Source organism: Nycticebus coucang, chromosome 3 (assembly GCF_027406575.1).
Source record: "Nycticebus coucang isolate mNycCou1 chromosome 3, mNycCou1.pri, whole genome shotgun sequence".
NCBI classification, from domain to species: domain Eukaryota; kingdom Metazoa; phylum Chordata; class Mammalia; order Primates; family Lorisidae; genus Nycticebus; species Nycticebus coucang.
In genome coordinates, this window is record NC_069782.1 from 89,374,068 (window position 1) to 89,446,156 (window position 72,089).

Below are 72,089 nucleotides of genomic sequence, written 5' to 3' on the forward strand. Positions count from 1 at the left end.
AGGTGATTGGAAGGCCAGACCAGTAGCACAGGCTGCATTTGGGGCCATCTCCTCCCACCTCTCTCTGCTCCGGCTGCTGCTTAACATGCACACAGGAACCTCTGCGCTGAGCGTATAGATTTCTCTTTGTCTTTGGTGGTAATTATTAGCTGTCTCAGCGGGTGAATGCAGGCAGAAACAAAGGCAGCAAGGGTTGTAAAACCTTTTATCTCGATCAGGCCGCATTATTTGATAAGGTGCTAAGCTAATAGCAACGCATGTCAAATTGTGTTTAGACAGATCGAGGGGCTGGGAATGGGGGGTATATTTGTCTCTGGAAACCTGCACCTGGAAGGATAAAAAGAAAGACGCACCAATATTCACAGCCCTGCAGAATGCAGACAGCTCAGCCTCTGAGACTCCCCAGAAAGGGGTAAAGGGAGAGGCTGAGAAGGGAGAGAGTAGCCCACAGCATGCCCTGTCCATTCTAGCCCACGCTCAGGGCCTCTGCCCTGAGGTCCATAGGTCCCTGCAGAGGTCAGCAGCAAAGGTGGGATTAGAATCTGGATTCCCTGGCTCCCTTAGCTCAAGCATTTATTAAACCCTACATGTGAAAATCTGTCCTGTGTGTAAGCATCGACACTTGGCAGACAGGGTCACTACCACAGGACGTGGCATGTCCTATATGTGCAGCCTTAAGGTGAGGTCCATGAGGGACAGAAAAGCCAAGGAAGTCTTCCTGGAGGAGGTAGGATTTCAGCTGGGCATTGCAGCTGAGAAGGGTTGAGAATAAGAACAGAGGAAGAAGCTCTCCCTTTCCACCAAGCTCGAAATCCCTGACTGTGAACTCCAGGAGGATCCTTGGCTCTCTCCCTGTACCTTACTGGGTACTTCCTGCAGTCTGCCTTTCCCAGCCCCTCTGAGAGGACTTCACCCACCTCCAAATCCCCAGAGCACATCCATGGTTGGTCCATCTGTGCCCTTTGTGGTGGCAAAGTGGTGTTAGAACAAGATGAGAAGGGAAGAACGCAGATGCCACAAATGCATGTTTTTGGAGCCAGTGGCTTTATATCTAGAAATAGTCCCTAAAGCAATAATTAGAAATGCATACGGCTATTAGGGTAGAAGGATGTCCACCCCAGGATTGTTTATAACGGCATGAAAGTGGACACTACCTTCAATGCCCTGCCACGCAGCATCATTTTAGAGAAATACTTAGGATAGTCACATGAAGCCATTAAGAAGTAACCACTGCTCAGGCCCAGCTGGGGCTCTTCCTGGAGCAGATCCAGGACCCAAATGCAGGTAGATTCAAATGCAGGGAGGGGGAGGAGAGGCGCTGGGAAGTGAGACAAGGAAGGAAGGCAGCCAGTACCGGGTGTGTTTTCAAGCCACCTCCCGCAGTGGGATTAGAGCCCACTCCCTCTGGGGAAACTTGAGGATCAGTGTAAAACACTGCCTCAAAGTTACCCCAGGTGAAGCACGAGAACTGGGGTATCTATACACCAACTCTCGGTCATTGGCTGAGGGCTCCCGAGGCGGGGACACAGACAGCATGGGTTCCCCAGCTCCTCCATCCGGCCACAGGCAGACTCACAGGCCCAACAACAAGAGAAAACAAACACAGGCAACCAAACGCAGGTGCCAGCAGGTGGAACTAGGACCCGAGGTACACTGAAAGGCAGAGCCAAGGGCAAGTGGGCAGGGCACTGCTGCTGTCTGCTACAATCTCTGTTTCCTGCACTGTAGCCCTCCAGCTGGGAAAAGCCAGCCTAAATGAAGACAAACCTGTTTCTTTACTATGGACACCTCTTGACATACTAATGGGCACTTGTGAATTTCCAAGAGCGTTTCAGTGCATCTACTCAACTGTACACTGAATGCATTCGACTATACCTTGCCCTGATTTTTTTTAATCTCCCTAGGTACATCTATCAGGGCCTCACAGCACACAGGGCTGTCCTGAGCACAGTCTCAGCTGCCTTCTTATTAGCACAGAAAAGCAGAGAAGGCAGGTTCTTACGGCAGTTGATCCGGGGTGCCCCCATTTTCTTAATGCACACAAAAAGAGAGTGACCAGCTATTTGTCCTCTCAGTTCTGACCCTAGAGAAGCTTTCACACCCAAGGAGGCACACACAAAAGCATGGACAGCAACCCGCTATGATCACGTACACACAAAAAGTAAAAGCAATCCAAAAACCCATCACAAGGGGAGTGGCTAGATAAACTCTGACGTCCATGCAAAAGGCTTCCACCCAGCAGTCAGAACAAATGAGTGAGAGCTCTGACTGCTGACGCTGAGAGAACCCCAAGACAAAATCAACGCATAGAACAACACAAGTACCATTTCTATTTTTAAAAAATCCGAACACACTCAAAATAAAACCACGTATCTCTCTATGTACAGATACAAATGTGTGTGGACTGAAAAAAAAACAGGAATAATATGTGTCAAAATTATAACCGTGATTACCTCTGGGGAAAAGGGAAGCCCCGGGTAAGGGGCAGGAGAGATTTTAGTTTAATCTGTATTGTTTGAACTTCTCTAACAAGAACGTCTTCCTATATCACATGAGTAATTAAAAATAAATGAAAATGTTTTCAAGAAGAAAAAGGAAAACCCTGGTGGTATATCTACCAACATACCAAAATATTTACATGGTTTATCTCTGAGTGCAGGGATTATGGGTGTTTTTAATTTTCTTGTTTGCCTATCTGCATTTTTAAATTTTCTACAAAGAGCATGCATTGTTTTTATAATAAGAAAGAAAAAAAAACATAAAGGAATTTCTAAGTAAATAGTCACTGCACAGCCTCCCCCTCTCCTAAGCCATTTTGGACCTGACTCCTGGCTTTGTAGATGTTGCATTCTGAATTGAACGCCCCAAGAGCAGAGGGAGTGACTTCCTGAGAGGCAGCCCCATTATTCTCTCTGGGTGACCTCAGGCCGCTTGATACCCTCTCTGGGCCTACGTTTCCTCCCCTACCTAATGATAGTCATAAAACCTGCCCTGTCTTTTTCATGCTATGGCTTCAGGAGATGATAGTGGGGCTTTATGAGTAGTGCCAGGGCTTATATAAAGATCACAGATGGCAATTCTGGTGCTTGCTGAAGGAAGAAGGGCCTAACCCAGAGCCATTGCTGCCTGGCCAAGTCCAAGGACCCCAGACCCCGTGAGGGGGCTGTGGGTCAGCTCCAGGGAGTCAGCAGGAATTCAAAGTCGGGCTGCTCAGAGAAACGTGCAAGATGCAAATGAGACACGTGAGCGGCGCCCGGCTGGGGGAACTGTGTCTCCCTCCAAGCAGGTCTCTGCGTGTCAGATTTTCCACTCTGTTTCTCTGTAGCATATTCTGCACATCCCAGTGCTAAAAATAACCATGCATGTGAGTGGGGGTGCAGCCCCAGAGTGGCTCCAAGAGCCACTGGGACAGTTTGGCATGCCAGCCTCCCTTCATCTGGGCAGCACAGGCCCCAGCCACAGAGGCTAGGGTCTGGCCCTGCCACACAAACCCCTCTCCACTTTCCTCTCACCCCCATTCCTCACCTGTCACCTCAGCTGGCACCCTGGAGGCTGGCAGCTCTGGAAATCACAGGGATGGAGAAGCCCAAAAGAGGTCAGCACATCCACCCCCTGGAGGGCACAGTCACCCCTAAGTCCCTAAGAACAACAGAGAAAGTCCTCTAGGTCCAACATCTGTCACTGGAATTTCATCTGTCCAATGACTCACTGTCTTCACTATTTGGAAAGTCATTCCTTGAGTCTAGCTGTGATCTCTGCTGCTGTAGCCCAGGTCCAATTCCTATTGCTCTGACCCTAGGGAGAAGAGGAGAACTGCTAATCCCAAGTTCAAATCTATCTGAACATAGGGGCAGATCCGTGGACCAGTGCCACCTACTGACCAGAGAGCCCAGGACTCCTGCACCAAAGCAAAGGGTCATGCACCCCTCTCCGACTCAAGAGTGAAACTCCAGCCAAGCCAGCCTGTTGCCAAGCAGCAAAATGCCTTTCCCTCTTCAGCACTCCTCAGAGCCTTGCTGTCGCCAATCCAGCAAGAAGGATGCATTGCACGGGGCCTGGGGAGGCAGTCAGGAGACACAGAGGCCCAAGATGATATTCTACCCTCAGAGGGTTTAGGGCTGAGTTTGTGGCTCCAGGCTGATGCATAAAAAGGAAACCCACACTGTGTCCACCCAATCACAGAGAGGGGCGTGGCCAGGGGTGCAGGGGCTGGGCACGTCCCTACAGGAACCAAGATCTGAGCTAGTTGGGGGAGCTGAGAGGTCTGAGCGGAAAAAAGGGAGGGGCGAGGCCACAGGCTCTGTGGACACTAGGACTGCTGAGGACAATGACACTCTGGGGAATTGAGGGAAATAATAAAATTGAAAGCAGAGTTGAGATCTGATTAGGAAGCCCTTTATTTAAACACCAAGAGCAGATTAGAGATCTGGACTCCACTCCTTAAGCTACATTTCTTAAAGAATATTCCAATGGGAGATGTTAAAAACAGATTTTATGAAACAAAAGAAGGTGCATGGGGTGGGAAGGACACAGGTAAAGTTGGCAAACTGAGAAGGAAGGGAGAAAGGAAGCCATGTCTCCCGGACTGTTTGACCCTGACGTTCTTTTGTCGCAGAGCTCCTTGTGGGTCTGGTGGTCTAGTGAACACACCGTGGGGAGGGGTTGTGAAAAGGCCAGGAATGGAAGGGGACCACTGCATTGCAGGACAGGTGCAAGGGTGAGGGGAGGTGTGGGCGGGAGGAGGACAGCAGCAGAGAGGGGCTGGGACAAGTGGAGGTGCTGCAGGCGAGGGATCAGAAGAGACTCAGCACAGCCACATGGGACCATGTGCCTTCTCTAGGCCTCTGCTTCCTCTCCTGTAGAATCGGAGGTCTCTTACAGAGTAGCTGGCAGGACCTATGAGTCTGTGTGCATAGAACAGTTTGGAAAGCTGAGCTCTCTATCGGACTGGAGATGGAGAGGTCAGGTTGAGGGTAGAAAGACCAGCAATGCATTCTGCAGAGAGCAACGTGAGTCTGAAAGTCGGAAGACACAACCACGGCTTGAGACAGGACAGTGATTTCCCCTCCAGCTCCCCAGCTTTGAGTTTCTTCTCCCTCTGCAGCCTCTCTGACCCTTCTTCTGACAGCTCCTCAGGGAGAACAGTGTGCGGTTGGCAGGGATGGTGCTGGTCATTTGATCTGTGCAGCCCTGAGCCAGTCCCTTGGCCTCTCTGAGCCTCTGTTTCTTCATCTGCGAGAGAAAGAGAAGGAGGATGCGAGTGAGAACACATTTGAGGTCTCCCTGTGTGCCGGGCCGACTTCTGCATGCTTCGTGACAGCTCAGCGAGCTGGCCACTATCACTATCATCCCTGTTTTGCACATGTGGAAACCGAGGTGCCCAGAAGGCGAGGAAGTTGCCCAGGGTGACACAGTGGTGACAAAGCCAGGATAGACCTGTCACAGGTGGTTGTTGAGAGGACTGGATGAAATGACAGAGAGGAAATATGCTCAAGACTGGCACTTCTTCCCATCTCACAGCGACATTAGGAAGCTGGGGCAGACTGCATTTTCCAAAGACTCTCACAACACTGTCACTCACCCCATGGGCTCTTTGGCAATATGACCATGTCCTCCCCCATGAAGAGGTAGGTTCTATTTCTGCGCCCTTTTGAATCTGGGTGAATCATGATGGCTTTGTCCAACGGAGTACAGAGGAGGTGACGCCGTGTGAGTCCAAGGCAGAGCCCTTAACTAGCCTGACAGCCTCCACTTTCTGTGTCCTGGGAGCCAGTGACCATATAGAAAGCGTTACTACACCTAAGCCACTCTGCTGGGAGAGGTCCGAACCACATGCGAAACCCTCAGAGGTGAAACATTGCAGAGAGAGGAAGTAAGGACCTGAGAGGCCAGTCCACAGGTGACTCCCAGCCCAGCCAGCCTCACAAGACAGCCTGGCCAGCCAAGTCAGCCCAGGGAACTGGGCAGAATAATAGGAAAGTGCTCTAAGCCCCTAGTTTTGAAGGTGGTTGTCACACATCAACAGAGAACCAGGCAGACGTGTCCCTCCTTGCATTTTCACCTTTAAGAGAGAAAGTGGCTGCAAAGAGATGAGAAGAAGAAAGATGGATGAGGAAGGGGGTCCAGACGGCAAGGAGCTAAGGCACAGGCCTCTCCCTGCCCTCTGCCTCTAGGCACCAGCCTGGAAACCAGACTCACTAGGCGCCCTCAGACAGGGTAGGCCAGGCCCAGACTTGCTTTGAGTCCTAGGGAGGGCCACAGGCCCCTCTGGGCTGCCTTCTTCTCTCCTGGAGAGTGAGCAGCTGGAGTCAATGACCCCTGAGGTCCGTTGCAGTTGTGGCATTTTCGGTCTCGGCCCTGGTTCTGCCCACAAGGGCCAGCACACATTAGGGCTGGGCAGACCCCAAAGCCCTCAAGACATCCCTACCCCTGGGCCTCTGGGCCCCTGTGCCCCTGGGTCCCTGGAGAGTACAGCACTGCAAGCCTGGGGGTCTGGGAAGCCCAGCCCGGCCAGCCATGGAGCCAGACACACCCTGCCACTGTCACACAGCCATGAGCCCTGCACCACACCAGACCCTTTCCACAGATGGTTCTGTTTAATCCTCACAGTCACCTGCACGGGCAGATATTGCTATCATCTCATTTTTTAGATTAAGAATCTGAGGCTCAGAGACTTAAGCAATTAGGTCCAAATCACACAGCTGTAAGTGTGAAGGCAGAATTCAAACCCCGAGGCCTGATCCCGCAGCTCTCCCTCTTACGCGCTAGATGGAACTGCTGCAGACACAGCATGTCACCCTGCGCCCCCACACAACCTGCCCTGCACCGCATGCTCACACACTCACAGCTTCACAGACGTAGGTGCAGACATGAGCCTGACACTGGCAGTACACGTGCAGAGACACGCCCTACACCGGCACATACCGAAAACCTGCATTCACGCGCTTGCACACAGACACTGCCATCTGCGCACAGCTCGACATACACACCCGTGGCCTCGGCATGTGCTCACGCACCCTTACCCTCCAGCCCAGAGCTCCATCTGCACTCATACATCCTAATAACACACATATACACACACAAACACTGCACCTTGTTTAATGATGCCCAGGAAATGAGAGTCATTATTTTCATTTTAAAAAAATTTATAAAAAAAAAAAAGAAGAAGAAGAAGCTCTCAAATGCCAATAGATTCCAGTGTGGGTTTTTTTGTTTTTTTTTTTTTCCGTGCTAAAAGGTTTCAGGAGCAAAAGTCGCCCAACAGTGCCACCTGCTGAAGGCTGGCTATTCCCATTCCCCTCCCCGCCTGCCGCTGCCATCCTCAGGAACACTTCCTTGGTCCCCCCCAAAGTGCTCAGGGCATGGGCACTGGTGGGGATGGGCAGAGGAGAGGGGCTAAGTCAGGAGATGCACAGAGGAGGGCAGGACCGCCGACCTCCTGACCAGGCGAGGACAGGAGGATGAGAGAGAGGAACCCCAGTGCCCTGGGGAGGCCGGGGAGGACGGGCAGGGAGCAGAGGGAGGATCACAGAACCCAGAGACCCTGGGGGACAGTTAGCCATGCTGGAAAACAGATAGGGAGAGGCAGGAGAGAATAAAGGAGGTCCATGGAAGGACTGGGGCAGCCAGAAGGGCCAGAGACCTCCCTCGTCAGCCCTGGACCCCAAGTGGAGCAGGCCTGGCCAACAGGCCAGCCCTGTCTGTCCTCTCGCAGGGTGACTCTAATTGGGGGGCTGAGGCTACAGTGCTGTCCTGGAGGCTGGGACAAACCTCCAAAATTATGGTCAAGCAGCCCCTCATCCTCACGTGTGCCCACCCCGATACACCCTGCCTCTGGCCAGGATGGGCCGACTCTCTACTGGGAAGGGCTCTTACCTAAACTGTCTGGTGTGGCTTCTAAGAAGCAAAGAGAAAGAAAGAGGACTTGTGAGGCCCAGGCACTGCCCTCTGCCCCCATGCCAACTAGGTCCTCATCCTCTTGTTTCTTGACAGAATCCCAGAGGAAAGAGAGAGCTTTGAATAGAAACTCCATTGATTCTCATCCCAGTTTCAGGTCCGCGGTCCCAGCCCACGGGGACCAATGGCTGCTTTATCACTATTTGAGCTCTGCATGAATGAATGAACGATTCTCTCCAAAGGTCCATCTGCTCATTCTGTGATTCTCACAGGCCAGCCTCCCATGCCAATTTCTTGTCACTCTTGGGCACCAACCCCTCAAAACCCTGAGGCCTGGGCTCCCACGGGGGTGGCAACCTTGGGGACTTCATCTTGCCCTTTTGATGCCTAAACTCTGGCCCTTCTCACTGTGGAGGGGACACTCCCTCTAAAAGAAAGGCCTCTGGCAGGGAAAGTCTTCGGGCAATTTTCTTTTTTATACAACCGGGCAATGTGTCCCATAGCTCAGCAGAGTCACAAGAAGACAGGCTCTCACCTTTGTGGAAACACACAGGGCCCTCCCGGCTGCAGAAAGCCGGCTGACTGCACAATGCTGAGCAGGTGCTGGCTCGCATCTCATTTGCATATGTTTGCATATGCTTTCTGACTTCTCAAAATACTGGGAAACTGTCCTCCATCCCCCATCCTTGGTATTTACAGTCTCTCCTGACTTACATGGAACATTTCAATGCTGGGGGCTTCCATTTGCCTGGCTTCAATAGTCAACCAGACAGAATCTAAATTCCTGGCTCCAGCCCCTCTCCCCTCCTGCCAAGCCAGACTACGTCCCACCTGAGTAAAAATATCCTCTGCCTGGAAGACCCTTTCTTCTCCCTCTCTACCTGAAAAACTCCTACTCACCCTTCAAGTTCCAGTTCAAGTAGAACTTCTGCAAAACAACCAAATGTTAGTTTCCCCGCCCCAGCACCTCTGAGTGGAATAATCGCCTCTCACTGGGGCCTGCATTTCACCTTATAAATGGCTGACCATTAGAAGGGAGGTTTGTCATATTACAAAATTACATTATCCAGCACATGTCTATCCTATTAGATTGTGAACCTGTTGAGGGCAGGGAGCAGGGGGGTGCAGCCATCGTTGCATAACCTGCACAGCTCTTAGCTCTGGGACAATGGCTGCTTTATCACTATTTGAGCTCTGCATGAATGAATGAACGATTCTCTCCAAGGGTCCATCTGCTCATTCTGTGATTCTCCCTCCTTAATGGCTAGCTCAGATTGGGTTAAACAGTGATAATATTCCACTTTACATTTCACAACCTGAAATAGCACAGGGGGTCCTAGAGCACCTGTCTCCATATGGACCCCCATCTGCTTTTGAGCACCCAACTCCTCACTAACAAAATTCCCAGTCAGGGTCTGTAATCCCAGGTGGAACCTTGGACCCACAGGTAAGTGAGGCAATGGGGCCAAGGCTGCTATTTAAGAAGCAAATAGCCGAGTGGGGAAATTTACAGTCAGATAATTGGCAGCTCTGGTGCACCGTCAAATGCAGTAAATTAAGTGTTTTCCTGTAAATCAAGTTTATGATTTGCACTGGAAATGTAATTGTTAAAACTGTTCATTTTACCCGCAAATAGCAGTTGAAAGAAACCAATTTAGGAGTGACAGATTGGTTTTGATTCTAAATGTAGTGCTAAAACAGTTAATTTTAATGACATCCATTGGACAGGAGTCTCCTTGTTACTTAATATCATAGTCAACAATTTGAAAACTGCATGTTCAGCCACTGCTGCTTCCGCTAAAAATTAATCCCATTTTTCCCCCGAATGGAGGCATTTCTCAGCGGGAAGCAGCATATCTGTGCAGAAGGCTTTCCTCATTCTCCGAGCTACAGCCTTCACACACTGGGGAAAGGAGGCCACCAGAAGGTCAGCTAAAACAAAAGGGATGCGTTCTAGAATGTCCAGGGTAAGGAGATGCTTCCCAGTGTAGAAACGCCCTCGGTGGCAAAGGATATTGCAGCGGGAAGCTTCTGCCTCTGCACCACTGGCAGAGGGCTCACGGTCCCTGCTCATCCTTTCCCCAGGGCATCCACGTCACCCTGCACCCTGAAACCACGTAGATGTCAACTCCATGGTCCAGCCCTCCAGTAACTGGAAGACAGTCTCCAGGACTCTGTCTCCTAAGTGCCATCATTCCTTCCCCAGGTCAAACGTGCCCATGCCCATCACCTCCACTCAAGGGACAGAGTGGCTGTGTGGTATGGAGGAGGGGCCTAGGGCACTAACAAGTACCCGCTGGATAATTCTCTAAGTAAACAGGACAGGTCCAGTCCTGCAGCCCTGCCACCATCTTCCTCACCATCCCAAGACACCTGCCCCAGTGTGTCAACATTCACCCTTAGTTCATGGTGTCCAAGACTGGATCCACTAATTTTGTCATACAGCAGTTTGAGTCCTAGGCATACAGTGGGCCTACAGCTCCCAGGACTGGGCAGCCGCTGGGGAGGGGAGTGCGCTAACCCTTGACAGCTCTGCTCCCAAAAAGTCAGAGCTTCCACAATGTTAGCAAACATCAGGATCACCTGGACAGCTTCTAAAACAGCTTGCCCAGACCCACCTCCTGAGCCACCCCAAAACATCCATGGGGAGACTCCAGACTCCCAGCAAGGCAGAGGCACAAATGAGCTCATTTACCCAATTTTTGTGAAGATAATTTTAAGAGGTATTAAAAAGGAAAACTTTCATCGAAGGAGGAGGAAAAGCACGTTCATTTTCACTGGCACCACTTGGAGGAACGGTTCTTCTGGAGCCCAGGCAATTGTTTGTAGAGTCTATTATAAAGAGAAGCCTAAATCACATTTATGGCTCATACTGTAAGGCAAATGTAGGTATTAAAATGGTTCCTTTTAAATGATAAACACCCGCTGAAATGGTGCAAAAGAGCTGCATCAGAGACTGTTTTCACCCAAAACAAACGGACTCAGGAAAGGCAGGAAACAGGGAATTTGAGGGGCACTGCCCATAACTGCTGCTTGCCATAAGGAGTGCGGAGGGAGGGGGAGGTGAAGAGAAATTTGCACGTGCCACTGTGTTTGCTTTTAGCCACTTCCACCAACCTTTTTTGGCTCCCTCTTCTCCAAGACCTAAGCGGAACAATTTCTCCCCAAAAGAGACATGGCTCCTTGTGAGGTCCGCATTTTTGTTTTCTCGCCTGGTTTCAAACAGTGAGGCTGCCATTTCACTGTGCAGATCACAATCGCTGTGGTTTTGCTTCTGAAAGAGACGTAATGGAAAAAATAGTTAATCACCCATTCATAATCTCTTAAACATTATTTTTAAGCTGATAGTAGCAAAACAAAATGCAATCTTTCTAACATTTTCAAGCAATTACTTGTCATTTTCCTGGTTTTCATAATAAAAGGAAATTAGGTTGGGGGTGGAAGGAAGGGGAACAAACTCCTGACTTTGAGTTTTAGGAAGATGCAGGACAGACTTAAAGTAAATCCTGCCCAGGTTTTCCCAACAAAAATGAAGGCAGGAGCCCAGAAAGGGTGAGGAACAGAATGGGGGGTGGGGCTTCTCCTGAGCCACCCACCCTAACCCCAAGTATAATAAAACATGGGGTCTCATTACCTGAGCTTTGCTGAGCCAACCTGCTTCTGCCCACTGCTTGAAGGAATTCTCTCTCCCCTATCCCAACAATGCTCAATAAGTGAAAAGGAGCCAACTTTGGCTCCTCTGAGCACCCATAGTGATGGGCTAATTCATGATGCATAAATGGATGGATGGATAGATGGATGAATGGATGGATGGATGGATGGATGATGGAAGGAAGGATGTATGAAATTAACCAACTGTTTCTTGAGATTTCTTCCCTACTGAGGCAAAACTTCTCAAATTCTCAGTGTTTCTCCCTTTTCACTGTGAAAGGGCCAGTTTTGGGGTTTTTGTTGTTGTTGTTGTTGTTCATTTTCAACCAATTTATTTTCTAATTTGTTATAGACACTTTTGTAAAATAAGCTCACATGTCACAGTGCCATCAAGTTGCTGAACAAGTTCTAATTCTTACTTTCAATTTCTGCACGGTCTGGGGCCACACACACTTGGAACAGAAGCTCCAGCCACCACTCCCACAGCCACTCTCTGAGACGGCTGCTTTTCCACCCACTTTCTGGAAGGAAAACCAGAGGCGCAGGGAGGGTTAGGGAGCTGCCCAAGTTCCAGAGCTGATAGCTGTACTTCAAACCCAGATCTCCTGGCCTTCAAACCTTTGTTTTTCTGATGCTGGGTTCTAGTTGGCAGTCCTAAAAGGCACAAAGAGGAGGGACACCATCCAGTTAGAACCTAGAAAAGGCTCCTCTGAGGCCGTGGAGGGGAGCTAGGAGAGGAAGGAGATGCTCAGTGGAGGCCTGACACCTACAAAGCCAGAGACAGGAGTGTGCTGTCTGAGGTTTGAGACTACTCTGGGGAGCCGGAACAGGGCAGGGAGAGGGAACCAAAGGAGGCTGGCCTGGTGGCTACTGTCCTTGAGAAGCTGGGCAGGCAGGGACCCTTGGCCAAGAGCAGCATGATGAGAAAAGTCAGCCGCCCACCAGTGTCTCCCTGTGTCTTGATCTCCACCCTAGAGCTTGGGTTTCCCATTTTGTGGCGCCATGGTTGCCATTAAAAAAATGTAAATCTGCCAGAAGACAGTCCCATCAAGGTATTTCTTCCTTTAAAAGAGTTTAAGAGATGAGATAGGTCAGAGCACTCTGGTTTCCTGCTGAGCCGCTTCTGTGAAGCTCTGAGCTCCAAGGATGGAGGGCGCAGGGCTGGATGTTCAGAGAGGCCTGAAATGAAAGGGAGGAGCAGAGAGGCCAGTGCCACCTGCCCCGGCCTGGCCTAGCTGAGCTCCCTTCGCCACCTGCGGGGGGCAAGACTCACTGGGAGGTACAGAGGCCTCCCGCCAGGCTCACACAAAATGGCAGGAGTGGGAAATGAGAGTTAAAACTGTCTATGTTCCCTAGGGACTACAACCAGCTCTGTCCTTCGAAGATTCTTCAGAGAGGGGCCTCCTAGATCCTGAAAGCAGGGCCTTCCACTCCTGCTGTCCACCATCCCCCGTCTTCTCCCACCCCAAAGAAATGGCCCTAAAGAAAACCCTCCAGTTAGAGCAGTTCAATAAATACAGAGTGAGGCCTCTCTGCCCAGGCTCTTTGCTAGGGTGGGCAAGATACAGGCACCTTGAGAGAGGAAAGCCAGGGTTGTGGCTTCCCGGAGGAAGCGCCTAACCCAGGCAAGGAGGGAGTCAGGGAAGACTTCCTGGAGGAAAGAAAGGCTTTCTGGAGAAATCTTCGGGCAAAGGAGGGAGGGTGGCATTCTAGGCAAATACACACACTCACTCAGACACACCATCATCACCACCACAAAAACACTGAAAGAAATTCTTTTTCTTTTCCTGGTGAAGAGGGAGAGAAAAATTTTCATGGTTTCCTGGAGCTAGAGTACAAGCCCTTTACTTCCCAGGTAAGGAAACTGGGGTTCAGAGAGGTGAGGCCACGGTCCCACAGCAAGCCAAGGTGGGGGTCAGACGTCCCCCTGGCTTCCACTGCGGGAGCCCAGCTGTGCCTCCCCAGGCAGGTCTTACAGGAGGGGACAGAGACACTCCCTTTGGAGAGAGGAAATTCAGGAGCCAACCAGTCTTGTGTGATCCTGTAATCCCCAAGGAGCTTATCTGCCAAGGGAGACAGCAGAGAGGAGGCCCAGAAGCAGCAGTCACAATATTAAGGTCCCTCTTAGTAAAGAGAAGGCTGTGGTTCCAACGTCACCTGTCATTGAGGGTGAAGAAGGACATTACCTCCTTCCACTGGGCTCTCCTTCCCCTCCAGAAATCCCAGCACACATGGCTCCCTCCTCCAAACCTAGTGCTCAGTGGCCCTCAGGTGGGAGGGAGAAAGGTGAAGGCACACTGGCTGACTCCAGGCAGCAGGTCCTCCACATCTGGCCAGGATACCCGACTTCCTTAGCTGCTCTGTGCCTTGGGAGAGTTGATAACACAGTATCGTAATAATAATAACAGCCACTAACACGCAGTGCAGAGGGGGAGCCAGACACCCAACCTGACCACCTTCAGACATTAACTCACATGACCTCCAATGCACCCCTGCCAGGCAGGTGCCCTTAGCATCCCTACTGCGCAGCAAAGGATGCTGAGGCTCCGAGAGGTGAGGTCTCTCCCCTGGGGCCACAGGGCCGGGGAACAGCAGAGCTGGGACGAGAACTCAGGCATTTCCCCTCCCTCAGCCTCAGGGTGGGACTGGGGAGGGAAAGGTTGGCCCAAGCACTCCATGCCCCCAGGGGAACTGAGGCAGGAACGGTAATTATCACAGCTGTGCCAGGGACAAAGGGAGCAGTGGACACCCTTGGAGTGCTCCCAGCAGTGCAGGGCCCTCGAGTGTACCCAGAGGAAAGAGACCAAATCCCCAGGGATGCTGAGAAACAGGAAAGGCCGGGAGGAAAGCACGTGGGGCTTTGATGCAGAGTGATGGCAAAAGGGACAGCAAGGCTGGGAGCTGGAATATTCAACCTGCACGAGTTGCTTTCCCTTTGGAGGTCTTGGTAGCAACATGGAGTCAATGATGCCGGAAAGGTGAGGAAAGTACTGGCCACACTTTCGGGACATGGACATGGCAGGTGCTGTGCCAGGTATCAGGTGTCTGACGTGCATGACATCACCCAGTCGTCACAGAAGACGGGGGACATAATTGTCATCCAGCTCACAGGGGAGGAGCTCAGGCTCAGGAAGGTGAGGGACTCACCCCCAGGCTGGCCGCACAGCTGGTCTGGGTGAGGCAGGATCTGTCACCGTCGCATTCTTTCACTCCCACACCAAAGGCAGTGTTGAGGGACAGAGTTTGGAGAGACAGAAACAGAGGCACAGAGGAAAGGAAGGTACAGGCACATGGGCACATGTCAACTGGTGCAGAGTCAGGACTTAATTCCTGGCCAGACCTCCCACGTTGGAGAAAAGGGGCAGGGGTCCCTCGAGGCCCTATTGTGGTCCATGTGTTATGAGAGATGTCGGTAAGGGGATGGGAAGTGGTCTGGCCACAAGCAGCTGGTGGCATCATTAGCGCCACTGTTAGTGTCGTTTGTTGGGGGAAGGTGATCCCTTCCCTGCAAAACTGTCCTGGTAGGAAGGGGAGGGATCCCGCACAGGCAGGCTGGTCCAGAGCCCCACAACAGGTGGGGCAGCTGAGTCTTCATTCAGCTGACATTTTCTAAGATCCTAATGTGGGCTGAACCTGGGTCTCTGTTCTGATTGACCCTGGCTTCTCATATGACCTTATTTGTTCATGCCTTCAACAAACATTCACTGCATGCCTCTTAGGTTCTGGGCCTGCACTAGTCCACGGAACAGTCATAGGTCCTGCCTTCCTAGAGTTATGGTTGAGTGGGGGAGACGGATTATACAGAAATTCACAAAGAGCCCCCTCCTGGACTTCAGTGTCCCCAACCTTAAATTGAGACAATGTCAACATGGTAAAGCATGTAATGTGAGGCAGAATAAGATGACACCAGGAGCCAAGGGACCCTCTGTGCCTCTAACTTGATCTGTATGCATTGTTTTGGTATATAGGAAGCAGAGACTAAACCAGGATTCTCAAACTCACGAGTCCGCTAGGGCCAGGGAAGTAGCACAGAGGAGGAACGTGGACTAGAGGCTGGGAGGACACTGCAGCTCAGGGCCACCTGACAGCTGCCAGGCAGAAACATAGGTTCTTGAGCCAGATCTGACCATTTTTCCTGAAAGCTAGAAACCTGGATTTCTAGGTGAATTTATGCTGACACTTAGCGGAGCACCTGGCACTTGAAGATTCCGTACTTATTAAATGAACAAAGGAAAGAATAAATAACCCACAAGCTCCTGCTTGCTCCTCCAGCAGGAGGCTGGCCCTGATCTGGGTAAATTCCTGCCCCCTCATGCCCTCAACGCAGTGGCTTCTGGTTGGAGGGCTCTGCAAAAACCATCCCCACTCTCCTCACACCCCCACCAACAGCTAGTCAGGAGTTCTAGAGGGCTGCAGGGGAGAAGGTGCCTCTCCATTTGGCAAGTTAACTTCTGGGGTTTAAAACCAGCTTTGTTCAGCTAACCCTACACCCCAACCACCCCTGCTCTAGCCCAGGCATTCTACCTGTCTGAGCTCCCCCTCCATCCAGCACCAACTGCATAGGATGTAAATAAGTGAATTCAAAGAATCATCCTCAAAATGTGGAGGGACATTCATCCATCCTGCCTCTCCTCTCTTCAGGAAGCTTTAAGAAAGCTGCGATCATTCCTTACTCCAATTATGCATTAATTATCAAAATTAATTAATGATAAGTACATGTGATTCATTGCCACTGTTCCATATTAGGGGTGATCAAGACTGGTATGGGATAGGCTCAGCACCCATAGCTCAGGGGTTAGGGCGCTGGCCACATGCAACCTCAGCTGGTGGATTTGAACCCAGCCTGGGCCTGCTAAACAAACAATAACAACAACAACAAAAAAAACAGCCAGGCGTTGAGGTGGGCGCCTATAGTCCCAGCTACTTGGGAGCTTGAGACAAGAGAATCACTTGAGCCCAAGAGTTTGAGGTTGCTGTCAACTATGACACCAACACACTCTACAGAGGGCGACAAGGTGAGACTCTGTCTCAATTAAAAAAAAAAAAAAAAAGACTGGTACAGGACAGATGGTGGTTCCTGCCTGCGTGGATAACAGTCAGCTGATTCTTCCTCAAGCTGCATCACCCTAGGAAGCCTGGGGCAGGATGAGGCGTGCCCCAGGCTTTTAAAGCTGCAGCAAGAAGCCCTTAGGGCTGAGGTCCCATGAGTAAGCAGATGCTGGGCAAGCCAGGGCCGAGAAGGCAGTGACAGTTGGGTTACACTCCACTAGAAAATCACCCAGGCTTGGGAGCAGGAGCAGGAACAGAAGCCACCTGGAGAGCCTGGAGCTTAGCCTCCACAAGCTCAGTGTTCAGACGATGTTCCTCCGCTCTCAGGGCCTCAGTTTCTCCACCTGTTTACATAGCATGATCACATAATTTATCGTACCAACTAGGAGATTTTTCTACGTTTACATTAAGCCTTATGAAATTGTTATTTTGTTAGTCCAAAGCATTTGAATAATGGCAACACCGCTTGATCCAACTTCAGGATAATTACTCAAGGACGTTGGCCATAAATCGGGACTGTCCTGCTCAAACTAAGACGTGTGGTCACCCCACAGCTCATGACCATGCCAACTGCTTTTCTCCACTCACTCACAATCCAAAGCCTCCTTCCCATTCCCAGCCCCTCTGTCATTAGGCTGAGGTATAAAGATTAAGTTAATGGCGGGCGGAGAAAATCAGCTTTGTTGGCAAATTATCTCTGATATTTATTTTGAACATTAAAACGAATCATTCGGACTAAAGAGGACTGTAGTGCGTGGCCCATTAAAATGCATGCATTATGTATAACTCTCCCAGCTTCACCTCTGAGTATTATCAGCCTAAAAAGCAAACATGGTTTTTAAAGCCCCTTGTTTACGACATCCCATGACAGCTGATTAATGGCCACACTTTCAAGATCTGAAAGCTTAGTAACCCAAGCTAGAAAATGCAATCTTATTCTAATATAGATGGGGAGCGAGAGGAGGGGGAGAAAACGTGGCAAAATGGGGACAGAGCAGAGCTCTTCAAAGGGACACACGCAGAGGTCATAACCACCGGAGCAGTGGGAGTTGGGGTTTCTCATCTGGCATCGTGTTAGTTTCTTGGGGCTGCCCTAGCAATTTACTGCAAACTTGGTGGGCTCAAACAACACAAATGTATTCATTCTCTCACGGTTCTGGAGGCCACAAGTCTGCAATCACAGTGTCAGGAAGGCCACACTCCTATACAGAACTCTAGGGGAGGAGCCTTCTTTGCCTCTTCCAGCTTCTGGTGGCTTCTGGAGTTCCTTGGCTTGTGGCCATGTCCCTCCAGTCTCCACCTCTGTCTTCACTTCACCTTCTTCCCTGTGTCTCTGAGTCTTTTCTGTCTCCTATGAGAACACGTGTTACTCAGGGTCCAGCCTAATCCAGAATGATCTCTTTGAGATCCTTACCCTAATTGCATCTAAAAAGACCTTGATTCCAAAATAACTGTCACATTCTGAGGTTCCAGGCAGACTTGTTTTGTGGAGAGACGCCCTCTACCATTGACCCTCTGCGGGTCTCCTGCCCTCTTCCACCGTGTCTCTCCTTTCCCTGGGAAATCTTGGCAACAACCCGATCTGCAGATTCTACCAGATCCAGGAAGCTCTGCCATCTGTTCACACTTGGTCGGCCTCCCTGCCACCTCTTGGCTCTGACTCCAGTGGCCTCCGTGCTAGTCCCCCTACTGCCTCACCTGACACTTCCAGCATGTCCCCTCAGAAGAGCCCATCTGGTCCTGCCAGCTCACACAGAGCCCCCAGTCACCACCATGGCCTCCTACAAGTAAGCCTCCATCACATCCATCACACTTACAGCACTTCATTAGTGAATTTTCTCATCTTCTGCAGCATTTGCAAAGACTCTAAATACCTAGGTTCACTGGCACAGCCCTGGATAATGGGTCCTGCCCCCCGACCCAGCTTCCCCTTCCCCCAATCACCCTGCTGCTCACTCATTGAGCTCCTGCCACAACAGCCTCCTTCTGGTCCTCCAGAATGCAAGCCTGAGCCTGCCCCAGGGCCTTTGCACATGCAGTTTGCTCTACTTGAAAGGCTTTCCCTCCAGATCTTCCCCACCTGGTCCACGTGCAATAAGCAGGACTCTGTTCTAATGGCATGCATTGGGAGAGGCCTTCCCTGTCCCTCTTTACAAAATGGTGCCCACACTAATCATTCTTCCTCTCTTTTATTATCTTTAAAGCAATAATCACTATCCAAATTCATCTCGCACATCTGCTCTATTCGGTTTGGTTTTGCTTTTCAGTTTATTCAATACCTGAATGAGATGCGATCAGAGCCTGTTCATTCAGGTACCCTTCAATGCCGGCAGGAGGGTGACTCATCTCCATTACCCCTTCCCCACTAGGTTTGTTTTGAAAGACTAGACTAGAATTTTATTGCTTATACATTTTCCAAAATGCTCAAAATGCAGAACATTTGTCTTGAAATCTTTTTCCTATCCAATGTCAAAACATGTGATCACACAGCAGACATCATTTTCCCCTTTTGTCGTAGAGGAAGCTCAGACCCGACAAGGGATGGTGGGCCAAGGTCCCTCAGTGGATGGTGCTGAGCCAGGCTACAATCTGGTTCCCATCTCTCAGTCCAGGGCTCCACCTGCCACCTCTGCCTTTTGCCTGGACAGGCTATCCTTGGGTCTGTCTAAAGCAACTCTCCTCTCTCCCTTCCCAGGCAATGGAGGATGGCACCTCTTCCATCATCTGAAGGCCTGGGGTGGGGGGAGGGGGCACAAAGGTGTCATCAAGGGATAAAAGCAGGACTTCCCATGAGGTTTCAGAACATAGGCAAGCAGTCGTTTAACATAATAACTGGAAATCGGGGGCTATAGCCCCTTGCGTGGCTGCACTCTTAGCAGGACCACTTCTCCCAGGGCACCCTTTGTGGCAAGAACAGCAATTGCCTGCTTTTGATGTCTGTTCCTGTCAAACCATAAGAGATGCGGCCCTCCCGGTCATCTCGTAGCATCTGTCCCAGATGCAGGGGGCATTTGTATCCCCTCCTGCTGGTCCCTGCAGGCCCCAGTGTCTGTGTCATCAGAACAAGTTGCCCTGCTGGCCAAACGCGGTAGAGCTTCCCTGTTCAACCTTACACACGTCTCCGCACCAGTGGGAGAGTGACGGCAGCCAGGTAGGGCTCTTAGCATGAAATCAGCTTCCTGGTCGGGCACTCAAGGCCCTGCCATTCTGCAACCCCAGCCTGGCTTCCAGCAAACCTGGGTATTCTCCTTGCCTAGAATGCCATCCACCACCACCATCCCATATCCGAGCCATCTGTCAAATTCCAGCCCAAGACTTCTCTACCAGGAAACCTTCCAAGATCGCTCGAGGCCACCAAGCCATCTCTCTCCTGGAGACAACAGTAAGTCTCTCTATATCTCTCCCACTCCCTGCAGGCTTATGAAACACGTGTCTTATTCTAATTTCAGTAGTTATCCTAGTGTGTAGGCTCACTGAACGTTCACCTGGGCTGTGAGCTCCCAGGGAGCAGGAACTCTGTTTATTCATCTGAGTCCCAGAGGGTTGCATGTTGCCCGTTACAAAGTGGCACTCAATGCACACTTGTTTGCCTCTCCTTGGGCAGTCAGGACTTGCCAATTTAGACTCCAAGTTGAAAGATGATCTGAATCAGTGCCATACCTGAATTCCCAGATGTGTAAAAAGAAATGGAGGTTATTTCTTGTGTGCATATGAACAGAGACTCACGTCACGCCTCTGTCTAGAATTCCCTATCCACCCCTCTACCTGGACAACTCCAGCTCCATCCCCAATGCCCAGCTCACACGTTACCCACTCTGGGAAGCCTTCCTGAATCCCCAGGCAGACTCATCATGTCCTTTCCACAACCTGCACCCAAACCTGGGTTTGAATTCTGTTGTGGGATGAATCGTATTCCCCAAAAAGATGTTGAAATCCTGGTATCTGTGAGTGTGACCTGGTTCAGAAACAGGATCTTTGCAGATGATCACGTTAACATGAGGTCATTAGGACAGGCCTTCATCCAACATGACTGGTGACCTTACAAGAAGGGGAAATTTGGACACAGACACAGACATTCCTGGAGAGAAGACAAGGTGAAGACACGGGGAAAACGACATCTAACAAGTCAAGGAACGCCTGAGGCTTCCAGGAGATAGGAGAGGGAGCTGGACAAATTCTCTCGGCCCTCAGAAGGAACCGACCCTGCTGACACTTCGATTTTGGGCTTCTAGCCTCCAGAACTGTGAGACACACACACATACACACCCTGTTTGTGGGGCTTCATTATAACACCTTTAGCAAACCAATGCAAATTCTGCTTCTTCCTCTTTCTAGCTAGTTGACCTCAGGCAAGCTACTTAAACCTCTGAGTCTCAGTCTCCCTCTCTTTAACATGGGAACAAGCTCCTTTCTCTTTTCCCATTACCACAAAAGTAACCTACATTCCCAGCACCCCTTGCGTTAGGTCTGGCCAGATGGCTGAGTTATGTCACACAGGGTGGGGAACCTGCAGCCTTGGGATCACACATGACCTTCTGGATCCTTGAGTGTGGCCTTTTTACAGAACCCAAATTTTACAGAACAAATCCTTTTAATAGTCCTTTTAAAAGTATTTGTTCTGTGAAGCTTAGATTCAGTCAGAGGGCTGCACTCAGGGACCTGGAGAGCCACATGTGGCCCTGAGGCTGCAGGTTCCCCGCCCAAACCTCACACAGTCCTCCAGGCTTACTCTTGCTTCCTTCTGCCAGCGGAGAACAGTGTGGCCCTGGGAGGTGGCAGAGCTACAAGACAGAAAGAACCTGGGTCCCTGAATGACTGCAAGGAAACACCTGTGAAAACCCTGTGAAACACCATATTAAACAATTTCATGAAACGCCAAGGTTATGCACAAAAGCAGTTTAAAAACTGACTAGTATAAATACTAGTCACAAAATATTCTCATGAGGATCAGAAATATTAAGAGAGGCTATTATATGTTTCCAATATCATTATATTATTTCTAACTGCCCACCCCCTGACACAGCCTGACATAAAATAAGGAACAAAAAAATGCCCACTGAATTGTTGTGGACCAAATGGCACTAGCATTAGAAGTCGTTGGATCTAGCTGTGCACCAATCTTAAGAAAAAGGCTCCTCTGGGCCTCAGTTTTCTTACTTATAAAATAAAAAGCTTTAACAAACATGATTGCAAGAGGGACTTTACCTAACAATTGCAATCAGTGTAACCTGGCTTATTGTACCCTCATCGAATCCCCAACAATAAAAAAAAAAAAACTTTAACAAGATCAGAAACTGCTACAGTCCACTAATCAACAAAGACTTGCTTTCTCTCTGAGCAAACACCATACCTCAGAATCCTTCTTAACACAGAGCCCTAGTTAGTCCCTTCTGGTGGATCTGAGCTGGCCATCTCTGCCCACTGTGACTTGATTCTGAAACTGATCTGCTTTAATATCCATTCTAAGGGCAAGAGCCTCAATCTTATTTACAATCATCAAGACTTGGAAACAACTTAAATGCCCATGAACTCAGGAATGGATTAACAAACTGTGGTACATACACACCATGGAATACTATTCAGCCATAAAAGATGGTTGCCTCACATCTTTTGTAATATCCTGGATGGAGTTGAAACACATTTTTCTTAGTAAAGTATCACAAGAATGGAAAAGCAAATATCCAGTGTACTCAATCCTAATATGAAGCCAGTAGATAATCTAATGCATGCCCACAGAGGAGAAAAACTCAATTCAATTCACGCTGGGGGGAGAGATAATGAAGGAAGGGGAGAGGGTTCGGGTGTTCTCACTGAATGGGCATGGGGTGCGGGGTGGCACACCTTTTGTGTGTGGGACATAACCACAAGACAGACTCCACCTAACAAAATCAAGTATTTTAACCTGGTTGCTTGTACCCTCACATTAACCTGTTAAGAAATTTACTTAAAAAATTTTAAAAAGAAAAGGACCTCAATCTTTAAACTCAAGGAAGAAGCACACAGAGCCTTTTCCATAAATCATTGTGATTTTGAATTCCAGAGCCCTCCTCCTGCGATGCTGCCTGGAAATGTAACCCCAGTCCTTCATGACCAGGTACTCCTCCTCTCAGGCAAAAATTACACTAAGACACAGGCTTGGAGAAGCCCCTAGCCCTCGGGCCCCTCTGCAGGTTGCAGGTCAGCCACTATTTCCAGCCTAGGTCAGTTTATGTGTCCCTAAACTCTGTCTTTGCCCCACACTGGGGTTGGAAACCTTCAGGGTGGCTGGAAACCACCCGCCCATTCCCCCTGGATGGCTGCAAGAAAGAGGCAGGACCACGCTGCTTACGAAACCTGCAGCCACTCTCTGCTCTGGTCTGGAGATATCTCCTGGGACCCAGAGAAGCTCCTTTTCTCTCTATTCTAGTTTCCGGCATGGGGGAAAGGGCTTTCCCATCCTCCTCCTACCTCCCAGCCTCAGAGTTAGCCAGGGAAGGGGTTGTCTGTAAGACAATGCCTCTTTCCTGCTGGCCACAAGCTACCCTTGAAGTTGGCCGGGAGATGCTGCTTGATTTGAAGAGAAAGAAAATACACACACACATACACACACACACACACACACACACACACACGGCGCCAAGAAAGGAAAACAGTCTTGGCACCCGTAGCTCAGTGGTTAGGGCACCAGCCACATGCACCAGGGCTGGTGGGTTCCAACCCAGCCCGGGCCAGCTAAACAACGACAACTACAACAACAAAAAAATAGCCGGGCGTTGTGGCGGGCACCTGTACTCCCAGCTACTTGGGAGGCTGAGGCAAGAGAATCACTTAAGCCCAAGAGTTTGCAGTTGCTCTGAGCTGTGATGCCATGGCACTCTACCAAGGGTGACAAAGTGAGACTCTGTCTCAAAAACAAAAAAAAAGGGAAACACTGCATTAAAATTATAATGCTCGATATATCTGATAGCAAGATATGAATACAAGTCATGTTGAGCACCTCTTATAAATGCAGAAGTCAAATGTGACTCTAGTACTACACATTTCATTTAGATTTTTTCCATTCTTAAAATGCATATACATTTTTTGGCCTCCTCTGCCAAAATGTATGTATACACATGTATATTTGACTCATAAAAATCATGCAGCCTCTGCTGAAAAGATTTCCTTTATACAAAGGCCTTCAGTATCGACAGCATAAGCAGGTGCTGCGAGACAGGCACATCAGTGTCCTCCGTGGCCGACTTCATCTTGCCGCCAGCTCTCCTTTTTCCCTTCCTTGTTTGGGCAAAGTCTGCACTAAGCTTTAATGTCCCCCAGAATGCCATGAGAGGTAAAATGGTACATTTCAAAACTATTAAGAAATGAGCATAATTGTGATGGATGTGTGAGTTCAATGTGAGCATTTCACATTGTATATCAAAGCAGTACCCTGAACCCCATAAATGCATCAATGTACAAAGTTATGATTTAATAAAAAAAAAATAATAAATAAATAAATAAACCAGGCCTCGTTTGCCACGATGTTTTGTACCCCAAAATATCGTGATACTCTGGGGCCGTATCACACAGGGGTGTCCAATCATTTCATTTATAGTTGTCACTCTCGCCCCTATCCTCATATGCTGTCTTTAGGAGGAGCAAAACAAGGAATGACATCTTATGGCCATTCCTGGGGAAATTCCACAGGACCCGATGGGAGAGACCCAGACATGTCCAAGTCTAGCACCTCCAGGGAGCAGGCAGATTCTAGAAGCATGGAGGCCTGGAGCACACTCACCTATCACACAGCACCCTCAGCCCCAGGTGCCAGCCATTGCTGAACGGACTTCCTGTTTTTCAAGAGAAGGTGAAAATTCTGAATTATTACTATGTAACCTATGGCTTGTAAATTGTTGATAGTTGAGAAGTTTTTATACGTGATGAGCTGACAAAAAAATCCTGTTGGGATGTGGTTTGACCCATGAGATGCTTGGACAGGCTCTTCCAGGACCAAGAAAGCACCTGGTACAGGTGAACTTGGCCCGTGCTGGTACAGAGATGCAGCTGATGGCTCGGGTGCCATGTAAGTGTGCCTGGGTGTGTGCAGGGTTACCAAGAGGCTTATATGAGTCCTAGGGGTGAAGTAAGGACAAATGAGAGTGGACGGCAGGCGTCTTGGAAAGGCTGGGTCAAGGTTACCTTCTTAAATACTCCCCCAACTTCCATCACCCCCTATCCCAGCAAAGGCGGTGGTAAGTCCTCCTGTGAGCTGTCCCACCCCAGTATGTGGCATTCAAATCAGCCATGTATGTGTCTGAGCCTTACACAGAGAGGCAGAATTTGGTGCACGGTGTCTTTTCTCACCACGGTCAGTGAGCACACTGGGGACAGGAAGAATGAGTGATGCATGAATAACTTCTAATTGGACGTCCCAGAGGCAAGAGGCCTGGGTGGCTGTCTGCAGACCTGAGCCTGGTTCTCACGACACCCCAAGGTGGGCACTACCATCCGCATGTCTGGGGAACAGCACACTCCTCAGCCAGGCAGCCTTGCCCAGGATGACACAGTTGACATGGTGAGACAGAGGGACCAGTAACTCCACTGTGCAGATAAGCTCCCTGGGAGGCTAGGCCGAGGAGGGCACTATCTCCCACTTGACAAGGATACGTAAAGCCTGGATCCTGGGTGAGCCCTGGCAGGACCGAGCAGTAGGCACACCCAAGGCCTGGGAAGTGGCTGTTCCTGCCATCCTGGCTGTGCTGGGAGAGAAACAGAACCCGGCCCACCGTCAGACAGAGCAACAGCACTAATGTCCCTCTGTTTTGATCCAGTCCTGCCAGCTACTACTTTCGTGTCACTCCTGGGCAAGTGACTGGAGAGCTCTGGGCATGAGCTTTCCCATCTGCAAATTGAGGGTAATCTAGAACCTATCTCAAAGGGCTGACATGAAGATGGAGTCTTCTCCAGATATGGTGTAGATACATTGCCTGGCCCAGGCCTGGCACAAGGTAGGTACTTGATAAAAGGTGTGGTTAGGAGTCTCACAGATCTTACTCATCACACATTGTTTCATTGATGCAGAGAGGCTGAGAAGTATCACCATCACCCCATTTTAGAGATGTGGCAACTGAGGTCATGAGAAACAGCCTACCCCAAGTTGTACCTTGATTCTTCTGACCTAGTGTCTGCCATCTCCCAGTGTAATGGTCCACTCTCTCCTCCTAAGGTTTCGTGGTGCACTCCTGAGACCTCTGTGCACTCCCCAGTGGTCAGGCAGTCTTGCCCCCAGCCCTAGGTCTATTCCCACAGTCAGACTTTCCCCCGTTCCCTCTGTTCATGTCACTTGTCACAGAGCAGGCTTACAGTGGGGGTGCAGTTGCACTCCATAAAGATTCACTGATGAGCCAAATAGACCTACAAATGCCCGGATTCCACTCTGAGAGAACTATTTCCTAATTTTATACACTTGAAAATCATCTGGAAGTTTTTTAAAACCTAGATCAGTGGGCCCCAACTGCACAGTTTCTGCTTCAGGAGGTCTGGGGTGGAGCTGGGGAATTTGCATTTTGAACCTGTTCCCTGTTGATGTGTGAACAAGCTAGGTTAGAACAAGCAGGGGAAACAGGCGTGAGAACCCTCAGGAATCAGGCAGAGATGCAAACTCAAGTTGGATCCCAGTGCAGGAAACAAACAGGTGGCTGAGACAGAATACAAGGACGCTTACCTCTCAGAGACAGTTGAGGGGGGAGACCAGAGGGGCAGAGCATTCCCTGCAGAAGGAACAGCAGCTGCAAAGGCCCAGGGTAAGACGAGCTCTGCCTTTGGATGGACTGAGAGAGGGTCAGTGGCCGGAACACTGTAAGTGAGGAGGGGGGTGGAGCTGCCGGAGTGGGGAGGTAGCTGGGGATGTGGCTGTCTAGCGGCACAACATTTGCCAGCCTCTCGTGGGCGCAACTGAGCTCTGGAATAGGGGTGAGAATAATGTCTGCCACTTCAATCTGGCACATGAAGAACCTTGTGGGAGTTTGATCCGTAGCAGGAGCGGAGAGCAGACCCCAGAAAGCCCTGAGCAGCCACACCCCTCCTGCCAGCCTGGTTACCGTCACCATGAGCAGCAAGGAGGCTGAGAACCAGCAGCCACCTGCCGCCCCACCCTCAGCGCTGCCCACACCACGCCCAGCACCATGGGCAGTGGCACAGGGAGCAGTGGCCTAGAGTGGGGTGGGGGGGACTCCCATCAGTGGCACCTGCTGGCGGGGACAAGAAGATCATCGCAAGGAAGGTTTGGGGAACCGTAAAATAGTTCAATGTAAGAAACAAATACGGTTTCATCAACAGAAATGACACCAAGGAAGATGTGTTTGTACACCAGCCTGCCATAAAGAAGAGTAACCCCAGGAAGTACCTTCACAGTGTAGGGGACGGAGAGACGTCGTCAACAACGTTTGATGTTGAAGGAGAAAAGGGTGCAGAGGCAGCAAATGTTGCAGGCCCTGGTGAAGTTCTAGTTCAAGGCAATAAAGATGCAGCAGACCGTAACCATTACTGGTACTATCCACATCCCAGGGTCCTCCACGCAATTCCCAGCAGAATTAGTGAGAGTTGGGGAAAGTACCAGGGATTGGAGAGTGCTCCTGAAGGCCAGAACCAACAATGCTGACCCTACTGCAGGCAAAGGTTCCCACCTCACTAATCACACTATTCCAACCTTGCTATCCAGGGAGAAAGGATAGAAGGTGCTGACAACCAGGGGGGCACGAACATGGGTAGACCAGTAAGACAGAATATGTATCAGGGTTATAGACCACAGCTCTGCAGGGGCCCTCCTCGCCACAGACAGCCCAGAGAGGACAGCAATGAAGAGGATAAGAGAATCAAGAAGAGACCCAAGGTCGGCAGCCGCCTCACCGTCGTGTGCCACAACTTCAATTACAGAGGCAGATGCCTAGAAAACCCTAAACCACAAGATGGCAAAAGAGACAGAAGCAGTCCACTCCTGAGGCTAAGCAGGGCAGGGCTGAGTAAACACCGCTGGCCATCTCCCCCATCATCTGGTGGAATCACCCAGCAAGAAGAAATAAATATGAAATCCCAGCAATAAGAAAAGAACAAAAGATTGGAGCTAAAGGCCTAAGTGCTGCTTTTTGCCCATTGACCAGATAATGAGAACTATCTGCATTATCTATGCAGCACGGGGTTTTTATTATTTTTACCTAAAGATGTCTTTTTTGGTAATAACAAACTTTAAAAAAAAAAAAGTTGGTTTTCCTCAATACGCCTTTAAAATTTTTTTCATTGTTCCACATCTGGCCAAGTTGATATGTTTAAGAATTTCATTTTTAACATGTAATAAAAGTTTACAACTTGATTTTTTTTTTTTTCAAAAAAAGTCAACAAACTGCAAACACCTGTTAGTAAAGATATTAAATCAGCAGTTCTCAAGCTGTGGGCTGCGATCCCTTTGTAACAATAAAAATCCATTGCGGTGTTAGGAAGGTTGAGAACCACTGTCTTAAATGAAAAAGAAGAAAGAAAAGGAGGAAGCAGCTGCTTCTGGGTCCTTTTTCTCCTTCCCCCCACCATGCACCAGATTGATGAGGACAATGCTTTACAAAATGGGAGAGAAACCAGACATAGAGTCCCTGAAAGACCAAGGGACACATCTGCCCACAACCTGGAACAGAAGGTCATTCCAGCTACCCACTCTCCGAGTATTTATTTTAGCAGCTGAACTTGCCAGCAGCTGACACAGCCCATTCACATAGGCCCAGCCTGGTGTCCCTCCTACTAGCCTGGCTGCAGTCTTGGGAAGCCAGCTATTTCCTGTGTCTGCCTGACCATGGTTGTCGCCAGGCTCTCTTGGACCAGGGCTGGTCAAACCTCACAGGGCAGGGTGTCAGAATCTGCGAGGAGCTTGTTAAAACACAGATCCCTGCTCCCCAGCTTCAGAGTTTCTGATTTGGCAGGTCTGGGGAAGGACACAAGAATTTGTGTCTCTACAAATGCCTAGATGATGCTGATGCTGCGGGTCCAGAACACTTCAGATCTTAGGTCACCTAGCCATAATGTAATTTGAACTCAGGATGTAAACACCATATGTTTAGGGCCAGCCTTGAGGGGATCAAAAAAAACAGACAAGGTTGCCCATTGTCTCCACTGCTCTTTAACATTGTAATGGAAGTTTTAGCCACCGCAATTAGGGAAGAAAAGGCAATCAAGGGTATCCATGTAGGGTCAGAAGAGATCAAACTTTTGCTCTTCACAGATGATATGATTGTATACCTGGAAAACACCAGGGATTCTACTACAAAACTCTTAGAAGTGATCAAAGAATACAGCAGCGTCTCAGGTTACAAAATCGACATTCATAAATCAGTAGCCTTTATATATACCAACAATAGTCAAGCTGAAAAAACAGTTAAGGACTCTATTCCATTCACAGTAGTGCCAAAGAAATATTTGGGAGTTTATCTAACAAAGGACATGAAAGATCTCTATAAAGAGAACTATGAAACTCTAAGAAAAGAAATAGCTGAAAATGTTAACTAATGGAAAAACATACCAGGCTCATGGCTGGGAAGAATCAACATTGTTAAAATGTCCATACTACCCAAAGCAATATACAATTTTAATGCAATCCCTATTAAAGCTCCACTGTCATACTTTAAAGATCTTGAAAAAATAATACTTTGTTTTACATGGAATCAGAAAAAACCTCGAACAGCCAAGACATTACTTAGAAATAAAAACAAAGCAGGAGGAATCACGCTACCAGACCTTAGATTATACTATAAATTGATAGTGATCAAAACAGCATGGTACTGGCACAAAAACAGAGAGGTAGATTCATGGAACAGAATAGAGAACCAAGAGATTTAACCCAGCTACTTACCATTATTTGATCTTTGACAAGCCAATTAAAAACATTCAGTGGGGAAAAGATTCCCTATTTAACAAATGGTGCTGGGTGAACTGGCTGGCAACATGTACAAGACTGAAACTGGACCCACACCTTTCACCATTAACTAAGATAGACTCTCACTGGATTAAAGATTTAAACTTAAGACATGAAACTATAAAAATACTAGAAGAGAGTGCAGGGAAAACCCTTGAAGAAATCGGTCTGGGCGAGTATTTTATGAGGAGGACCCTTCGGGCAATGGAAGCAGCTTCAAAAATACACTACTGGGACCTGATCAAACTAAAAAGCTTCTGCACAGCCAAGAACACAGTAAGTAAAGCAAGCAAACAGCCCTCAGAATGGGAGAAGACATTTGCAGGTTATGTCTCCGACAAAGGTTTAATAACCAGAATCCACAGAGAACTCAAACGTATAAGCAAGAAAAGAACAAGTGATCCCATCGCAGGCTGGGCAAGGGACTTGAAGAGAAACTTCTCTGAAGAAGACAGGCACACGGCCTACAGACATATGAAAAAATGCTCGTCATCCTTAATCATCAGAGAAATGCAAATCAAAACTACTTTGAGATATCATCTAACTCCAGTAAGATTAGCCCATATCACAAAGTCCCAAGACCAGAGATGTTGGCGTGGATGTGGAGAAAAGGGAACACTTCTACACTGTTGGTGGAAATGCAAATTAATACATTCCTTTTGGAAAGATGTTTGGAGAACACTTAGAGATCTAAAACTAGATCTGCCATTCAATCCTATAATTCCTCTACTAGGTATAAACCCAGAAGACCAAAAATCACATTATAACAAAGATATTTGTACCAGAATGTTTATTGCAGCCCAATTCATAATTGCTAAGTCATGGAAAAAGCCCAAGTGCCCATCGATCCATGGATGGATTAATAAATTGTGGTATATGTACACCATGGAATATTATGCAGCCTTAAAGAAAGATGCAGACTTTACCTCTTTCATGTTTACATGGATGGAGCTGGAACATATTCTTCTTAGTAAAGTATCTCAAGAATGGAGGAAAAAGTATCCAATGTACTCGGCCCTACTATGAAACTAAATTATGGCTTTCATATGAAAGCTATAACCCAGTTATAACCTAAGAATATGGGGAAGGGAGAGAAGGAGAGGAAGGGAGGGGGTAGGATTGGTGGAGAGAGAGTGATTAGTGGGACCACACCTACGGTGCATCTTACAAGGGCATATGTGAAACTTACTAAATGTAGAATATAAATGTCTTAACACTTATAACTAAGAAAATGCCAGGAAGGCTATGTTAACCAGTGTGATGAAAATATGTCAAATGATATATAAAATCAGTGTATAGTGCCCCATGATTGCATTAATATACACAGCTATGATTTAATAAAAATAAAACAGAAAAAAGAAAAGAAGAAAAAAGAAGGGGTCAAAAAAATTTACCCACAGCTGAGATGTAAAAGGCTTAGGTCAGCGGTTCTCAACCTGTGGGTCACCACCCCTTTTTAACAATGAAAATACATCATGGCATTAGGAAGGTTGAGAACCACTGGCTTAGGTGATGAAAGAGTGTGATCCCCATAATCTCCTGCTGGAGAAAGATCACCATTCAGAGAGTCCTGAATTCCAGTCCTAACTTTGAACATATACTCAAAGTCCCCAAGCCTCGGTTTCTTCGCTGTAAAATGGACACATAGAAAACATGTTCTGTATTCCTCACATGGCTATCACAGGGTCCAACAGAACCAGGAGGGGTGGGCATGCTCTGCCTGCCTTAGAGAGGAAGAGGAGCACTGTCCTTTCTGGATCTCCAATACCCAACTTGGACCACAACTGGGGACACGTGTGCGGAGGGGAGGGGCAAGAAGACAGAGGAGCCTGGGTCCCTGACACACGGGCCATCATTCCCACCGTGGGATATGCACAAGCAGACTTCTTCACACAAGAGAGAAACCAACTTCAATCTGGGAGGATTTGTTTATGCGGTTCAATCATATCCCTGCAGCTCCAGATATTGCTACAGCCTCTGCCCTCCTGCATTACATCAGTTTGTCTGCACCTTCCGTCTTGGAAGTGTGTAAGATAGTTTTTATTCTGATAAAAATGATGTCTCAATGGCTGGCCTTAGACATGGCAGAAAACCCCCAGGTGGCTGATATGCTGAAAGCAGCTCACATCTATAGGGAAATATCTGGTCCTCTGGGAGGAGCTTCATTCAAAGGGGGACTAGGACAGTATAAGAAGGAGATGATGTGAGTCCATGAGGATGAACCATGGGCAAAGTCACCTCCCTCATCTCCTCCAGGGCAGGGCTCCTTGACTTCCGCAGTATTAATATTTGGGGCCAGATAACACCTTCTTGGGGGGAAGGGCCATCCCATGCATTGCAAGCAGCACAATGAAATCACTGGGGAGCTTTAAAAAGTAACCACTGATGCCTGGATCGCATCTCCAAGATACTGATCTAGTTGGTCAATGGCGAAGCCTGGCATGGGCTTTTTTTGAAGTTCCCCAGGGGATGCTAATGGGCAGCCAAGGGAAGAACCACAGCTCTAACTGCACCTAGGATGCCAGTTGTCATGGCGATGGGGGAGGAGGCAGAGCCCAGGGCTCATGATGCATCACACCAAGGAGGGGGTAACTGTGGCAAGCCTGGAGAATCAAAGGGCCCACAAGAGAGCCAGGACAGACACAGGACATAACATGCCCCCGGGATGCTGGCCTACATTGGGACATAAAATAGTCTTAGATTCTGCATGCGTGATTGGGCTCTTTGTTCTTCAAATTAACCCAAGTCCCGGATGAACCAGAGTTAATCCAACAGGACAAGGGGTTCTAGTGAAAGTGAGCCTGTTTCCTCACCTTTGAAACAAAGGACTGGATTAGGTAACATCTCAGGCTTTTCCAGGTCTGTCACTCTGAAGTTCCCTATAAGTGAAGGCACTTTGTCAAGTCACTGAAAATGAGCCCATGTGAGCTCACCTGCACAAAGCCCTCCCCAGTTGGTCTCTGCAAGGCTCAAGCCAGCTAGTAACAGAGCAATCTAGACAAGGCTAGTGTGGAAGACACTGTTCCCAGCCAAGCTGGCCAGGAGCCAGAGTTTGGCCCCCATTCCCCTCAGGCCATAGACTAGAGGTTCTAGGACCCATAGTTCCTGGAGGGCTGAGTGAGGCCTAGAAGTAAACCAGGTTGGATTCGCCAGGTCATGTACCTTACAGGGTGCGCTGCCCCTGTTCCCATGGAATCAAAGCACCTCCATGCCAGGTAGATGACCCAGTCCAAGGGTTTGTGAATGCAGGAATGTGGCCTGGTACTGGGGCCACAACCTTAGAGATTGCATGGACGTTACCTAGGCCCCATCCTCAGAGATTCTAGGTCTAGACATAGAGTAGTGCCCTGGAATCTGATTTTCTCAACTCCCCAGGTGGTTCATGCAAAGTCTAGAAAGAACCAAATCCTAATACTGTCTTCCCAGAGAAGAAATTTCATCACACCCAAGGTGTCGACTGACAGCATGGTCACCAGATCACTATAGAGCATTTCATTTTCTCTGCTTGTAAAAGCCTTCGCCATTAGTAAGCACTATATTGTAAGCACTACTTGTCTCAGAAAGGGTAAGTGATTTGCCCTGGGTTTCCCAGCAAAGTTGACACAGAATGGGGATGGCAAGCAGGTCCTCCAGCCTCCTAGGTCAGAACAACTGAGATTTAACCAGCAGGGCTAGAACGCCTCCTCTGTGCCAAGGCCCGCAGCTGCCTGGCCGGCTAGGAAGCACAAGAGGCTGTTTATGCAAGCTGACAGCTTCTGATCCGCAGAGGCGCCTGCTTCCAGCTCAGCCTCTAATAATAGCTCTGCCTCGGAATTCCTCCCGTCTTGGTGGGAGCGGAGTATTTAGACACATCAAAGATTCTCTCCCCTTCTTTCATCAGGCCAACAGTGATATGAAAGGAGTACAATGAAAAGACAGGTCTCTATGACAAGCTTCAGAGAGCAGCCAATTCCTGACATCCCTCAAGACTCCAATTGACTCCACGCTTCTCTGACGGGAGTCAGTGTGGTTACATAATAATAACACCTTCCATTTCCATGGCGCTATTATGGGGCTTTCACCAGAGTGCTTTCACATGCATTAGCTTATTGAGCCCACAAAGCATCCGGGTGGTAGGCAGGGCAGGGATCCTTCGCCCAGTTTTACAAATGAGAGAATTATGGTGCACAGAGGTTAAGTGACTTGCCTAAGTTCACACAGCAAGTCAGTCACTAATCACGGAGTCCTTTAGCAGGTGGGAGTCTCTGACCCGCCTTCCCTGAAAGAGGCAGAAGGGCCTGCCCATGCTGCTGGGCACCCCCGGTTCCCCAGCCTTCTTCTTCTGCTCAGTCTCTTCCTGCCCAGCTCTCCAACACACAGAAGTCCTCTTGGTGCCCCAACCTGCTGTCCTTTTAACACCTCCCTGTCTCTGCACACATCGTCCCCTCCACCTTGCACTTCTGCTTCTTTTCTGCCCACCAGATGCCACCAGTACATCCCCAGCTGTAACCGTCTTGGATGCCAGTTGGATGCCTTCCTCTTCCTCACTTCATGATCAGCTCATTCTTCTACCTGGCCACCTCCTCCAGGGAGCCTCCCCCGCTGCCCCCTTCTCTGTGCACACCTCTACTCTGACCTATATTATACTGCATTATAATCAATAAACTTAGTGTCTCCTTCCCCAGTGTTAGTCAGCTTGGCCTGCTATAACAAGATACCACACTCTGGGTGGCTTCCACAACAGAAATTTATTTTCCCACCCTTCTGGAAGCTGTGAGTCCAAGATCAAGGTGCCATCAGGGTTGGTTTCTCAGGAGGGCTCTCTTCCTGGCTTGTAGACAGCCACCTTCTTGCTGTATCCCACCCTACCCCAAGGCCTTTCCTCTGTGTGTTCTCACAACAAGAAAGAGATCTCTGGTTTTTCTTTCTCTTCTTAAAAAAACACCACCAGTCGGGCAGAGGAGTAGGGCGCCAGCCTCATATACCGGAGGTAGCAGGTTCAAACCCAGCCCCGGCCAAAAACTGCAAAAAAAAAAAAACCACCACCAGTCCTATTGGATTACAGCCTTACATTTACTACCTCATTTAACCATAATTACCTCGTTAAAGGCCCTATCTTCAAATAAAGCCATATTGGGAATTAGGTCTTCAACATATAAATTTGGAGTGGGGGGATACATAATCAGTCCACAACATCCCTCAAGGGCAACAACCAGATCTAGCTCTTTTCCAAGGAGATGGTGCCTAGCTAGTGCCTGGCCCATAGTAGGGTTGAACAGATGTCCCAGGTGGAAATCCTTTTTTACAAGTCCTTGATGTCACCCAGCATCTGATGGATACCCCAAAGATGGAGAGCTGGCCATTTCATTGTTGGTCTACTCTATCTGACTCCACAACAAAGAAAGAATAAATAAGAGTATGTAGGTAAGACATTGGTCTATCACATTGTAACATCTGCCTACAAAATCAAGTTCTTCCTCCTGGAGCCTTTGAAAAAGTTCAGCTCTCATTCCCATTATTTGAAAATAATGTCCCCCTTCCCCTGAGTCTTGACTTTTTGAGGCTCATTACCCGCGGGCCTCCTAACTGCCTAGCAAGTGTCCACCTGACTATCCTCTTGCCTGCACCCCCACTCACAAACGCCTGTCCCAGATCAGAATGTGGGGCTTGGACAAAACCATTCAGAAGCAGCACCACCCTTCTTCCTCCCTGCCTTGGGCAAACTGCAGACTCTCTTTGGCTCCTGAAGGTTAGAGCAAGGCCATGCCTTGGAAAGGATCTGCTCCCTTGTTCAGTGACCGCCTGATGCAAAGGAGATCTCGGATGCTGCTGCCTCCAGGAAGTACTCCCGGTTTCCTCTTAAGTGCTCCCAACACACCCACGCTCCCTTCTCAGGTCAAGCACTACTCACCCTAGTGTGCCTTCTTCCAGTCACCTCCCCCCACCACTGGTGTCCCTCGAGGACAGAGTCTGTGTTGTGTTTCTCTCTGTGCCTCCAGCACCCAGCCCAGTTGGGGGGGGGGCCTTCTCCTTAGCCACTGGGAGCCACAGTCCCTACCTCAAGAGGCTCAGTACCTACCTCCTCAGTAAGGACATGGGCTTGGTGGCACAGCCAGCAGGCCTGAGTGGAACCAGCATCTGGGGAGTTGGCAGGGTGTGTCCAGTCTCCCCTCCCAGTGCCCCAACCACGTGCCCATGGGGCTCACCACGCCCACTGCTGAATTTTAACACACACTCCTAGGGATAATGGTTAATTTCACAGAGCCACGAGTAGAGGCTGTTAAAATGTTAATATTATTTAAATTGTTTTACATTTTCAACAGTTTGAGCCGCAAATATAAATGTTTTCCGAGCTTTCCACAGAACTGAGTGCACAAAAATGATTGATGAGGCACCAAATATGGAATTTCCCACTTTAAATTAAGAAAGGCAACATGAAGGCGACGAGAAGAAACATACTACCCAGCCATGTGTGGTCCCCGGTGGCCAAGCTGCTCAGCACAGGACCGGGGGCAGATCCCACGCCCCTCTGTGTGGCCCTGGACTCCTCACGTCACCTCCCTGGGCCTTGTGTCTTCCTCTGGGAACAGGAGAATAATATCTTCCAGGCAGGAGCACCCGAGCATTCCACAGTGGTGGGCACACAGCACCGGGTCTCTTCCCTGCCCTGTCACCTGCTTTCAGGGCAACTGCCAAGGTGGCTACTGCTTTGTGCCCATTTTACACAATATACCCACAGTCATACGCCCCAGAATAGGGGACCTGCTGACTTTGAGGCCAGCGTGCTCAGCTGTCACATTAGGTTGCCACCCCAGAGGAGATAAACAGTAAGTAGGGAATTGGTTCTTCCCCACGACCCCCTCCCTCACCCCCACCCACATTCCCGTTCACCACGCAGATAAAGTCTCAGGGAAGGCAGTTCTCATCTACAAAGGAGGGGCGGGCTGATGGAGAAAGCGCAGCCTCCTCACCCCTGAGGCCAGCCAAGGGAGCTAGGGACTGCTGCCTGCCCTCCTCTTTGGCTGTCCCTGTGGCCCCAGGCCCCCAGTCCACCAGCTACAGACCCCAACCCAGCCAGCCTACCTCCTGTCTCAGAGAAGCTTCAGCCTGGCCCCCGCTTCAGTCCCCAGAGGGAGCCCCGCCTGACCCTTCCCTGTGTCCAGTACAGGACGGAGCACCATCTAGGTATTGTCTCCAGGGCCCCTCTCCATGCATTCCCAGTAAAGGAATTGTTATGACCCTCGTGTTGCCTGTGAGCAGCTATGCCAAAGGAGACATGGCTCATAAGGCTCAAACTGCAAACACCACACTGCCTAGCCCTCACTGGGCTGCCACCTGTGTCTGAGCCCCTGACCCCATATCTTGGGGCCCTGTCTTAGCCGTATTGGGCATCGTTCATTCACTCACCACCCAGCCACTCATTCCTGAGAGCCCACTCTCGAGCAGCCCCATGCTCCCCTCAGAGAACAGTGTTGCAGCAGGCACACTCACCGCCTTCCCAGATCGGATGGTCAATGGAGGGTGACAGCCGAGCAGGGAAGCAAACGCAAGAGTGTTATTTGTGCTGTGCTAAAAGGAAGCACTTAAAGAGTTCCTAGCCCTGCCTGGGTACCAGGGAGGACTTCCTGGAAAAAAGTCCTTCTAAGTTAGGGGCTGAACAATAAGCAGAAATTAGCTAGGCAGTGAGGGGCAGGACGGTGCCCCTGCTCAGAGCAGAGCCCAAGCAGACACTCAGCATGAGCAAGTGGGTGCGAGGGGCCCACAGGCCAGGCTGAGTGAGGAGTGTGGGCCCCACCCCAAAGGAAGGGCAAGGCAGGGTGCTATGCAGAGAGGCCACGGAGCAGACAGGGGAATCCCTCTAGCTACATTGGGGAGAAGAGACCAGCAAGATGGGGCCGGAGGCAAGCGAGGGGCTGGGGAAGCCCCCCAGCAGAGGGTCCATGACATGGGGCAGAAGGCTGGACTGTGGGCCTGAAAAAGTTTAGCAGAGGGAACTAAAAGGACTGGCCACTGGTTGAGTGAAGGACCCGGGCAGAGGGGTGCCAGGAAGAGCCTGGTTCTGGCTGCAGTAACTGGGTGGAGGTAGAAACAGAGCCCACCGCGGGTGGACACCACGTTGGTGCTCACCCTGTGCTGGGGTCCTCAGCCTTGCCCTTTCCGGGACTATCCTCCTCTGGACACTGACCCATGAAAACACTGCCCCACTCCAGCCCCACTCCCCTGCTGAGTGCCTGTCCCAGCCCAACTGAGGGGAGAAAGGCTGAAGGGGCTCTAAACTCACACCCCTGGCTCAGGGCAGCTCCGGCACCTTCAGAGTGACTATGGCCATTGATTGAACCTCCTTGAATGTCAGCTTCTGCATCTATCAAAGGGCAATAATAATTATACACATCAGCAGTCCTGGGGCCCAACGAGCTAAATGAGCGCTGGCAGCGCTCCAACGTTCAGTAGACGGTACCTTTGCTGCTATCGTCACAGCCTGACTGGGTGTTGTCCCCTTTGGAAGTCACAAATGAAGGCAGAGGAGGAGCGCCCTCTCTGGGCACAGGGCAGAAGGCGGGTAGAAGGAGGTGGCCTGATGGATGGCTTTCGGCAGCTCTGCGATGCGTCAAGTGCTTAATGGAAGTCAGCCCAGTGAGCCAGCCCTTCCCGCACGGCAGAGCACGGGTTCCGGGGCCTTCCTCGCCTGCCTGGCTGATGCTCCCTGACGTTCTGGGAGCACAGAGGCACTCAGGTGCTTTGCTAAGGAGGGAGGGAATACCAGACAAAGCTGAGGCCTCCCTTCCTGCTCCCTGACAAGGACACACACACTTTCCTCCAGAAGAGAGGAAGGAACTAGGCCAAGTTCCTCAGAGAGTAGAAGGCAGAAAGGAGCTCTGCTGGGGGCCTATAAGTTCTGCCTTTCCCTGGTGGTGGGAACTCAGGCAAACTTACCTAACATTACTCCAGGCCTCGGTTTCTTTTTTTTTTTTTTGTAGAGACAGAGTCTCACTTTATGGCCCTCGGGTAGAGTGCCGTGGCGTCACACAGCTCACAGCAACCTCTAACTCTTGGGCTTACGCGATTCTCTTGCCTCAGCCTCCCGAGCAGCTGGGACTACAGGCGCCCGCCACAACGCCCGGCTATTTTTTTGTTGCAGTGTGGCCGGGGCTGGGTTTGAACCCACCACCCTCGGCACATGGGGCTGGCGCCCTACTCACTGAGCCACAGGCGCCACCCAGGCCTCGGTTTCTTAGACTCCAGAATGGGGATAATAACAATGATCCCTACTTGATAGGCTGGCTGTACACGACTGAACATGGAAATACATAAACACGACAATTAGACCAGGATGGCACACAGCAGGCTCTCAGTAAGAGCTAGGTTTAACAACAGATGACAGAAACAGGTAGGAGGCACAGGGCTGCAATCCTGCCCTCCTCCTGACCCACCATGTGACCCAGGGAAGTGTCCTCCCTCTCCTTGGAGGGCCTTTGCCCCCAGGATGCCTCAGGAGCTTTGCAGCCCCAGTGTGCACCTAGGCAGGGCTACACCTGCCCAGGTCCCATCACCTTTCCAAGACAGGCTTTTGCATTCTGGTCCCCTCTAAGCCAAATTCATCATCTGAGGAGCAATGATACCCAGACGTTCAAAGTGACAAAGAAAGGAGGGGCAGGCTTATGGTGCAGGCTGGCTTCCCGGCCCTCCCTCACTGCTCATTCTTACTTCCAAGGCTTTCCTCTGTGCTCTCTTGCCTAGCTCCGCTCTCCAAATCCTCCCCACTTCTCAGTCCCAGTTCAAGCCACACCTCATCCAGGCAGACACTCCAGCTCAGACAGACACTCCCCTTCCTGGCGCTTATGGGAAAGACCATAGACCAGCAGATTTTGAAGGGAGCATGATAAAGTGGGGCATGATTGGGAAGAACAGGATGGGGCAAAGTGGGATGGAGCTGCTGGCCAGAAATGACATGCTGGGACCGGAGCAACAGGTCATGTCCAACAAACCACAGTGAGACAGGGGACTCCGTTACCACAGGAAAATAGTAGCTGTCCTATATCAGACAAAGTCCACCAGTTGGGCATGGCCCGCGTTCGTCTCAGGCAGTAATTACAACCCATTTTACAGATGAGGAAAACTGAGATCCTGGATGAGAAAACTACCAAGGGGCAGATGTACTTTCTCAGGGTTTCCATGATGTCAGCACAGGCTCTCAAGCCTTCCTCTCCAGATATATTTGTGACCAGAATCCACAGGGGAAGGAAGGCTGGAAGCCCAGAAACAGCTGGTCACGGAACTCAAGTAGCACAGGCTAAGTCAGAGCTATCACCCTGCTCCTCCTCCCTGCTGGGCAAGGTTTCATCCGGGAAATTTTACCTATTGGGTCTTAACAACCACTTGACCTCTGACAAAATGTGACAATGAATTTAGGAGGTGCTCCGAAAGATATTTCCAAAAGAGGGATAGATAAAGCTTTGTGCTCCCCGCCTTCCCTCTCCCAGAACAACTTTATAGAGCATCGGTCACCATAAGGTGGTTTTCTGAGAACCCACAGACCTTCCGCAGCCCTCCTCACAGAACCCCAGCATGGGGGGGCACGAGATCCCCCCTTCCTCTTGAACAGCCAACAGCTTGGATTTCTAACAGCCAACTTCAATTCTCTCTCCTCCCTCTCCAGCATCTCAGTAAATAGTCCTAAGCCGGCTGTCCCGATAAACAGGGGGCTTGGGGACTGTCTTCAAGTGCCTTGTGAATGGAAACGTCTCAGACCGACAGCTCTTGGTGTTCAATGAGATTATATTTTTTATTTAAATGGCTGATTGGAGGATTGGTTTCAAAGTGAGATGCTGTGTGCCCACGGCCTCCTCTGGGCTCCCGGGGAGAAACAATATTGTGTGGCATTGTGCAGCTACCGCTCCCATTCACATGCCTCCAGGAAGTGCCCCCCCACCCAGCCACGGTGGAGGATAAAAGCCGCCTCCCCTCCTGGTTTGGGGGAGCCAGAGATTATGCCTTTCATTCAGAGTGCCTTCTCCAGGGCTCCCCACCACGCTCTGCACCAGTTGTCTCCCCTCTCAAAGCAACAGGGAGATAAAAGGCAATGTGCTCGCTTCATCCCACCTCCGGGGAGAGCTCAAATCAGTCTTTTGTCAGCAGAAGATAAGCGCCACCATTTTAGGAAGGGTTGTTGTGCAGCGAGCTCTGTTGGAAGGTTTTGTGCGAGCTTTCCAGCACCGCCACCCCCACCCCACTTGTGCCACAGTGCTCCTGGCCCCATGCTGGGTCCTGGGCGGGCTGCTGCATCCTTTCTGACCAGTGTCCACACCTGGCCCTGAGAGGGGTAGCATCGTCACTGGCAGTGGCCAATCCCTGGGCCCTTCAGGAAGGACGAGGTTTGCACAGGACCAAATTCTGCTTGAACTGTGCCGTATGGACCCTGTGAGGGCCCCAGCTCTTCGCTTAGAGCAAACTTTGCAGTTAATTGTGTGTCAAGATAATGTATTAGAAACAGCAGCGTGTGGACTGTGTGCAATTCCTCTCCTTTCAAGCCTTTGTCTGCCCAGGGCCGGAGGGGCTTGTCAGGGCATCTTTGAGACAGGCTGGTGGCCTCTGTTAAAAGCAGCCCAAGGATTTCGGTGACTATCCCAAAGTCTTGGACAAGATAAAAGGCCAGTGGTGGCCTTGAAGGATGCCCGACTCTGTCCACAGGGCCGGGCAGGGCCAGCGATCTTCATTACCAGTAGCTGCAGCACAGAGGCGGGCAGCTTGGTATGCCAGGCACATCCAGCGCCTTGTGCATCCAGGGACCGCAATCAGGTAGCTGATGGGGATGCAAGTCACATCGCCTGGACCATTGCCGCAGTGAACTGATTCATGCTGCTACTTTGAGGTGGGGAGAAGGGACAGCGGGGCCCGGAGACGAGCCAGCCTGGCTTTATTATACAGCTGCTGTTTTTAAGCTGGAATATTCCAGGCTCTCCTGCCCCTTCTCCTGCTGCCGGGCTAGCGCCTACCTGCAATGAAAGTGCTCACTCAGGCCCCTGGCTCTGGCTGAACAATGGCATTATGCGATGCATAAAGAGTACCCGGGCAACGGAGACAGGCGTGGCTTAATTCGCTCGGTGCCCAGTGGCTTTTGAACGCCCCTGCATTCAGCCTTTATCCTGAGCAGGCCTGGGCCTCCCCAGCCCTTTATTCCCCAGCCCTCTCCATCACTGTCCTCCCCCCAGCCCCAGTCTCTGCACAGGTCTGCAATGGAGCTAATGGCCATGAAATGAGAGACAAAGAAAGGCAAGAGGAGAAGCTCAGTCTCTAACTTCTGCTTGCTGGTAAAGAGACCTGGAATTTGGTCTCATCTCTGCCGACAACTGACTGGGTGGCCTTGGGGAAGTCCCTTTTGGGCTCTGGGTTCCAGTTTGTGTCTGCCAATAGGAGAGAAAGGAACAAAGTTCCAGATGGCCTCTTCCAAATCTAACATTCTGTGATTCAGATACACACAGCCCAGTGGCATTGTTCTGGCCTCTTATGATAGTGGAGGGTCTTCCACTGTACCAGTGATAATCTCTTTGACCCTGACCTAGGACTAGGTCACAATTCAGGACAGTAAGTGAGTGAAGCAAGCCCAGTGATTTCCATGGCACTTTGTGCCACCTGCCCCGGCTAGAGAAGCAGCCACTGTCCAGCCCCAGCTGAGTTGCCTTGTAGAAATAAGAAACACAATCTTGCAAGATCTTCTGTTTTGTTTTGTTTTTTTTAGAAGAAACCAGAAATGTGAAATTTTATGCAGTCTTGCAATTTCACACTGTTGGCTCAAATTATAAACACTGGCAGGTGGGACAAAAATGATCAGAGGAGTTTATCTGCTCAGCAGACTTCCAGAGAAGTCAGAGCCTGGCAGGGCTACTGAGCATCTCAGCCCTGGGTACACTGTAATAACACCCTGGTGTCCCGTAGTGTGGTGGTCTGGCCATGGACACATTGCACTGAGTAAGGATAACCCCATGATGTTTTATCTCAAAGAAAAAGAGAAAAGACACCAAACCTGGGTCCAATACCTTCAGATATCCTGCCATTGAACATCTGAGCTAACTCCAGACTGGTCTCCTTTCCAGAGGTGAGCCTGTTGGATCTCACCTCCTCACTGCCCCTTCCATCCAACTCAGTAGGGCCAGATGGTGGCCCTAGATCCCCAGCACCCCCACCCCTGCATGGCTGAGGAAATGAGTCCACTCTCTGAGGTGCTGCCTAGACATCCAGACTCTGGCTCCCTGCCCTTGGGGGCCTCTATCTCCAAATCCTGCTGTCCTGATATCAACTCGCCCGGCAGGGGTCCTCTCCAGGCACATGGAGGGACCTCAGGGGAACTTCAAGCACTCCTCTTCTGATGCCATCGCACACTGGCTGCCATGTCTCCCCAACCCAGCCCATAAAAATATGAGGAACAAAAGCGACATCTTAATACACACGGAATTCTCTGAAGCCACGAGTTCATATTATTTCAACAAGTATTGAAGAACTAATATTTGTAGCACTGAGGAAACTATTAGGTACAAGGAGCTCCCTCAAGGCCAAGAGAAAAGACAGACTCTCATATACACGTTAAGCTAGATAACAACCAGAGAGCAGGTAACCTGGGGCTGAATGCAACCACCTTCTCTGTTGATAGACAGATCGCTACATTACAGCACCACACTCAGCTGTCAGCAATGTCCTGGCTAAACACAGCATTAATACAGGAGGTATGAGGCTGACTCCCTGGTCATGGCTGTGTTACAAAATCAAAACCTTTCAATAGCCCTCTCAGGGCATGGATCAGATTATTGTGGGAGGTAAGAGGAGAAAGAGGCAATATTTTATCTGGATGTGGAGGCAAAAGTGGGAGGGCTTGGATGGTTCACTGGGGGAGTGGTCCCAAAGTCCAGGGTGGTTCAGGGTAGCTGGTGCAGCAAAAACATAGAAGAGAGTTGGAAATAAGGTGAGAGAGGTCTAAATCATGATAGACCTTGGACAGACAGAGAGTTTGGATTTTATCCTGTAAGCCATAGGGAACCATTGAATGTTCGCTGAGGGAAGGATTCTGTCAGAACTGGGCTTCAAAAGGACCCTCTGCTGTCTACACAGAGAGCAGCCTGGAGGCTAGGAGAGTGACCAGGAGGTAACATCCATAGATTAGGGAAAGGCTGACAGCCTGGACCAGGGCAGTGGCTGTGGGGCAGACACAAGGAGATGGATGTCAGAACTGATATATGGAAAGAATCCAAATAGCTCGATAGGTGGTTGCACATTGTAGGTGATGATCAAAGATGCCTGCAGTGACAGAGGAGGAACAAGTCTGGAAAGAAGATGATTTCAGACCCACGTCCTGGATGAATGACCAATCCAAGACCAGAGAGACCCTCAGGGCTCAGCTACATGGGGCAGAAGGCCCTGGAAGAACTTGCACAAGAGACAAGGTCTGGGGCAAGGGGAAGCTGGGCAGCAGAATTCCCACCATGAAGGAGCCAACAGCCCACGAACACCCCCCTGTCTGCCAAGCCTGGGCCTGGGCTATAAGCCATAGTCTCTGGGGGGCTATGAGGCCCTGGGTGCCTAATGGAGACTGTAAATATTTTCCTGGTTAAGAGCCCCAACTGGAGACTCAGCAACAGCTCCACCATGCATGGTAATCGACGCATCTTTCGAGGCAGGCTTAAAGAGGGGAAGCCGTCTCAAGTGATGCACTTCACACTCAGCACTTGACATTCCCAGGCACTCCACAGGCATTAGCTAATTAATCCTTGAGTCTGTTTAGCCCCCAAAAGAGCTCCCAGAGGCTTCACTTATACTCCGGGTGCTAGGAGTTCCGTGCCATTCTGAAGCTCAGGACCCAGAGTGTGAAGGAGACAGCCTTGCAGATAGCCATTCGCCCACTCCCTCACTTCCAAAGAACTCTAATGGCTGCAAGAGAGCCTGAAAGAAGGGGTTTTTTCCCTGGGAAAAAGACGGGAAGACAGAGAAAAGGACAGGAAGGGACTAGTGTCTACTCAAATCCCTGCTAGCTACTGCTCATGGAACATTTCCTCTTTCCCTGAGAATTTTAATTGTCTTCCTATTTCACTCTCAGAATTATCCTATGATACATATACTTCTTTAAACTGGATCTTCCCAGGAGACATCCCTGAGACAAGGATTCAAATACAAGCAACTTCTCTGGGATTTGACCCTCTCCCAGAAGGAGAGGAAAGAATAATGAAGACAAGAAAGACACCAATAAACGTGTGTCATGAAGCTCAATTACTGCAGACGAGCGAGGCTCCTACACCTCGGTCATCCCACCAACAGGTTGAAGGCTGCCCCTAGTGGGGGTGAGGAGAATTAACTCCCTGCAATAGTGAGTCTGTGCCTGGAACAACACACACACTCAGAGCCACCTGAGAGCCGTTCATGAAATATCCACAATTCTGGTGTCAGGAGTCTCCAGGTTGGTGCACAGGGGGGATAAGAGCCAAGAGCTACAGAAGGAGCACCAACAGCATCTGTTACGATACTGCTAGTCCTATTTTCACAGACGGGGAACTCAAGATGCAACGATGGGACATGACTTGGCCAAGGTCACACAAGCAGAAAGTGACAAAGCCTAAATTTGACCCCCCACTAGACACCGCTATCTTCCAAGCATAGCTTTTTTCTCTTCTCTCGTCTTTCTCTTCATCCTAGACGCAAAAATCAAAAGACAGGCATGTCTGCTACTGCTGCCCCGTCTCTGTGAACACGCCTCCGTACTCTTCCCGGCAAGTGTCCTTGAGATAAAGGCTTGATGACAGAACTGCCTACTGACAAAGTCTGGAACTGGGTGAGACGCCCTTTCCTCTATCACACTGGTGCTCAGTTCTCTGGCCCGTTCATTTCATTTGATAACTCTGTGATGTGCAGACCTGCAGGGTTTCAGAGGACTCTAAATTTCCCATCCCTAAAGCCACAGCTCGTGCTACTGGGTTTCTGCTTTGTTTTTACTTGCACAAGCCAGTGGTGAGCATTTATCACCGGTTGGAGAATTGAATTTGGCAGGAGAGACTTCTGTGCATTTGGGGAATTAATTTGCCAAGCACTTTCACCAGCAGAAATGCCAAGGATGGCAGCCAAGAGTCGAAGGACCAGGCAGCTGACAAACGAGGGCCAAATCCTCTTTTCTAGAAGGTTCTCTCTAGCCCTGAGAAGAAACACAACATTCTCTGCCTTCACATCCCAGAGCATGACTTTTCCACATACACACTCTCTTCTCCTCCCCACATTAACACTGTCCCATGAGGGTACAGCCCAGGGGAGAAGTCAGGGTCGAGGAGATGGTGGGGCAGTCAGACAGAGCAGGGAAGGGACCTGGAGGCCAGCCTCTCTCCTCAGGTAGGCACATACCTGGGGTCTGCCCAGCAGGAATAGAGAATTCACAGGTAAGCAGGTGTGGCAGGAAGTGAGGGTGGCAGGCAGCGAGTGGCAAGCAGGGCCAGTTACTAGTTATCAGCAAGACAGTCTCCAGAACTCTCAGAAATGCAAAGAGGCTGAGACCTAGAAAGGGACTGGCAGTTATAATAGTCATTATCATGCCAAAGTGTGCCGGGGACAATACAGTGGTATACCACTTCTCAAGAGATGATTGTTAATTTTTTAGAAAGTTTGCAAGCCAGTTGTTAAACGTGGCCATTATTAAAAATTAAATTACATAAATTTACAAATAAATACATTATATTAAAAGCGGAGGTTACAAAATACTTAAAATGTCTCGCTGCATTTTACTATGATCTATATTGTTGGGTCTACGGTGTCTGCAGGATGGAAATTCTGTACAGTGACGGCAGCTGCACTCCACTTCCCAGCACCAGGTTCAGGGGCAGAGCACTGGCAGCTTGAAATTGACCGTGTTGGTAGTATTTATACCAAGGAAATCAGAAAACACTACAAATTGGGGCTTTTTTTTTTTTCATGAAAACCGGTGTTTCCTATCATTTATTAGTACACAACTGGTCATTGCCACCCTGAAGGGAACACTTCTTCCCTACCTGGCTAAGGGCTCACATTCGTTACATTACTACGTGGGCAGCCCACGCCTGTATTGGCTGCCAGTTGTTATGATACGAAATTACTTTCACTTTGGTTGGTAAATAGCTGCTGCCCCATGCCCCCTGAGTGCCTTCCTTCCTCCCCAGCCTCCCTGGCCCTCTCCCAACACCTGTAAAGGTTTGCTTCCAACCTGATCCAGCCCTGGTTGATGGGCAGTACTCACACAGTACAGGCTGTTCATATTTTTTACCATTACCTCTGCTTACATCCATCCTACAAATTGGATGTTATTATCATCCCTTTTGTACAGATGAAGAAACTGAAGCTCTGAGAGAGAAATAAACTTGCCCAGAGACACACAGCTAGCAAACTTGAGCTAGAGCTCGAGTTGGCCTGGGCCAAGCCAGTGTTCCTAACCTTTGGGCCATACCAATTCCCATCAAAGTGGAGGTCTGGAGCTGAGGGCAGGGCCTGTGCTGATGTGGCCGCTGTAGGCCAAAGGACCTCACAGCTGGGCCTCCAGACACTGAAGGGGCTGGAGGGATGGCTGGGGAGGGCCAAGAGTCAGAGGTCCCTTTCCTGCCCTTCCCTACCCTTCCCTACATGCCCTCTTCTACCCTCCCTTTCTGTGCCAAATCTGAGTCCTCAAACAGTAAAATACAAAATATCACATCAACCCTCAGGAAGCTTACACCTAAGCTGAGGAGATGCTCCACATATATATACCTACAAACAATATAAATCCTAAATATTTGACACAACACAAGTTAAGTCACAAAGCAGGTGTAATGGCTGAGAACTTCCCAGAAACTCAAGGCCAATTCCCTTTTCTATAATATCAGGTACATCATCTATTGGACAATGCAAAGATTTTCCTACTGCTTCCATTCTCAGACATAATGCATACCATTACAAGAATGAATCATTAAGCTAGAAGTTTTCTGGAGGAACAATACTACTGCATTAAACATATATGACCATCATAAGAGCAATCCTGATTTCAGAGATGTGCACTGTGAGATAGAAAAATATCCTCATGCGCCAAGTTTCCTGGGACAAAGAACATAGAAAAGAGCTCCCCTTGAAATTCATTCATTTATTCATGCACTCAACAAATATTTATTGAGAGCCCAGCACTGGGGCCATGGCACAGAGCAGTAAATGGCAGGCTGGCTCCCTAGTCTCCCCTGGCTCCCAGCTAAGTGAAGGAGATGGCCTTTATGTTAGTCCCACAGATAAATAAATATGCACTTACAGATGGAATGCTACTGAGAAAGAAGAGGACTGGCTGCCGTGACAGAAACACAAAGGGGAGCAACTGCTGTGGACACGTGTGCAGGGAAGGCCTCTCTGAGGAAGCCCCCCTGGAAATAAGGTGGGGGGGAGCTCCAAAAGAGGGTGTGGACCCACAGGCCTGAGGTAGAAGGAGCCCAATCAATTCTGGCACAGGACACTGAAGGAAGGCCAGCCCAGTGAGTCAGAGCTCAGTCTCACAGCCATGGCAAGGGATATTGGTTTTAATCTGAGCACATCTGGAAGAACTTAGATGAGTTATGTGCAGGGAAGTACCATATGCTGATGGATTCTTGGAAGGATCCCTCTGGGTGCTGGGTTGAGAATAGACTGATTTGGGGTGGTGGGAGGAATAAGAAGCAGAGAAGCCAGTGACAAGGATACTGCAGTGGTCCCAGCACACAATGGATGGCAGCTAGGATGAGGATTGTGTCCATAAAGAAGAGAGTAGCTTCGCTCAAGATTCAGAGAGAGCCGCGAGCATGCCGTGATTGATTGGGTATGGGGGGAGAGGGGTGCCTTCACGGGCTCTGCCCTCCGGTAGCTGGGTGCATGCATCCTGCCTTCTCATCGAAGGGGAGATGGAAAAACAGCCAGGATGAGAGACACTTGCAGAAGCCTCGGGAGAGCCTGAGACAGCAGTTACTGATGCTGACGGAACCCTTTACTTACTTTTTTCCTATTCAGCGAGACACACAGTGGATGCCAAAAAGTATCATACAGAATAAGTGATGCGCAAGTATATAAGACAAAGAACACACAAGTCTGGTGTGGTCTGGAAGGCTTCACAGAGGAGGCAATTTCTCCCTGACATCTAGAAGGACAGGTAGAATCTAAAAACCCAAGGAGGACGCAGAGGGCATGCCCTGACAAGGGGACCGTGTGGCAAAGGCGGGCAACTACAAAGCAGGGGGCAGTGGTGCCAGTACCCTGTCCCATCTCTCTGCCTTCCCCTGGCTAGGACTGCACTTGGGCTACCTTGTCTGCTCCAGGTGCTATTACTGGAGGCTTATCTTCTCTTTTTTAACAGCATACTTAAGATGTAATTGACATACAATAACCTACACATATTTAAAGTGCACACTGATAAGTTTTGACAGATATAGACAACCACGAAACCATCCCAATTAAGATGATGATCATGTCTATCACCCCCAGAAAGTTCCTCCTGCCAGTCACTGGTGGCCCCCTGCCTTTGCCCCCAGATCAGCCACTGATCTGCTCTCTGCCACAACAGATTAGCTTGCATTTTCTAGAATTTACATAATCGAAATCATATAGTATTTCTTTTTTCCTGGCTTCTCTCACTCAGCACTGTTGTTTTCGTATTTGTATATATTAACGCATTTAACATTCACTCTTTCCTTTTTATTACTTAGCACTATCCTAGTATATAGACACACCCCGGCTGGTTCTTCTGTTCATCTGCTGATGGACATTCGGGTTGTTTCCAGTTTCAGGCGATACAAGTGAAGCTGCTATGAACATCAGTGCGTATGTCCTTGTATGGACATTCATCTTCTTTTCTCTTGGTAAACAGCTCACTGTGGCCTGGTGCATCATATGGTAGGTGCACATTTAACCTGATACAAAACTCTGAAACTATTTTCCAAAGTGCTGCAGCATTTTGCTCCCCAACTGCGGTTTCTGAGGGTTTCTGTTCCCCCACATTCTCACCAATACCTGCTATGGTCAGTCTTTTTCATTTTAGCCACTCTAATAGGATTACCTAATGGTATCTCACTCTACTTTGCATTTCACTACTGACTAATGATGTTCAGCATCTTTTCATGTACCTACTACTTGCGTGTCTTTCTTTAGTGAAATGTCTGTTCAAATCTTTCGCTTGTTTTTAATCGGCCTATCTTATTATTACTGAAAACTTCTATCCTGGATACAAGTCCTTCGTCAGAGACACAAAATACACAATATGTATTTTCTGCCAGTCTGCAGGTGGCCTTTTTAATTCACTTGACAGTATATTTCAAAGACCAGAAGTTTTTTATTTGGATGAAATTCAATATGTTAATTTTTTTCTTTTATGAATCCTGCTCTTGGTGTCACATTTAAGAACTCCACCTAAACCAAGATCACAAAGATTTCCTCCTGTTTTCTTCTGGAAGTATTATCATTTTAGGTTTTACATCTGGATCTGTTATCAATTTTGATCTGATTTTTGTATGTTATGCAAGTTATGGATCAAAGTTCATTTTTTTGACATATGGATATCCAATTGTTCCATCATGATTTGTTTAAAAAAAAAGAGAGAGACTATTCTTTCTCCACTGAATTGTCTTTGCAATTTTGTCCTGAAATCAGCTGTCCATATATGTGTGGGTCTATTTTTGGATTCCTAATTCCATTCTGTTGATCTATTTGACTATCTTGACACAGATACTACACTGTCGCGATTACTGTAGTTTTATAATAAACTTATAAATAAACTTATAACAAACTTTTATAATGAATCAGGCAGTGTTAGTCCTCCAATTTTGTTCTTTTTCAAAACTGTTTTGGCTATTTGAGGTCCTTTTCATTTCCATATGAATTATAAAATCAGCTTGCCGGTTTCTGCCATTCCCATGCTGCTGTATACTCTATCTTTCAACGTGGATAAGAAAACAAGAAGGAAAATCTGAGCTTAGGTGGAAACCATGACTCTGAACAGAACAGATACTCAGGAAGACAGAATTAAATCGGAGTGATCTCCCCCTGTCCAAGATGGAGCAACAGCAGTTTTGTCCTTCAAACACAGCATGGTGGGGTCAAAGGCATCCCCCCCCTTTGGGCACCTTGCTCCTCTAACAGAACACATTCTCTCCGGCTCTGTTCTTTCCCAGCTATCGGGTGGGATTCCTGCCCCTAGGGAGCTTCCAGACTGTATCTGTATTTACAACACCAGGGCAACCATGGACTCCAGAACAGGAAAAAGAGAAAGAAACAGCCCTCAGTAGATACGGTGGGGAAAAGTAAAAAGGAGAAAGAAGAGGGCATATACACTGGGAAAGCTCATGGAACAGCAAATGTTGGGCATTGGTTTAGTAGCTCCAAAGGCTTGTTTTGAGGGGTCTCTAGAGGTAACTAATACTAATAATAACTCCCATATAGAATACGTCAAGTTAACCTTTGCTTTGCATGAGTTTTCTCACTCAGTCCTCAAAACATCCAGTAAGGGATGAGCATCCTTATACCCATTTTCCAGATGAACCAAGGCCTATGTAGGTCAAATAATTTTCCCAAGTCATTGCTAGACATGGCAGTGCCAGAACAAAAATCCAGGTCTGTCTGAATCACAAGCCTATGCTCTAGCCTAAACCCCAGGGTGCTTCTGCCTTCAGGGATGGGAAATGGAGAAGCCCATCAATGTATGCAGTTGGATTATTAACATGACTTAATGAGCCACTACAATGAGCCAGGATTGTGCCCAGGACCATCTGACACAGCCATATGTGATACCACACGCAGGGAAGATGCCTGACTCTCCCCAGCCAGCTCAAGAAGCCACCCCCCAACAAGAGAGGGGAGGCCATAGGTGATAGATTTAAAAACAGGAAGACCTAGAAGGGCCATTTCCTTTGGGAAAAGGGTCATCTGGCAGAACCTTAACCCTTGGAAGCTTCTCAAACTGGCTTAAGCACAAAAAAGGATCTTTTGGTCCTGGTATCAAGGGCTAGAGATGGAGTAGCTTGGGGCACAGTGGGGTCAGGATATAAGTCATGCTCACAAGTTCTTTCCAGGTGATGCCCGCATGGACATCCACATCTCCAGGTTTACATTTCCTCTGCTTAGAAGCCTCTCTTGAAGAAAGTCCCAGCAAAAGAAAACCCACGTCAGACTCCTACTGTCTCAGATAGGCCCATTCCAGAACCAATCCATGAGACTACTGGGCCAGGCCTGGGTTTCACGTCCTTTCCCGGAGGCAGAAGATGGAAGCCAGCCCAGTCTAGCCCCGCAGTCTGATAATAAGAGAGTGATAGATCCAAAATCAAAACAAAAATATCACTGCCAGAAGATGGTCAGTGCAGCAGGCAGAACAACAGATGTCCACTCTGACTTCCCTCTGACCTGCTCAGCTCACAGGCATCCACCAATAAAATTGTGCTTGCTTTGTTGAACACTGCTAGTATTGATTTTCACAAACTCGGAAACGTGCTAGCTGCAAACTGCTTGATCCTCCTTCTCTGTCCTCTTCCAGTCAGTGATTTTCAAGGTCTGGCACATAAAACCTGCAAGAAGGCCCAGGCTTATTTCTGCTTTAATAGTGATGCTGTTTCAGATGTATACACTCCTTGTCCTCCTAACACAAAAACTGTATCTTCTTTCCTAGAATCGAGACATGTAATTGGATGTGTACCACTATGGACCATGAACCACTAGAGACAACGAGAAGGGTTATTTTGGCTTAGAAATGTCCCCAAGCACCTAAGCTGCCTGGTCACTGTGCCCATTGCCCTCTACCTAGGCAGCATTTAGACACACAGCCAAGAATTAATACTTGAATCAGCAAGTCCTTTGCCCTCTCCCTAAGTGTCCTTGCAGAATCACCCCTGTCCTAAGCCCCAAGAGGCCTCAGAGTTTTCTCCCAAAGCCTTTGATAGCTCCAATTAACCAGAAAATTTAACAGGACAGATGAGACCACGTGGACCACCCCAGCACCCATGGGTGTGAAATGTTTCATATGCAGCAGCTGCAGCAGCCACTACAGCAAAAAAGGCAAGTTCAAAGGTAATTGGACGAGGAGTTTTAAGCACGGCTGTTCCTGTAACAAACTGTTTCATGAATACCCATCGGGATCTGTCCATATGGACAGCAGAAGGGATCCTGCTGTTCTTTTGCTAATAAAAACTGTTGTGATTACATTTCCAATCCTCTTGGAACGGGGCTTCCGTGTGGCTGCACCATGGCGTGCCGAGAATGTGTTTTCTAGGCTGCTGGGCAGCACCCCTCCCTGCCACAGAGGGGTGCAAAGATACCCACCCACCAGATGCAAAGGGAGGGTCCTCAAGAGAGCGCAGGGCTGAAGAGGTGTGTGTACCTGTGACTGTGTGGTTGCACATACCACGCACACACATAGGAAAATCTTAATTAATGGGACAACCTTCCATAAGTGGTTCCAGTTACTGGCATTTTCCACTTAATTAGAAGATAACCTTTAATCACTTTTTTATTTCAGCCTCCTTGTCAAAGTGCTTTAGTTTAATTTCACTCCTACCTTCCTGCCTGAGCTATTGTCTAGAGCCTACACACACACCCTTGCGAAGTCTCTATCGAAGTCTTACACACCCTTCCTGTCCTAGGTCAATTCAAATGCAGCCTCCTCCTTGAGGCTATCTCTGACTCCCAGCTTTAACAGGAAAAATTTTCCTTCCTGGATTTTTCTAGCCCTCTGGGGAATCCTCAAACAGAGCATTACCATTTCTCTACACCTACGATTGTGGGTTCTTGTCTTATCTCCCCTAAGAAGTTCCTGGCCCCTTGATATCATCATTACCGCCTTGCCCCTGAAGCTCCAGTGCCTGGGACACAGGTGGTGCACAATTATTGCTCATTCAGTGAATGAATTGATACAATTTAAAGGTTTAGGAGTCTGGGCTCCATCAAAATTCAAGAACTCCTAAATACTAAAAATTTTTTTGTTTTAAAAGTAGATTTCTTCTTTTCCTCATTTTCTTCATTTTCATAAAAGGATTAAACATTATCAAAAGCACAATTAATTGGGTGTATGTTGATCGAGAACATATCGTCTGTAAATCCAGATAGTTAATACACACTTACCCACAAGACATGCCAAAATATACATACACACCTAAGTACATATGGCATTGCTACCTTATGTAAATCTCCAACATAAAAATATTCTAGTTTTCAAAAGGTATTAAAGAGAAGGCCAGGCACAGTGGCTCACACCTAAATCTTAGCACTCTGAGAGGCCGAGGCGGGAGGATCACTTGAGCTCAAGGATTCAAGACCAGCCTGAGCAAGAGCAACACCCCATCTCTACTAAAAATAAAACAAATTAGCTGGGATCGTGGTGATCACCTATAATCACAGCTACTTGGGAGGACGAGGCAAGAGGGTTACTTGAGCACAGAGTGTGAGGTGGTGGTGAGCTATGATGAGGCCACTGCACTCTAGCTTAGGTGACAGAGCAAGACTGTGTCTCAAAAAAAAAAAAAAAGGCAGCGCATTGGGCCATCCTGTGGATCTGTGTTTTGCTTCAAGAGCTATGGACGGAACAGATCTAGAGACTCCCTTTCTTCCAGCCTTCAGCAGCTCCATCCTTTCCACTTGCGATCTCCAGGACCATCTTTATGGCCATCTCCTGCTTCTGGAGCCAGATAACAGCATTTTCTGTGGTTAGTTCTAATTACTAATCAACAATGAGCTCCCAGATTCATCACAATTATTCCACCAATGTGGAGAGGTCAATTTGTGTCTGCAAGCCTCCTCCACCTACCTCTCTCTGGGCTACTATTTTGACCAGGCCGATGTGGCTCTCAAAGGATTGGGCCACTTCTGTGAGTTGGCGGAGGAGAGGCAGAAGGGTGCTAAGCATCTCTTGAAGATACAAACCCAGCGTGGTGGCCATGCTCTCTTCCAAAATGAGCAGCAGCCATCTCAAGAGGAGAGGGGTACAACGCTGAACACAATGGAAGCCACCTTGGCCTTGGAGAAGAGCCTGAACCAGGCTCTTTCAGATCTTCATGTCAGGCTCAAGTGATCCTGGTGAGTCACTTCCTCATATAGGAAGAGGAAACTCATCAAGAAGATGGGCGACCACATGATCAACCTCCACAGGCTGGCAGTCACCAGCTTCACTCTCTAGCATGACTGGGAGACCACACAGCCCAGAGACCTCTGAGGAGCCCTTCTCAAAGTATCAGGGCTTCTGCTGGAGCCTCTCCCTCCAGCCACAAGGCAGGTTTTTAACCACCCTGGAGTCCTCTCCCAAACCTTGGACCATATGGAAACAAAGTTTTGTGCAGCAAAAAAAAAAAACAAGAGAGATAGAAGAAAAAAAAACATTATTTACCTTTTTAAAAAGTTCTTGTTTCACTTAAGGATTCATCCCTGTACCCCTCTCAGAGCCGACTTTCCCACCACATCTGAGTATTTGTTTATTGACATGAATTGCTTGACTATAGGGTGAACTTCACTTAAGGATAATCAAACTGATGATGAAGCATCGCTGAGTGGATTGATAACGCCAATGGGCAAATGAAATTCTCTTTACAAAAAAGCATTCGTTTACACACCACTTGTTAAGACAAAGATTATAAAGTATGGCTATGCCGCCAAAGCAGCCATGCAAACTTAACCTTGTTATTTAACCTCTCTGAGCCTCAATTGCCCCATGTGCTGAGTGGGTCAGGAAAGGTGGTGAGAAAACAGATGTGTAGTGTTGGAATTTGTCCCTAGTACACAATATAAATGGAATTTGAACAAAAATATTTGACAAAGTCTATGAAGCATTGGTATCTTCCCACATCATCACCACCAACTTTTGTGGGTAGCTGGTGTACCCTTTGCTGTGGAAGCAACCCCAAAATCTCTGTGGCTTAACATGACAAAGATTTCTCTCTTTCTCCCAGAGCCAACCTGAGTCTGAGAAGGGCTCTCTTCCAACAGTCACTCAGGGGCCCTGGGTGACAGAGATGCTTCTACCTAACACCCTTGGCCTCCTCTGCCAGTGCAGCAAGAGAGAGGATATTGGGTCTCTCAGCACATCTCCCACCTTCTCCCCTCAGTGACCCACCTACTTCTACTCACAGCCCACAGGCCAGAGTGCTCACAGGGTTCTGGGAGAGAAGATGAACTCCCCGTGATGTGATCACCCCTGTCTGTGCCTCATTCTAGGACACAGAACCAACCAAGGACACTCCCCAGTCCATTCCCCCTTGTACAGAACCAACTAAGTCACTCCCACATCTGCCTAGAGTAAAGCCAGACTAAACGCAGTGAGACTGTCCTCCATAAGAAAGCTGGCTGGGCTGTCAGAGCCCCGTCCACAGGGCCAGTTTTGTCTCACGTATGGCAAAACAGTCTCACTGGATGCTACCTCAGAGTTAAGCCGACTCAGTCATTCTCACATGCCAAAGCCACAGGAACCCCCACTGTCATCAGACTGACAGGCTAGTCTCTGGCTGTATGTCATCCTGGCCATGCACTACTTTTAAGCCAGCCAAGTTGCCCTGCTACCAAGGGCCAGCCCAGTCAGACCCCTCCTTCAGACCCCTAACATCCCCATGAGCTTTCTTACTCTGACCAGTGACAGGACCCCCACACACACACACCGGCCATCCCCAGGCTGCAGAGGGCAGCCTCCCAGGGCAGATGCTCCTTACGAATTGCTTGGTCTCCAATCTTCTGCCTGAAGTTGTGGTGGTAAAGAGAGAAGACAAACAAATGCTCCATCAAGAAAGCAAAGCAGGGCTAGGCACAGTGGCTCATGCCTATGACCCTAGTACTCTGGGAGTCTGAGGCAGAAAGATTGCTTGAGCTCACGAGTACAAGACCAGTCTGAGCAATAGTGAGACTCTATAAAATAGAAAAACTAACTGGGAGTTGTGGTAAGTGCCTGTAGTCCCAGCTACTTGGGAGATTGAGGCAAGATGATTGCGTGAGCCCAAGAGTTTAAGGCTGCTATGAGCTGTAATGATGCCATGGCACTCTATCCAGGGCAACATAAATGTGTCTCAAAAAAAAAGCAAAAAAATCCCCTTTCTATAGCCAAAGAACAGTTTCAGAAGGAGCCAGGGAAGTCTGAGTCAGCCCCTACCCTGGTCTGGTGCTACCAGGTAAATGACATTAACTCTGAATGGAAAAGAGAAAGAGTGAATGAGAGAAAAACTGTCACAGGATGTTCTTAATGAAGACCCACTTGTTTATTCTTTGTGGTGTCAGCTGATGTTACATGCCAACTGATCTTCATCCTGCCAAGAGAACTAATCAAGATTGCTTAGTAAAGAATAAGAATATCCTCAGCTAATTTTTTAGCATTCATTATGTGCTGGGCATAATACACACAATCTTTATTTGCATTAGATCTCTGGATCCTCACAGCAGCTTCATGAGATGGGACTCGCTATGATTATTCCCACATTACAGATGAGCAAACTGAGGCCCAGAGTTGGTAATGAGAAGAGCCTAGGTCATCCAACTAGCAAATGGCAGAACCAGGCTGTGAGCTCAAGGGTCTGTCCTATTTCAAACAGTGCACAGGCTCTGGGAACCATCCAGTTACAGAATTTGGTTGGAATTCAATTCAGTCAGAACTTCTTAAGCACCTACTAGGTGCCTGCACCTACTGTGTGACATATGAGATATGCAAAGATGAGTCACGAAGTCCATCCTGAAGTGGCTTGTGATCCAGCAGAGGGGGTACAATGTGGATATTAGCACTGTGCTAAACCACACTCCACCGCCTGGCATTCTGCATTGCACTGTGAAGTAACCAGGGGCTTCCCAGCAAAGGGGGTACTGAGCCAACTGTGGAGCCTCAAAGGAGAAGTAGTACGATTTGCATAGGCAGGTAGTGGGGCAGGATAGCTAGGGGCCATGAGATGGCATGATTAGTACAATAACAACTTAAGTGAAATGACCTTGGCACCCTGAGGCCTGAGTTTCTGAGGTCACTCATACAGCGCCTGAGGCAAGGCCCTGCATTTGTTGGAGTCCCATTCCTCGTCCAGAACACAGGGGTAGTGATGATGATCCCATACTCCTGGGCCAATCAGGAGGTGGTAAAAAGACGTGGTTGTAAAAGCACTGGGTAAACAGGAAATGCTGAACAAGTGTGGATCCTCACAGTTGCCATGGCTACACACAAGGCACCGAGGGGAGCCATGCTCACAGCTGCCAGTGTCAGGATGAGGCAGACACCACTGTTGCTATAAAGGAGGCAGGTTGGGCCCCTCCTGTACTCACATCTCGGAGAGCCTGAGTCAGAGGCTCAGAATAAGGAGGGCCCACTGTTCCTGGGGGCATCCTCAGATAAAAAGCACAGCTTAGCAATTATGATATGTTCCCTCCAAACACCACAAGGACTAAATCCCAGTGACACAGGAAGGATAGTGAGATGCAGCTGTGCCTCCTAAGTATAGCCTGACTTCAGCTCCCCATGGAGGACGCAAGACTGAACCCTGTTTCAGGGGCAGTTCTAAAAATAAAGCTGAAAACATGCCTTACACTCCTCAGCCCACTCGGCCCGCGGGGAGAGTCTGCACCTGAGTGGTTTGCAAAAGAGGGTGGAAATTTGGCACCAGACCATAGGCTGACTCTGTGTCCTTGGGACTCTCTGGTCCTCTCCAAAAAGCCAAGCTGGTGAATAAGTACAATGTCATCGAGGACTTCTGTAAGGTTACTCAGTGTCTGGATTTGGCTGAGGGTACATAAGACATCTTAGTTCTCAGGTCATCTGGAGCATTCATTATTCCCACTTTGCAGATGAAGAAACAGGTTGCTGTGACGTGACTCGGCCATGGTCACACTAAGAGTAAACAGCAGAGTCGAGATGTCATTGAGTCTTTCCACACCAGACCTCACACAATCTGCCTTCACCTCAGCGCACTCACCCTTCACGGCCTCCATCAACTGCACCTGCCCTCCATCACCTCCTCAGCCTGCCCCCACCAGGGCCCAACACCACCCCAGTCTTCCCCAAACAAGCAAGAAAGAGATGTGGCCCATGAGCTCCATAAGGGGAAAGATCATATCTGTTTTATTCTTCCCTGTTCTCCATCTCCTAGAGCAGTGATTTTTCAACTGGTGTGCCATGAGAGAATCTCAGGTATGCCCCGAAAAATTGCAAATATCATTAATTAAATTATTTTGAAAAGAAGTTCAAAGTACAGTAATTGAGTTTTTTTTGCTCTTTTTTATTTTGATCAACATAATTGAAGTGTACCATAGAAGTTTAACTATATTCAAGTGTGCCATGAGATAAAAATTTTTTTAAAAATAGTTGAAAAACGCTGCTTTAGATCAATTCCAGGATGGAGAAGGAACCCAATCAATATTCATGGAAAACACTTGGGCAGTTTCCTATCCAATTAAATACACACCTTCCATACACCAGCCAGTCCACAGCTATTACACCCAAGAGAAAGTATATGTCAGTACAAAGATTTGCACACAAGACAAGAAGCTGTTATTTGTAACAGCTCAGAGCTGGAAACCACCCAAATGTCCATCAGCAGGCAAATGGATAAACTGTGGTGTGTCCACGCACTGGAATACTGCTCAGGAAGAAAAAGTAATGAACTATTAATACATGAATGATTCGCAAAATAATTATGGCACGTGAGAGCAGTGAAAGAAAAAGAAGGGTACATACTGTATGTACTAGAAAATTCTAGAATTCAGGCGGAGCAAGATGGCGGCCGAGTAACAACTTCCTTGCATCTGGGCACCGTGAGTCTGGGGAGATAGGACTCCAGGCATCTCTGGCTGGTGGGATCTGCCTATCATCCCTCCTATGAGGATACAGGGAGTCAGCGAGAGACTTCTGGACCCCAAGAGGAGGACTAAAACAATGGAAAACCGGCAAGTGGTCGCGTGTGTTCAATCCGTCTAAACCCGCCCACAACTGTAAGTTCAGTAGCAGTGAGACTGCAAACCAGAAAGGCCTTACCTGTGAATTGTTTTGGTGTCCTTGGACTTGGCACTGAGTTGAACTGCCTTGGGGAGGGCCTGAGCGGGAGTGCGGAGAACTTTGGCCGTTGTCTAGGGCCCCAGTCTGAGCCGCTGAGCCAGACGGAGCTAATAGTGTTTGACAGTGGGTCACACGGAACCATTGTCAGTGATCTGCCCCGGCAAGCTCTGCCCTCAGGGTCGCAGAGCTAGAAATGGGTGGGAGCTGGTAACCCAGCAACCAAGTAGCCTAAGGGTGCGGTCTGAGCCACCTTGCAGCCCTAACCCTCAGGGGCAGAGTGAGACCGGTTTTGGCACACTGTGTAAGTGGATAGCCACTTCAGCAGTGATTCCAGCGACAAGTACTTTCCTGGGAAAGCTTCTGCTCAGCAAGTGAACAAGTTCAAAGTGTCGTTTAAGTGGGCTGAAGAGAGATTTAGGGTGTCTACCTGCTGGGGTTTGAGAAATCAGCAGCCTCCAGTCGTATCAGAACTGTGATTAACATCTCATACCCCAGAAGACCACGTGTTGCCCAGACAATATTCAATAACATATACAAACTGCTTTGCATTTGGTTGTGTATTTTTTTCTTTTTTTTTGTTTGGTTGTTTTTTTTGTTTATTTTGACGTTGTTGATGTTATTTTGTTTTTTAATTTCAATCTTTTCCATACAGATCCCTTTTTCTTTCTCAATTTTTCTAGTTTAATTATAATTTCCCATTGCTCCCTTTTCTAATAACTAGAACTTCATTTTTGCTAGTGTTTCTACCACTATCATTTCGTTTTTCACCCAATTTTATCCCCGTAAAGTTTTCTGTTTGCTTGTTTTGGTTTGATCTATAGCATTTTTGTCTTTCCTCTCTACTTGGTGGAGGTGGGGTTCTGTGTCTGATCAGGTAAGAAAAGAGCTGCTGGGGCGGCACCTGTGGCTCAGTGAGTAGGGCGCCGGCCCCATATGCCGAGGGTGGTGGGTTCAAACCCAGCCCCGGCCAAACTGCAACAAAAAAATAGCCGGGCGTTGTGGCAGGCGCCTGTAGTCCCAGCTGCTCGGGAGGCTGAGGCAAGAGAATCGCAAAAGCCCAAGAGTTAGAGGTTGCTGTGAGCCATGTGACGCCACAGCACTCTACCCTAGGGCAGTACAGTGAGACTCTGTCTCTACAAAAAAAAAAAAAGAAAGAAAAGAGCTGCTAACCTCAAGGGAACCAACCAACTGGGCACCCCCAGAAGGTGGGGTTTTTTAAGGTTGTGTCAAAGTACCCTACTGTACACCTATATTGCCCTGTCTCCCTCTTTCTGTGCCTCTCTTCTTTTTTCAATATTCCTTATACCCACCCCCACTCCTTTCTCTATCTTTCTTTTTTTTCTTATCACTCGGTCCTCCTTTCTTTCATCCCATTTTTGCGCTTCAATCTTCTTACCCTTCTGTAACCCTTAGTCCATGGGCACAAGAACTTTTTTTTTTATGCTTTTTCTTTTTTTTTTATTAAATCATAACTGTATACAATGATATGATTATGGGGCATCATACACTCAGGCACAAGAACTTAAAGAGCAAGAGGAAGTGAAAGGAAAATTAGGGCAAGGAAACAGATAAAAGAAATCACTCATGAGGAAGAATCAGCAGAAAACTCCAGGCAACATGAAGAACCAGTCTAGAACAACCCCACCAAGGGACCATGAGGTAGCTACTGCAGATGATTCCACCTGTAAAGAAATGTTAGGAATGACAGAAAGGGAATTTAGAATACACATGTTGAAAACAATGAAAGAAATGATGGAAACAATGAAGGAAATTGCTAATAAAGTGGAAAATAACCAAAAGGAAATCCAAAAACAGAATCAAATCAGAGATGAACGATATGAAGAATATAAAAAGGATATAGCAGATCTGAAGGAATTGAAACAGTCAATTAGGGAACTTAAAGATGCAATGGAAACTATCAGCAACAGGTTAGACCATGCAGAAGAAAGAATTTCAGAGGTAGAAGACAAAGTTCTTGAGATAACTCAGATAGTAAAAGAGGCAGAAAAGAAGAGAGAGAAAGCAGAACGTTCACTGTCAGAATTATGGGACTTTATGAAGCATTCCAACATACAAGTTATAGGAATTCCAGAAGGGGAAGAAGAATGCCCCAGAGGAATGGAAGCCATACTAGAGAATATTATAAAAGAAAATTTCCCAAACATCACCAAAGATACTGACACACTGCTTTCAGAGGGATATCGGACTCCAGGTCGCCTCAACTCTAACCGAGCTTCTCCAAGACACATTGTGATGAACCTGTCCAAAGTCAAGACAAAAGAAAAGATTCTGCAAGCTGCCAGGAGTAAGCGCCAGTTGACCTACAGGGGCAAATCCATCAGAGTGACCACAGACTTCTCTAATGTAACTTTCCGAGCAAGAAGACAATGGTCATCTACCTTTAATCTACTTAAACAGAACAATTTTCAGCCCAGAATTCTGTACCCCGCTAAGCTAAGCTTCAAAATTGACAGAGAAATCAAATCATTTACGGATATACAAACATTGAGGAAATTCACCACAACAAGACCAGCTCTACAGGAAATAGTTCAACCTGTTCTGCACACTGACCACCACAATGGATCAGCAGCAAAGTAAGAACTCAGAAATTAAAGGACAGAACCTAACCTCCACACTGATGCAAAAGATAAAACTAAGCAATGGACTCTCACAAAATAAGACGAATAGAATACTACCACACTTATCAATTATCTCCATAAATGTTAATGGCTTGAATTCCCCACTGAAGAGACATAGATTGGCTGACTGGATTAAAAAACACAAGCCATCCATTTACTGTCTGCAAGAAACACACCTGGCTTCAAAAGACAAATTAAAGCTCCGAGTCAAGGGTTGGAAGACAATTTTTCAGGCAAATGGAATTCAGAAGAAAAGAGGAGTGCAATCTTATTTTCAGATACATGTGGATTTAAAGCAACTAAAGTCAAAAAAGACAAAGATGGTCACTTTATATTGGTCAAGGGAAAAATACAACAAGAAGACATTTCAATTCTAAGTATCTATGCACCCAATTTAAATGCTCCCAGATTCTTGAAACAGACCTTACTCAGTCTGAGGAATATGATATCTGATAATACCATCATAACAGGGGACCTTAACACTCCTCTTACAGAGCTGGACAGATCCTCTAAACAGAAATTAAATAAGGATATAAGAGACTTAAATGAGACCCTAGAACAACTGTGCTTGATAGACGCATATAGAACACTGCATCCCAAAGATAAAGAATATACATTCTTCTCATCACCCCATGGAACATTCTCCAAAATTGATCATATCCTGGGACACAAAACAAATATCAACAGAATCAAAAGAATTGAAATTTTACCTTGTATCTTTTCAGACCATAAGGCACTAAAGGTGGAACTCAACTCTAACAAAAATGCTCGACCCCATCCAAAGGCATGGAAACTAAACAATCTTCTGTTGAATAACAGATGGGTGCAGGAAGAAATAAAACAGGAAATCATTAACTTCCTTGAGCATAACAACAATGAAGACACAAGCTACCAAAACCTGTGGGATACTGCAAAAGCAGTTTTGAGAGGAAAATTCATCGCTTTAGAGGCCTACATTCGAAAAACAGAAAGAGAGCACATCAACAATCTCCCAAAAGATCTTATGGAATTGGAAAAAGAAGAACAATCTAAGCCTAAACTCAGTAGAGAAAAGAAATATCCAAAATCAAATCAGAGATCAATGAAATTGAAAACAAAAGAATCATTCAGAAAATTAATGAAACAAGGAGTTGGTTTTTTGAAAAAATAAATAAAATAGATAAACCATTGGCCAGACTAACTAGAAATAGAAAAGTAAAATCTCTAGTAACCTCAATCAGAAACAATAAAGGGGAAATAACAACTGATCCCACAGAGATACAAGAGATCATCTCTGAATACTACCAGAAACTATGCCCAGAAATTTGACAATGTGAAGGAAATGGATCAATATTTGGAATCACACCCTCTCCCTAGACTCAGCCAGGAAGAAATAGAGCTCCTGAACAGACCAATTTCAAGCACTGAGATCAAAGAAACAATAAAAAAGCTTCCAACCAAAAAATGCCCTGGTCCAGATGGCTTCACTTCAGAATTCTATCAAACCTTCAAGGAAGAGCTTATTCCTGTACTGCAGAAATTATTCCAAAAAATTGAGGAAGAAGGAATCTTCCCCAACACATTCTATGAAGCAAACATCACACTGATACCAAAACCAGGAAAAGACCCAAACAAAAAAGAGAATTTCAGACCAATCTCACTCATGAACATAGACGCAAAAATTCTCAACAAAATCCTAGCCAATAGATAACAGCTTATCATCAAAAAAGTCATTCATCATGATCAAGTAGGCTTCATCCCAGGGATGCAAGGCTGGTTTAACATACGCAAGTCTATGAACGTTATCCACCATATTAACAGAGGCAAAAATAAAGATCACATGATCCTCTCAATAGATGCAGAAAAAGCATTTGATAAAATCCAGCATCCTTTTCTAATTAGAACACTGAAGAGTATAGGCATAGGTGGCACATTTCTAAAACTGATTGAAGCTATCTATGACGAACCCACAGCCAATATTTTACTGAATGGAGTAAAACTGAAAGCTTTTTCTCTTAGAACTGGAACCAGACAAGGTTGTCCTCTGTCACCTTTACTATTCAACGTAGTGCTGGAAGTTCTAGCCAATACAATTAGGCAAGACAAGGAAATAAAGGGAATCCAAACGGGAGCAGAGGAGGTCAAACTCTCCCTCTTTGCTGACGACATGATCTTATACTTAGAGAACCCCAAAGACTCAACCACAAGACTCCTAGAAGTCATCAAAAAATACAGTAATCTTTCAGGATATAAAATCAATGTCCACAAGTCAGTAGCCTTTGTGTACACCAATAACAGTCAAGATGAGAAGCTAATTAAGGACACAACTCCCTTCACCATAGTCTCAAAGAAAATGAAATACCTAGGAATATACCTAACGAAGGAGGTGAAGGACCTCTATAAAGAAAACTATGAAATCCTCAGAAAGGAAATAGCAGAGGATATTAACAAATGGAAGAACATACCATGCTCATGGATGGGAAGAATCAACATTGTTAAAATGTCTATACTTCCCAAAGCAATCTACCTATTCAATGCCATTCCTATCAAATTACCAACATCGTACTTTCAAGATTTGGAAAAAATGATTCCGCGTTTTGTATGGAACCGGAAAAAACCCCGTATAGCTAAGGCAGTTCTCTGTAACAAAAATAAAGCTGGGGGCATCAGCATACCAGATTTTAGTCTGTACTACAAAGCCATAGTGCTCAAGACAGCATGGTACTGGCACAAAAACAGAGACATAGACACTTGGAATCGAATTGAAAACCAAGAAATGAAACTAACATCTTACAACCACCTAATCTTTGATAAACCAAACAAGAACATACCTTGGGGGAAAGACTCCCTATTCAATAAATGGTGTTGGGAGAACTGGATGTCTACACGTAAAAGACTGAAACTGGACTCACACCTTTCCCCACTCACAAAAATTGATTCAAGATGGATAAAGGACTTAAATTTAAGGCATGAAACAATAAAAATCCTCAAAGAAAGCATAGGAAAAACACTGGAAGATATTGGCCTGGGGAAAGACTTCATGAAGAAGACTGCCATGGCAATTGCAACAACAACAAAAATAAACAAATGGGACTTCATTAAACTGAAAAGCTTCTGTACAGCTAAGGAGACAATAACCAAAGCAAAGAGACAACCTACACAATGGGAAAGGATATTTGCATATTTTCAATCAGACAAAAGCTTGATAACTAGGATCTATAGAGAACTCAAATTAATCCACATGAAAAAAGCCAACAATCCCGTATATCAATGGGCAAGAGACATGAATAGAACTTTCTCTAAAGACGACAGACGAATGGCTAACAAACACATGAAAAAATGTTCATCATCTCTACATATTAGAGAAATGCAAATCAAAACAACCCTGAGATATCATCTAACCCCAGTGAGAATGGCCCACATCACAAAATCTCAAAACTGCAGATGCTGGCGTGGATGTGGAGAGAAGGGAACACTTTTACACTGCTGGTGAGACTGCAAACTAGTACAACCTTTCTGGAAGGAAGTATGGAGAAACCTCAAAGCACTCAAGCTAGACCTCCCATTTGATCCTGCAATCCCATTACTGGGCATCTACCCAGAAGGAAAGAAATCCTTTTATCATAAGGACACTTGTACTAGACTGTTTATTGCAGCTCAATTTACAATCGCCAAAATGTGGAAACAGCCTAAATGCCCACCAACCCAGGAATGGATTAACAAGCTGTGGTATATGTATACCATGGAATACTATTCAGCCATTAAAAAAAAACGGAGACTTTACATCCTTCGTATTAACCTGGAGGAACGTGGAAGACATTATTCTTAGTAAAGCATCCCAAGAATGGAGAAGCATGAATCCTATGTACTCAATTTTGATATGAGGACAATTAATAACAATTATGGTTATGGGGGGGGAAACAGAAAGAGGGAAGGAGGGAGGTGGGTGGGGCCTTGGTGTGTGTCACACTTTATGGGGTCAAGACATGATTGCAAGAGGGACTTTACCTAACAATTGCAATCAGTGTAACCTGGCTTATTGTACCCTCAATGAATCCCCAACAATAAAAAAATAAATAAATAAAAAATAAATAAAACTTTTATTAAGAAAAAAAAACATACAGGGGTCATGGAAATTAGTTCATAGAGCTGATTACAGAAACATAAAACTCACCAAAAAAATACCCCACAGGGGAAAATCTTTATCACTTTGAATTACATAATGGATTCTTACCTATGACACCAAAAACAAGAGCAACAAAAGAAAAAATAGATAAATTACGCTTCATCAAAATTAAAATCTTTCTTACATCCAAGGACATTAAAAGAAAATAAAAAGACGACCTACACAGTGGGAGGAAATATTTGAAAATGACACATCTGAGAAGAGTCTAGTATCCAAATTTTACAGAAAGAACTCTTATAACTCAACAGCAAAAAAGACAACCCAATTAAAAAATTGGCAAAGGGCTTACATTGACATTTCTCTGATGAAAATAGACAAATAGCCAACAAACATATGAAAAATGCTCAAAACCATTAATTATTTGAAATTTGTGAATCAAAACCACAGTGAGGTACCACTTCACACCCACTAGGCATAAAATAATAATAATAATAACAACAACAACAAGTGTTGGCAAGGATGTGGGGAAACTGCAACCTTTGCACATTGTTATTGGGAATGTAAAATGGTTCCAACACTGTGGAAAATATTAATAGTTTAACTCTACAATTCTACTCCTCAATGCACACCCCCCCAAAATTGAAAACAAGTATTCAAGCAAGTATATATACATGAGTGTTCATAATTGCACTATTCACAATAGCCAAAGTGGAAATAGCCCATATGTTCTTCAATGAATGAAGAGATAAACTATGAAATATAGATACAGAACCATACACCCATGAAGAAACATTATTCATTCAGAAAAAGGAATGAAACACTGACGCATGCTACAACATGGATAAACCTTGAAAACATTATGCTAACTGAAAAAAGCCAGATGCAAAAAGGTCCTGGCTTTCATGATTACATTTATGTGAAATATCTTCAATAGATAATTCAGAGAGATACAATGCAGATCAGTGGCTGCCGGGGCTGGAATGGGGAGGAAATCTACCTAATGGGTAAGGGGCTTACTTTGGAGTGCTGAAAATGTTTTCGGATTATATAGCCGTGGAGGTTGTACGACATAGTGGATGCTATTGAGTTGTTCATTTTAAAGTGGTTGATTGTATGCTATGTGAATTTTGCCACAATAAATTATTAAAAGGAAAAGGACGGATACAGAATGGATGAGCAGGAGACTAAGATTAGAGCACCAGCAGACTGTGGCCCATGGGATAAAGCCACGTGGATAAGGAGTGTCCTGGTGAGGGGACACCAGTACTGCTAGGAGGCTCAGTACCACCTGTCCTCTCTGCCGGGGGGGGCAGAATTGGAGATGCTGCTACAGAACTGGCCTCCCTAGTGCCAACAGGGGTGGTAAACTTCTACTAGAGCAGAGACATGAGGGTAGCACTTGACTTTCAAAAGCAAAGTGGGGGTACTTACCACGTGTGAATCAAGGCTGGAATGGCAGCAAAGGAAGCAGGGCGGGTTGGGAAGGCTGATCTGCAGACATCTATGACAGGCGTCCGCAGACTATGACGGGCAGGCCGACTCCTGCTCACCACTGAGTTTCGTAAATGTATTTTTATTGGATGCAGTCACACCTATTTTTTATGTATTATTTTATTTTATTTTATTTCAGATTAAAATGAGGATGCAAATAATTAGATAACATTGTTTGCATTTGTTAGGTAGTCTCTATTGTAGCTGTGGCCCTCACCCAGACACCCATTTTTTTTTACGTATTACCTATGGCTACTTTTGTGCTACAATGACAAGAGTTGAGTAATTACAAAAGTGACCCTATGACCTGCAAAGCCTAAAATATTTGCAATCTGGCTCTTTACAGAAAAAGTTTGCTGACCTCTAACCCATGGAAATGGCTACTAAAACATGAGGTTCCAGGATCCAACAAAAGTATTGCTTCATATATAGAATCAAAAGAGACGAGGAGTGGATGGCCAGGAGACAGGTTGGAAACCCTGGTGGAAATTTACAGTCCCTTCCCTAGTTCCAGACCTAAGCCAATTCTCAGATCCAGAACCCATCAACTGAAAAAGAGGACTGGGCCCCATAAGAAAGAATCCTGCGACACTACCGTAAGTAGACTACATATATACAGTAGTCACTTTCTAGTTGGACCTGTGGCCATTTGGGGAAGGGAGAAGGGAATTACAACAGGGAAATGGAAAACCCAGACCTTCTAAGGGAGGTTGGATACAGGATCTAACATCTCAGCTGATACACTGAGACCCCAAACCCCATCGGGACTCCTCTGTGACAGCAGAGGCACAGGTAAGAAATGGAGTACTGACCAGGGAGCTGCAAATTCTGGGTCTGGAGACCCACCACGTAATCATTTGTAGTCCCAGAATACACATGAATTTAACTGGAACACACACACACATACATACATACATACATACATACATACTTAGTGCTTGGCCGAACCTCACCATGACTCCTCGGCCAGTAGAGTAAAAGCTCCCGTAGCAGCTCTCAGAAGGTCCCATGGTTCCTGAGGTATGCCTGGTAAAAAGACACACCCTGTAGAATCTCTAGCAAGTCCCAACAGCAGGAATCAGCAGGGTTCTAGGGCAGGACCATGCCCTCTGCTGCAGAGAGCTATACACCATTCCAAAAATAACTCCTCGCACACAACTAGTGGAGATCCTGGTAGAGACAAGTATTTGATCCTGGAACACCAAGGACCCCAAGATCAAGAGCTGTGTCCTAGCAGCACCACCGCTGAGTGATGAAGCAGCAATCCACCAGAAGAAGGGTGTAAGAGAGCCAGGAACAGGTCCAAACAGTGGCAGGGGACAGAGGTAACTGACAAATGGGCAGCCCAAACTTCATGTCACCAAACACACTTGCGCCCATGTCTGCCCCTCAGCCCATACCTGTGGTCCTATGGAGGATCCCCATGACCAACTAATGGAGGGGGCAGAAACCCAAATTTGGCTCATATATGTTGGTACAGCTGAAAATGGATGTTGCTGCACTGCAGCCATACTCGGTGCCCTGAAAGGCAGCGAGGACGGGAAATTCTCCCAGTGGGCAGAGTGACAGGTGGTGCACAGCCTGGTGGGAAGTAGCGCTCAGCAGAGCTGGTGAGCCAAGCGTCTGAAAGGAGAGAGATTAGAGATCAAGGACCAGGAAGTCTGGGTTAGAGGTCTGTGAATGGACAGTGAGAGGCAACACAAAATGTGAAGGTCCTGTGTCATACAACACTGCAGGGAGCATCCAGGGCGACGGACGAGACAGGGCAACTTAGCCAAGCACATTCGCCCACCTCCCCAGTTCTTGGTCACTGCTATCTTGCACAAGGATCCTGTCTGCAGAGTAACCGTGATGGCAGAGATGAACAGCATAGACTTCTCAGCAAGGTTGATCTAGCTGCTGTCACTGCTTCTCAGGTTAGCACACGTGTAGCCATAGGAAGAATTGCCACATTGTCAGGGCAATTCTTGTCGTTAGCCCTGGTCATTATAAGGAAGAATGGCTTGCTGCCACATAATGAGAGAACAAAGAGATGTGTTTGGATTCAAGTGATCCACTGGGGTGTCCCTTGGTACCCCCATGCCCAGTGTTATCTATAGTAAAGATAACCAATCACAACCTGATAAGGGCATAGTAACCAGGTGTTCAGACCCCTTAGAGGCGAATGACAGGGTTACTCCACTGGGCAAACCACAAGACCCAGCAGAAGTGCTAACGAAGGAAAAGAAAAATCTAAAGCAAGCAGTAGAGGAGGAAGAAAATGATAATCAGTGTTGCCTCTGAGACCGACTTTAGCAATAGAGACTGTATTCATCCCACTAACCCTCCTCTTGTTAGTGCAGTGAACCGAATGCGACCATCAAGAGGACCGGAGCTGTGCATGGGATAGACTGTGATAGATGTTGTTGGTGTCCAGTAGAGATTCTCTTCTATAAGGTGGGAGGGGAACCCATCTCCCAATTGCTGTGAGTGTTGGCTACTAATAGCTTACAACTATCCCCCTTTCCCAGAAAATTTTCTTGGTTCATGGGAGTTGCTTTGCTCAGAGGTTACACAGTCCTCCCTGGAGAGTGCTGTCCACAGCAGTGCCTGATTGACATGGGAGCATAAAAGTTTGATCCTCTTGCCTAGGGGTGGGGAGGAGTTCACACTGTGAGTTATGACTGAGGATCCCTGGCACGGCACCTGTAGTTCAGCTGCTACGGTGCCAGCCACATACACCGGGGTTGGCAGGTTCAAACTCAACCCTGGCCTGCTAAACAGCAATGACAACTACAACAAAAAAATAGCTGGGCATTGTGGCAGGCGCCTGTAGTCCCAGCTACTTGGGAGTCTGAGGCAAGAGAATCGCCCAAGAGTTTGAGGTTGCTGTGAGCCGTGGCGCCATGGCACTCTACCAAGGGCTACATAGTGAGACTCTTGTCTCAAAAAAAAAAATTATTCAGGATCCCATCACCACCTCAAGGATCAGACTTAAGCAAGACTTCACATTAACTTTTTCTTTCTTCTCTATCCTGATTTGCTCCCTCCATTAAAAGGTTTTCCTAAAAATCACATGCACCCAAATCTCTGCTTCTAGGAAATAGGACCAAGACTTTCTTTTGGTTGTGTCTTATGCATCACTAAAACCTCATCACCCAGAACCATCATGCCCAGCACACAAATAAATCAATGCATGCAGGCAGGCCTGAGACAGAGAGACAGGGAGAGAGAGAAAGGAAGAGAAGGGAAGGGGAGGGGATAACGAAAGAAAGGAAGAGAGAAAAGAAAGAAAGATAAAAGAAAGGAATAGAAAAAAAGGAAGAGAGAGAAAGAAGGAAGGAAGGAAGGAAGGAAGGAAAGAGGGAGGGAAGAAACCAGGGCAATTCAGAAGTCAAAAATTTGGCCAAAGTTACCTACATTGTAATCAGCCAAATCAAGCCTTGAACTTCGCACTTTTTGAGATCAAACCTTGGCACAGTGGCGCCTAAATGAATGAACAGCAGAAGGAATTTATGCTACAACAAAGGTTGCCCTCTAGAGAGAACAGTGCCTATGATTAACCAACTAACACAGATGACTCAAATTATTGAAGGCTCTACAAGTGGGTTGGAAACCAATATGTGCCAGGAACTTAACACGCATGACTTTATTTCATCTTAGCAATAGTTGTTTCAGCTACCTGAACATATTATTGACATCCCCATTTTACAGATGTCTCAGGGGTGCTGGTAAAGCAGGAATCTCAAACCCAGGTGCCTGTAAGGACCAGGTAGGTATGAAATGCACCGGGCCCAGTGAGAGGGCAGCTGCTGTGGTAGGGCTGTGATGAGCCAGACGGTGCCTGTCCTACCCAAACAGCACTGCATGAATGACATGGAAATTGCTCCTTCTGATTACTCAAAAGAGCTGGAAATCATGACTTTTATTCTCTAATTTGTAACTTCCAGCAACTAAGTTAATTAACAAGTTACAAAACATTGTGAGGCCCATGTCTGAGGGGCCATGTCTGAGGCCCATGTCTGAGGCCCATGTCTGAGGCCTCCGTTTTTACCCTCGCCAGTTAAAGATTTATGCATGAGAGATATTAGAATAAAAGGATTCTTGTCACCCACTATTCTGCCATTCCATGGCTCCAAGGCACCTTTTCTGCTGTACAGCGAGGCTTTCTCCTCTTCTTCCCCAGGTAGGACAAGCCCCACCCATAATTTTTGTCCTATACACATCCTCCAGGCTGAAAGTGGGGAAGGGGTGTCCTAGACCTTCCAGGATCCAGTTCGCTTTCTCCAGGGGAGGGGGAGAAAGCATGAGCAGCCAGAGAAAGAAAGATTTCTAACCCCAGACACTTTCATTGTTGCAGGGGCCTTTTGAAGAATTTCCAGGTTCCCTGACTTCTTTTGTCCCTCAGCTCGTCAGAGTAGCTGTTAC

The 72,089-nt window shown here is 47.7% G+C and overlaps 1 pseudogene; it reads left to right on the plus strand.

Annotated features, from left to right (window-relative positions):
• Positions 1-26,661: 26,661 nt before the first annotated feature.
• Positions 26,662-37,013, plus strand: LOC128581063 (Y-box-binding protein 1-like; annotated as a pseudogene).
• The last annotated feature ends 35,076 nt before the right edge of the window (positions 37,014-72,089 follow it).